Source organism: Lipophrys pholis (genome assembly GCF_963383615.2).
Source record: "Lipophrys pholis genome assembly, chromosome: 7".
NCBI classification, from domain to species: Eukaryota; Metazoa; Chordata; class Actinopteri; order Blenniiformes; family Blenniidae; genus Lipophrys; species Lipophrys pholis.
Window position 1 is genome coordinate 22165705 of NC_137638.1, and position 70891 is coordinate 22236595.

At 42.1% G+C, this 70891-nt stretch overlaps 6 protein-coding genes across 8 annotated transcripts; 4 read left to right on the forward strand and 2 right to left on the reverse strand.

Moving 5' to 3' along the window:
- The first annotated feature begins 1392 nt into the window (after nt 1-1392).
- Nucleotides 1393-10273, forward strand: gda (guanine deaminase). Its single transcript, XM_080466841.1, has 14 exons — nt 1393-1635; nt 2535-2623; nt 2840-3011; nt 3521-3608; nt 4517-4622; nt 5201-5228; nt 5350-5457; nt 5655-5762; nt 5847-5944; nt 6235-6302; nt 6398-6544; nt 6897-7015; nt 7110-7137; nt 8130-10273. Exons 1-14 carry the CDS (start codon nt 1510-1512, stop codon nt 8192-8194), a joined length of 1350 nt encoding a protein of 449 aa, XP_080322967.1. The 5' UTR covers nt 1393-1509; the 3' UTR covers nt 8195-10273.
- Nucleotides 10274-12460: 2187 nt separating this feature from the next.
- On the forward strand, nt 12461-17470 carry LOC308111778 (uncharacterized protein). 2 transcript variants are annotated; one of them, XM_080466801.1, is made up of 5 exons: nt 12461-12584; nt 13007-13299; nt 13726-13892; nt 14627-15849; nt 16200-17470. In XM_080466801.1, exons 2-5 carry the CDS (start codon nt 13050-13052, stop codon nt 16594-16596), a joined length of 2037 nt encoding a protein of 678 aa, XP_080322927.1. In that variant the 5' UTR covers nt 12461-12584; nt 13007-13049; the 3' UTR covers nt 16597-17470. The 2 variants fall into 2 exon arrangements, with proteins under 2 accessions (XP_080322927.1, XP_080322928.1); XM_080466802.1 differs by having other exon boundaries at nt 12474-12690; nt 16200-17103.
- A 350-nt stretch (nt 17471-17820) lies between these two features.
- Nucleotides 17821-36424, forward strand: entpd4 (ectonucleoside triphosphate diphosphohydrolase 4). 2 transcript variants are annotated; one of them, XM_080467958.1, is made up of 13 exons: nt 17821-17978; nt 30309-30433; nt 30529-30726; nt 30813-31018; nt 31169-31319; nt 31783-31886; nt 32522-32581; nt 33040-33170; nt 33688-33854; nt 33953-34277; nt 34376-34461; nt 34553-34714; nt 35219-36424. In XM_080467958.1, exons 2-13 carry the CDS (start codon nt 30426-30428, stop codon nt 35451-35453), a joined length of 1833 nt encoding a protein of 610 aa, XP_080324084.1. In that variant the 5' UTR covers nt 17821-17978; nt 30309-30425; the 3' UTR covers nt 35454-36424. The 2 variants fall into 2 exon arrangements, with proteins under 2 accessions (XP_080324084.1, XP_080324083.1); XM_080467957.1 differs by having other exon boundaries at nt 17844-17978; nt 33040-33194.
- A 2686-nt stretch (nt 36425-39110) lies between these two features.
- slc25a37 (solute carrier family 25 member 37) lies at nt 39111-48126 on the forward strand. The gene is made up of 4 exons (XM_080467960.1): nt 39111-39439; nt 43469-43697; nt 44005-44061; nt 45115-48126. Exons 1-4 carry the CDS (start codon nt 39245-39247, stop codon nt 45642-45644), a joined length of 1011 nt encoding a protein of 336 aa, XP_080324086.1. The 5' UTR covers nt 39111-39244; the 3' UTR covers nt 45645-48126.
- Nucleotides 48127-53751: 5625 nt separating this feature from the next.
- Nucleotides 53752-55935, reverse strand: nkx3-1 (NK3 homeobox 1). Its single transcript, XM_080467743.1, has 2 exons — nt 55689-55935; nt 53752-55519 (listed from the first exon to the last, which is right to left on the reverse strand). The coding sequence occupies exons 1-2, from the start codon at nt 55873-55875 to the stop codon at nt 55122-55124; spliced, it is 585 nt and encodes a 194-aa protein (XP_080323869.1). The 5' UTR covers nt 55876-55935; the 3' UTR covers nt 53752-55121.
- Nucleotides 55936-64320: 8385 nt separating this feature from the next.
- nkx2.7 (NK2 transcription factor related 7) lies at nt 64321-65579 on the reverse strand (the record flags this gene model as incomplete). The annotated part of the gene is made up of 2 exons (XM_080466575.1): nt 64321-64835; nt 65360-65579. The coding sequence occupies 2 exons, from the start codon at nt 65577-65579 to the stop codon at nt 64321-64323; spliced, it is 735 nt and encodes a 244-aa protein (XP_080322701.1).
- Between the last annotated feature and the right edge of the window lie 5312 nt (nt 65580-70891).

Below are 70891 nucleotides of genomic sequence, written 5' to 3' on the forward strand. Positions count from 1 at the left end.
ACTTCAGTTTGTAATTCCCCTTTTGAAACATTTGTCATGTGAATTGATCGTTGAGCTCATAGGATCCCCTTTTGTTGTCTCGAGTGGCTCACATGGCTGTGTTCTGCTTATGAGTGAAAGTTAAACATTATTACCTGAAGCGGTGTGCGTGTGCGCCTGAACGAAGATACAGGGAGCACCAGTGCTGAAGAGTTTACCAACCAAAACAAGTGGAATGCACACAGTGTACTTAGTCTGCGACAAATCTGCAATAAATCCATATATTTACCAGGTTTTTGTTTTGAGAAACGAAATGAAGAAAAAAGAAAGAAATGGGCACTATATCTAATCACAGTAGCCCTAATACAAGCAGAAATAGACACATGGGACAACCTTTATTACAAATAGTGCATGATATTGTAAGATAGTACTAAATAAGATTTTATAACATCTAACAGAAGTCCTGTGAGGAATATATCCAATTTTGACAAACTGATAAGCTATATATCATGACATATGTGTCATTTATGTAATTTTTAAACTTCGCAAGGACCTTATGATAAATGACCCTAGGAATACCACATACACAATACTGAAGTCCCTCAGATGGAAATTTTCCACTTTCAAAGATTTTTTTTCTGAAACAAAACTGTAAGGATATATATTGTTTCTCAGTAAATGATTTATTATTAATTATTTTTTCAATTCTTTGTACATGTTCATAACACTGTGCTACTACCAATCTTTGAGCAACTCAAAGATTTTGCTCCAATGTGAATCAAATGTAAATAGTTTTAGAATATCCTCAGCAGTATTATCAACACATTTCCTGGATGTATACCCGTCTTGGTACCAGCTACTAAGCAAATATATCTACTATTATTGTAACTGTATTAAAAAAGGACGTGTCACCATTAAATGGCTTGCATCTCTTGGTGTTTTATATGTTTGTTGAGGCACACCTGACCCTGTCACTCTTAACGGTCAACATGGCACAGAATGTCCTCCTTCCAAGTGACTATACCCAGCTTTCTCTAAGTGGGGCTATCTATCTATCTATCTATCTATCTATCTATCTATCTATCTATCTATCTATTTGCCCTCCTTATGTGAAATGAATGATCCAAAGTCCGATCAGGGGAGCTGGACTGTCCAGTAATATTCGAGTTTCATCTGACCTGACAGCCGGGGTTCTACATCACAAGAACAGACTTGTTGGTGACTTTAAATTAATAGGACTTTTTCTTTTTGTATTATTCATCACACTTATCAAAAGGTAACACGTATGAAGAACCATTATCTATGAATCAAAAGCAAAACCTGACAAGTGTTGTCAATGACTCAGTCGACTGTAAAGGGTGTCATCTGGATTTTCTATGCCACAACCCCGTCACACACACCTTCTCCTCCCATTGGCTGTGGCTTGTCTTTACGCACGTGGAGTCGTGGGTCCCGGTGGATGGTCTTCATAAGCTCTCCGGCGCGCTCGTGCACAGCTGCTGCAGGTGTCTCACCGCTGCATACGGAGACATGGCAAACTCCAGCACAGAAATCGCGATTGCGTGTGTCCACAGGGGCACGTTTATCCACTCAACGTGGGAAACACCGCTCCAGATCCTGGAAGATGCGCTCCTGGGGGTGGGTGAGGATGGCAAGGTATGTTGTTTTTGCACTGGCTACCTGCCACTCAGACATTTAACTTGGAAACACTACTGCCTGTAAAAAATAAAAATAAAAATCCATATTACGCTGCACTCTGTCTTTATTTCATGGGTAGCATTACATTTTATTCTTAGGGTTGAAATTCTAATTTGCTAAAATGCGCTGTACAAATAAAGTTCCTTTTGTTATCAGTCCATGTGATTATATAATTGTGCTATTTTTTATGAGAGAGAGATAATAAGACGATAATATTTAACTGAGTTGTTGTCTAACAGATTTACCTTAGTTTCTCTCTAGTAACATTAGGTACTTCTGAACAGAACCTACAAAACTGGGTGATAATATAGCATGCAAACATAAGTCAGAGACATGTTCTTGTGAGTACGCGATTGGTTAAAACACACACACACACACACACACACACACACACACACACACACACACACACACACACACACACACACACACACACACACACACACAGGATGCAAATAGAGTGACTGGAGAGGGGATAACATTTAATAAGTTCATGCTTCCTTTTCGAACATGTTCAGTTTTCCACTTCAGTGTATTAATTATACTCACTGTTTTGTTATATTTATTATGTTCAAAATATAATCCAATGACCGGACATATGAAGTGGTAAATGTTGAATTTGATGTGTGTGGCAATAACTCAGCAGCAGCAGCACAATTACTGTCTCTGGTAGTCATCTGACAGCAGCAATGAATATCCTGCAGGTGTAAAGTGCAAAGCAGTTTGGTCACTTATCACAAGTCCAATATAGGGATCACAAAACAGTTCTGTACTTTATACTTGAGTTGTGTCTGCAAACCCCACAGGCATCATATGTCACCCACTATAACTCATTCTGATATCTCCCTTGCCATCAGATTGCTTTCATCGGAGAAGGAAAAGACGTTAAACAACTCTCTCAGAAGTTTGGATTCATCCCTTCTGAAGTCAATCAACTGGCACAAAAGTATGTACATCACTCTTAAAATTACTGTACATGTTTCACTTTTTTTTAAATCAATAATGAGAGCATTTGGTGTTGAAGAGCATTAAGTGAGAGATTAACACCATTTGCTCTGTAAATATCCATAAAACATGAGCCAGCCTCATTGCACAGTGAATACTATATTATTCCCTGGTCATAAAATCATGTCAATCATTTTCGCGGCTTGCTGCACTGCAGCGAGTTCTTCATGCCAGGAATGGTGGACACCCACATCCATGCATCCCAGTACAGCTACGCTGGCACAGCCCTGGACCTGCCTTTACTGAAGTGGCTCGAAACATACACCTTTCCAGTGGAGGCGCAGTTTGACAACTTGGAGTTTGCCCGCCAAGTTTACACTCAAGTTGTGGTGAGTTTGCTGACTTTTTGAAATAAAAGCTAATAAAACATGTATTTTGCATGCATCATTCAAAATACATGTTTGTCTTTTTGCAAATGAAAGGCATTGACTTAGAAGATATAATGGGAAATTACAGTCAGGTCAAACTAAGCCGACGGCTGTCTAGAGCTACATCGGTATTTATGACATTTATAATGTGGTTTATGGCATTTTGAAGCTTTTATGGTGTTTTGATGGTGTGTTGATGCTTTCATATGAAATTCTCAGTGTGCTTTTGAATTGCCCCTAGGGGATGAATAAAGTTATTTGAATTGAATTTAATGGACTTATACTTGCTTTTTCAGTTACTATTTAGACCACATGTGAAATAAAAAAAAAAAGAAGAAAAAAAAAAAGGTTGTTCTACTGTGAAGCAGTCACTGTCTTGCAGCGGGTGGGAACTATTCAACAATGTATAGGAAAGAGAAAGCAATTTAGATGCGATCTTAATCCTGTAACACAATCTCTCTACTTTACAGAAAAGGACTTTGAGAAATGGAACAACCAGTGCATGCTACTTCGCAACCATACACACAGACGCCACTCTCTTGTTGGGCCAACTTGCAAGTAATATATCCTCCACACAAATACACACTTTTCCTAATTCTTTATTTCGCATCATTTATTTTGAGCTCTGCTACTTTCTTTTTCCAGTAACGTAGATCTGAAATGTGGAGTTAGAAGGTGAAGTGTGTCGTCGTGGTCTTGTTTTCGCCACAGCAGTACACACTGGGGCTGAACTTTAGTAATTATCCCGGCAAGCAGGGTTATAGGTTACATGACACTAGTACATGATTTCAAACCGTGAAAGCACTTTTGCTGATAGCATTCACAAAATTCCCCCAAAAAATCACTTATTTACACTTTCCACTTGACTGTCACCTTGACAGTAAAGGTTTATTTTTTTCCTTTGAACTTTGCAGAACTGATCTTTCACCTTTCTGCCTTGTACTTATCATCTCTGTGTCATATTGTGCAATGCTAAACACATGACGTGTGTCTGAGCAACCATACACCCAATCTCTGGCAGGATTGTACAGCCATTTGTGTATTCAGGGTCATTGAGCTGTAACTTTGGCCTGTTCTTGGCAACTGCAACCATTTAACTGAGAACTGCATGGCATGCGGACACGTGCGAGATTGCTTTCCACATTGACCATACCTTGGCTAAGCAATATCTATCTAAACATCTAAGCAAGAAATATTTATGTGCAGAACACTTGGAGTGTAACTTCTGCAGGAAAGTTATTTGGATAACATAAAGAATATAATCTAAGAAAAATAGTGTGCAAAACATTTGCACATTAACTGCCGCTGTGTGCCAAAATAATCCAGCAGTCAGTCATGAGTAACTTTAGCCGGCAGATCATTTTGTGCCGAACCAGATATTTGGCCAGAACACTTTGTTATTTTAGCAAATCTAGTTACCCATGATAGTACTCAGCCAACCTTCATTTTTTTTTTTTTTTTCTCAGACGACTTTGGACAGCGCGCATTAGTGGGCAAAGTGTGTATGGACCTGAACGATTCTGTCAAAAGTTACAAAGAAACCAGTAAGAATTCTGAAGCGGAAACAGGCCGGTGAGTATAAACCCTTCAACTGCAGCTGTACAGTGTTTAAACTCTTAATTACATTCACTGAAACATTTTCTGTTTGCAGTAATTCTCTGAATGAAAACTTTTACTTTAACTGACTTTGTTCAGTGAACCACCTTATATCAGCAATAGTGTGCACCTCAATCTGAAGATATTTATATACATATCGACTTAACTGTGTAACTCTTACTGATAAAATTGGCACAATTTCATATAAAGACATCTGCCTACAGATGAGGATTAAACATAAATTACAGGTATTGTTGGAAAAGGGAATAATTTCCATTTGATAAAGATGTCCTATTTGTGCCTCCCCCGGCTAGCTCAGTTGGTAGAGCATGAGACTCACAATCTCAGGTTAGTGGGTTCGTGTCCCACGCCGGGCGCCACCTTCCCGTGGGCTCACCACCTGCAGGAAGGTTCTTAAATGGTGCATTGTGATCTGGGTGACAGTGCTCAGACTGTCACCCCCGCGAAACGGATAAGCGGAAGAAAATGAATGAATGAATGTCCCATTTGTTTTCTGCTTCCAAATATCTGACCCAATTTTATTTTGTCTTCAGGTTTATTCGGGAGCTCTTACAAAAACAGGTAAGATTCTAAAAAACCAACTGAAATGATAGTTTACAGATGCAGTGTTACATTGTGCGGTTTATATCACGAGTGTGTGTGTGTTTGTCCCCTGTCTTTGTTTCTGGGCGCGATGGGGCAGTACCCCCTTGTGAGGCCAGTGGTGACCCCCCGCTTTGCCGTGACCTGCACCGAACCCTTACTGAAACGACTGGCAGCAATCGCTCAGAATAACAACGTGCACATTCAGGTGAGTTCAATGTTTGGAACTGAACCCCAGGAGACTGTTTCCATAGAATCCTTTTAGTGTTGATCCCATGAGGTTTAGCAGCATGTACTGTATGTAATGTGTGCTGCAGAAAAACAACATTTGGTGTTGGTTACCTCAGAAACACCACTCTCCTCATGAGCAAATTTTTTTTTTTTAAATATCTACTTTATTTCCAGAGTCACATCAGTGAAACTGTCGAAGAAGTGCAGCTTGTGAAGAGGCTGTTTCCCGATTCGGCGTCTTACACGGATGTTTACAACAAATGCAACCTTCTCACCAACAAGGTGAGCACACAGACATTTGTGTACCAAAAACACTGAAAACCCTGACAACTGTTGGTAATTCTTCGCGGCGGGGATGATTTGCAGACTGTGATGGCTCATGGCTGCTACCTCAGTGACAAAGAGCTGGCCGTGTTCAGAGAGACTGGGACGTCCTTGGCCCACTGTCCTAATTCCAACATTTCGTAAGTCTCAGATTCACAACACCTCAAACATCTGGATTATGCTAAGATACTGACAAAGAACAAGAGGGCTTACATTGTACGGTATATATGCAAAGATTTTAGAGCAAAAATTTGCATTTTTCAAGACACTTTATTATCAAATATGATGTAAATTGAAGGAGATTAAACCCGTTTTTAAACTAACAACAACAAAAAAAACCCAGTGGCAGAATATGATAAATAATTTAGGGAGCAGTCAGTCTGAATGTTGTTTGTCTTTGTCAGCTCTCTGTCTGACTCTGTGTACGCAGGTTGTGCAGTGGATTGCTTGATGTGCGTAATGCCCTGAAACACAAAGTGAAAGTGGGGCTGGGAACAGGTTAGAGCAGAACAGCTGCTTGCTCAAGCTCATACTCTGAATCTTTACCCGTTGCATTGAAACTCATCCGGTGTTTTCTGGTGTTGCTTCATCAGATGTTGCGGGGGGCTACTCTGCCTCAATGCTTGATGCTGTGAGGAGAACTCTGGATACTTCCAAAGTCTTGACCATGCAGAATCCCAAACATGAGACACTCACCTTTGAGGAGGTGTTCAGACTGGCCACACTGGGAGGCAGCCAAGGTACAAGGAGCAGTAAGACTCAGAAACAGCAGGTTTACCGTTTCCCCTGCACTTTATTAATTGTTTCCTGTATCCTCCCTTGAAATACAAAAAGAAACAAATATTTCCATCAAAATCATTCAGATGCATACAGCTTCTCCAGTAGAAATGACATAACCTGGATTACTGAGAATTTTCCCCATGTCTCCAATCATTGTGTCAGAGTCAGAATGGCTCCTTTTTGGTTTCAGTCATTTCTCTTGTTGGGGAATCTTTTATGTGACTGTTTTTTAGTAATTCTGTAGCAGAAAACCCTGGAATATTTTTAATTCAAAGAATTCAACAAGTCATTTCTGATTTCTTTTGGTTGTAGCATTGTCTCTGGATGACAAAACAGGAAATTTCCAAGTGGGCAAAGACTTTGATGCCCTGAGGGTTAATGTGACTGTTCCTGGAGGACCCATAGACCTGATCCAGCCTAAGGAACCAAAGGTTTGTGTGGGATACAGTGTCGATAAACTAAATATATCAAAGTAGCAAAAGTCATCTTTGTTTTAACTCTCATTTGTCATTACTTCCATTTTAGGTTCTTTTAGAAAAGTTTCTCAATTTGGGTAAGTGTCAGTGATTTCTTGCACTTTGTTTTTTTCAAAGGAAGTACCTCTTTTTGAAAAAACATATGATTTTTTCATGCTGCCTTTCAATAACCTGATGTTACGTGTACATATAGACTTGCATGCAAACTGATGTCATTCAAAAATAAATGTATGCTGTCATATACCATGCGGGTCATATATATTGGCAACACTTCAGTTTGTAATTCCCCTTTTGAAAGATTTGTTGGATTGTAGATTCCTGGTCCTCGAGGGTAAATGTTCTGGGTTAAGAACAGAGAAATGTGTTCATTTTCTTGTGGTGGCAACAACAAAGACATAGTTAGTTCTGGCCAGACATTTCATACTGCATGAACTCTAGGAATCCCACTTCAAATGTTGGACAACACAGTAGTTGTCACATGAGAAGAAACTGCAACAACTCCAAAATCTGGGCAAAAAGAAAAAGATATTATTCTCTTCTTGCAGACGTGCAGAGGAAAGCATGTATGTAATGTGTAGACCTTTGAGGTGGATGCATCCCGCACAAGAACAGACACATTCGTTCTAGTTAAGGTGCGTCCTACTTCATGTGAAACTAAAATTATAGAACCTCTGGGAGGGGTTAGGGACAATAAGAGTGAATGTCAGTGGCATGTTTGCTTTTCCAGTTTGGCACCATGTTTGTGACACATTATCTTTTTCACCATGCGGTGTCCTACAACGCAAGTGAGATTGATCAGAGAAAATATGTAGTATGCATCTTCCTCTTAGTGTTATCCCATTTTAGTAGCTCTTATCTCTCCAACACAACCGATCATAATAAGCAGATGAGCATCAGGGTTTCAGCAGAGCTCAGTGTTGGTATTGTCATCAGATTCCAGAATGTTGAAGCAAGGATTCAACTAAAACATTCCCAGGCAGTGAACCTTCAGGATTCAGGTTTGACGCCACCACTTCAATGTGTCACTCTTCCTTCTCTTACGATGTTTGTCCTGCTTGTTATTCTGCAGGTGATGATCGTAACATAGTGGAGGTGTTTGTCGCTGGAAGGAAAGTGGTACCCTTTACAGAGTGAAAGTGAAACTACTTGGATACGCCTGCACAGCGTATTTCTGACAGTAAGATAGAACGCACTAAGCTGAAGAATCGTTTAATATCAAAAAGGTGAACTGATGTGCATTGTTGCACAAATATAGACAAATATAATCCAGGGATTAGTGTTGATAATGTCCTAAAATGAGTTACATTTTGCTTTAGACTAAAGACTAAATATGGGAAACTTTGATCATTGCAAGAGCTGAAAAAATGTTTTCCTCACTATCAGAATGCCCAGTTATGACTGAGCACTTCTGCCACAATGATAGAAGAGAATGAGAGCGACCATGTTTCTGAAATTATTCTTTCATTTTTGATTCAACACTGTGATTTCTTTTGTTTCTATCTTCAATTTGTATTTAAAATTGACACCACATTAAAATGTGGTCCAAAGGACTTTCTTTCACTGGTGAACAAAATAGCACATTGATTGTTAGAAGTTAGAGCCAGAAAACATGAAGATGGGATGAAGATGTGGTCTGGCAGCCACCAACAGAGGCAGGAGTTTTAAAAATTACAGAGGAAAAAACAAATAACCTGCCAAAACACTGAGAGCCGGACTCAAGGCAAACAAGGAATAACTACAGGGACTCATTATCGCCACCTAATGCACACAAGTTGCATTCCTTGAATTGTACATGCGGTGCCTTTAAATGAAGTGCTACAGAAGCTTCTAGAAACCTTTTTTATTGTGCAGTCACTGGTTACCAGCTCTGCGTCTTTATTAGTTTTATGTAAAGAAGACTTTTTTTTTTTTTTTTTTTAGCAAATTAAGATACACCTGCTGTTGACTACAGTCCATGAAATGTGTTAAAAAAAACACACAGACTTGTCATTGTATACTGGAAATCACATGCAGTATGTTTAGTAATGTTTAGTTTGGTAGAGGTGTGATTCTCCTTGTTCTCCATGTCTAACCTCATTTATGTTGTTATTGGCAGTGGCTGCATCGTTCACTATCCATAATTATATTCCAAAGCCTGACACTGCCTGGCTTAATTTGTTTTACTTTACACTCCATAGAAATCCAGGAAATTATGTGTTTCAGTAGCACACAAGCAGGAAAGAAAGTTTTTTAAAAAAACATTTTTTTTATAGTAGAGCAGAGTTTTCTTCTACTTTAGTGAAACTGGGGAGTCATGGTGCAAAAATTGTCCCTTTACTTTTAAACTTTTCTGTGTGCATAAAAGGAATAATAAATAAAAGATATGTTGATGATACAAATAACTATTCGGTTCACCCCAGACTTCAATCTGATTTCAGTGAACTTCTCTTATGAAGACATTCTTTATCTAAAGATTAATTCAATTAACTTTACTATTCAAATGTTTGATTTGATGGATCAGCAAATGAAAGCGACTTTGTATGTACTGTATGTAGCACACTGTATTTTAATTCTTGTTAAATGATGGAAAATCGAAGTGGACTCTGAGGTGAATATGAATTTCTGTTAGGATATATTTTCAATTAATTGTTTTGTTTTAGCACTGAGCATTAATACAGAGTTGTTTGGCCTGTTGATCAATGTGGAGTGAACCAAGGATCAGTCCTTTGGTACGTAGGACTCTACTCTGTCTGACTGTACTATCAATGTCTAAACTATGTCCTCTCCCCATCGATTTGACCGAACATGCTGATCTTGTCCCGTGTCATCTATATAACAACTCAATAACACATGATCTACTTCTGTAAAGTTTAGTTACAGAATAACAGCTTGTTAACTTTGTGTCCTCTGAACAGAAGTGGCCCTCGTACAAGCTTTTTGTAAAATTCCAAATAAATGGTCAAAAGAGAGAAGTCGCTTTTCTTCCACCTCAGAAAAACTAATACGGCACTTGTTACACCTTTGCATTGAATTTAACTGTTTGTTCCCTTTATTCACTGTAAACTTCTCTTTCATCAGAACCTTTAACGTGATCAAGTGTTGCTGATTGTACTCTTTAATATGTGACAGGAAATTGAAATAAAGAGATCTGTCTGACTCACGACCATTAACCATAACACAAGAAGTTGGTTAAAAAAAACTAAAATAAACAAAAACCTCAATGTGTGACGAGTGAAATCATTGTAACTTGTCACTCACTGACAGTCCTCATTTCACCCAGAGTCTCCACCATCTGGGCCAGACAGATCGGCTGGCAGACAGAAGACTTTAAGAAGGTTCGCGTCATGACTTGTTGACAGCAAGGACCCTTATCAGGTTGTGAGGGGAAGGTCACTCACCAGGACGGGGACAATGTGCTTCATATGTGACCTGCAACCGGGATTCTGCAACTTCACAGTGAGGAGTTCCCTTCGACAAGCTGACCTTATGTACTCAGAAAAAACTGCAGGGTGTGTGCATGTGAAGGAGGAAACCCATTCATCTACAGACAACATGAAGACAAATCAAGAGGCCCTGGAGTATTAAAAAAAAAAGCACGTTTATTTTCCTAAAATAATAACAAAAATAGTGTGTTAGTGGCAACTGGCCAATAGAGGACGCCACGACGCCACCGCCCTTGAGATTTCTTTTTTTTTTTGTAAATAAAATATATTCATAAACTCTAATACGGTCAAAATATGTTTATTCTAACAAACTGACAATGGGCCCTGAACTGTATTCGCTTCATTTTCCATCGATAGTCTTTAATAAAAGAGAGGATTTCTTGTTTCTCGCTCTCTCTAGTAGTGTGTGTGTGTGAGCGGCGTAGGGCGACATGAAGGCCGCCCCGAGGAGGCGGGGCTTAGTAGCGGTCTCACCACTTACTGACAAACACTATGAGTGCCTGCATGACATTAAACCAATCAGCATGATTTGGGACGACTTTTAAATTGTTCCTCGCTTGGTGATTGTCTGTTCTAGTTTCTTCTCACCTGTTTCTACAGATTGTAGGACAACTCGTCCACAAAACTGCAACCCCGGACAACTTGTCCATGGACAGCAGCCTCAGCGGACAACTCGTCCAGGGTGGCCTTTTATTGTGGCCACCCTCAGGCACACCTGTGCAATATTCATGCTGTCTAATTCAGCATCTAGATATGCCACACCTGTGAGGTGAGATGGATTATCTCAGCAAAGGAGGAGTGCTCACGAACACAGATTTAGACAGATTTGTGAACAATATTTGAGAGAAATAGGTATTTTCTGTATATAGAAAATATTTTAGATCTTTGAGTTCAGCTCATGAAAAATGGGAGCAAAAACAAAAGTGTCACACAGCTCATACATACATACATACATACATACATACATACATACATACATACATACATACATACATACATACATACAAAAAAAAATCAGTTACACTACAATCAACAGTTTGTTGTACAGTCGCCATTTTCTTCTTTTTTCCACGTATTAGATATAATTATATTTCTATATTCTCTCTCGATTCTGCATGTTCCATAACTGTGGCCGGCTTAAGAACAACAGACCTGAGATTGTTACGAATTTAACACAATTATTTATCAAACAAAGACATTCTCACCACATAGTCAGCTTGCACAGGACGGCCAGGCTCTTCCCAGACTTAAGGTGAAGGAAAGAGAGAAAATCAACACAAACAACCAAATTCATAAACTGTGGGTGTTTCCATTCTTCCTGGGAACCACCTCCAGTGACCCTTGACCACTCTGGTCAATCATGGTGGACTCCTGTCCTCAACTCATCCTTTCTAAGGGAGGCTCCTATTTCCCAGAATGCAGTGGGTACTTGTTTACATATCAACATCACTGGGGGCCTCTCTCATTCTTAAAAAGGCAAGATTGTTGTATTTAATTGAAGTTAACATTGGCTGAAATATAATAATAATGACGAACCCCACCTAAGAAATTTGCCACCAGCTGCCACTGTTTTTTTTGTTTAGTTTTTTTCCATGTCCCTTTAGTGTAAATTTCATTTATTTTATCATGATTTATTTAAAAGATGAGAGAAAAGAGACATGCTCCTTATAGAAAACCCCCTAGTTTCTTTCAAAAAGGAAGCTTGGTTATTGCAGAGGAAGTTTCGTACCTGAAAAGCTTTCATTCGCTGGTTTCTGGCCTCTGATATTGGGAGAATTTCACCCCTGCGTTTAGTCTTCCAGGAAGACACAACCACTTCAGATTCAGCTCCTGCTTTTCCGGTGAAGATAAAACACTGGAAAATGTAATTGTTTTTCCATGATTCGGGATTCAGGCCACTTTTACGTGGTTTTACACAACTGGTTTATTAATGACAGGCTTGGAATGTGCCTGAAAGACTAACCTCAGGGGATAAAGTACACACACAAACCAGGAAGTAGTGGTGTGGCTCAGGGTAGATGAAGCAAAGATCGCACACGTTTCTTTTCATATGTTTTTAGTGTTACAAGTGAAGCCTACGATCAATCTATTAGATCTAGAAGGTGGGTGTTCAATACGTGGACTGTGTCTAGGTGACGGTTGATCAGGATTTAGGTTCTGGAATTATTTACATTACGTAAAAGAAAAGAGAATCTGCACTTCCTGTTTGTAAGTTTGATACAGGTCTGATGTTGAGTAGACATTTTGATATTGATCTGTCAAGTCAAAGGAGAATCCTTCAGTTTTTCTTTTTAAACTTTGACAGAAAACAAACGACCCCATATTAACACTGTACAAGTCCCATATTATTCAACAATAGCATTATCATCAGTGTTGCTTGTTGTGTTTGTTCAGAGGTTATGACAGCTATTCCCTATCATCACTTTTCCTTATCACTTAGTGAAAAGGAATATTGTAGAGCAAGACCCATGTTATTCTCAATATGGGTGTGCTTCTGTGCCTTTATCCTTACTTCCCAATGCAGAGCCAGCATCCACTGCAGCTCTGCACCCAGCTGAGGTCCAGCAATGCCTCTGTTTCGAGTTCTGGATGAAGGTTCCCTTGCAAAGGCTGAGCGCAGGCGCAAGAGAAAGAGAAATGTGGAGTGGACGAGGACAGGCCGGAGGACCGATGAAGATGGCTCAGTCCTTTCATTGAGTCGGCTGTGTCTGCTGAGCCTTGCTAACAACATGAACAAAGTGTGGGCCAAAGACTACACCGACAAATATCTGGATCACTATTCATTCAGATACATCATGGGGCCGTTCAACGTCCTGCGTGAGTCTGTTATGGCTTTGTATAACCACCAGCAGCTGAATGTTTGACATCACTTTGCTCTTTCAGTTTCATGAAGCAATACACAGGTGTTATCGCAGACATATAACAGTATATAGGAGTTATTACAAGTATATGAAGCACTATAACTACCTTTTGTTACTGTTTTCTGGTTGCATGTCACACAATGGTGTGAACTTGAACCATATCTTAAACCAGAATGACTTCATGGGGAAATCTCCTGAATGTAAAACCTTTCAGTCCAGCAGACTGACCCAGAGAGTAAATGTTCTACTGTTTATGAATGTTGCAGCTGTTTTTCAACTTTATATTTGAAGATGGCGTGATTTACAAAGCTGATCATCACATTTATTTGCTCACCTTCTCATAACTTTATTCTCCTCCTCCACTTATTCATTGCGTTTGCAGCTGGTGACCTTGTGGAGGAGCTGATGTTGCTCCTGTGCTCCAGAAAGGAGTTGTCCCGGGCGGCACTCCACCTCCTGCTGGTCCCGCAGCTCCACAGTCTGTCTCTGGAAAGTTGTCCTGGTTTGGTCACCTCAGATCTCTGTGGTCACATTTCTGCACGTTGCCAGGTTAGATAGAACCTGGTAGTTCCATGCGTCTACTGTTCTCACTGCAACATGTTTTGTTTTTTTATATAGAACAAAAGCCTTATTTACATGATTATCCATGTATCCTAATGATAGCAATAATTGTAAATGCAAGCATTGGGATTCAATTAGCAGCATATGTTGTTCAAATGAGTATTTCTTTTTTTGGACATGTAAAACACTAGACTTGCTTGTCGTGGTGCATTTCCAGTGCATCCAATATGTTTTCAACTATTTCCTGAAATATCAACCCTTGTTGAATTCATCGAATCAAAAAACCACAATTAAGAACCGTTGACATGTTGTCACTCCTTTTAACTCCTTTGAGGTTTTTAATTTATTTTTCTTTTGCATTCCCAAGATGGAAGCTGTACGGCAGCAGCACTGGCAGAGAAAATAACACCAGTCTGTTTGGAGTAATGCATATTCAGGCTATCCAAGAGCAAACAACATAAATCATGCGCAGTAAAAAAACAACATGCAAGTGTCATAGTAGGAGAAAGTTAGTTAATAAAACATTTAGTTCTCACATGGAATTTGCCAGATAATCATTCTAAGAGATTCTTTCTGCTCTGCAAAAATTTAGAAAATGTTTTTTGTTAGACATTCATACTTGTTTGATGGTTACCAACACCATTTTTCCTGATTTAGCAAACTCACAATACATGTTTATTACCACTTTATAGATGCCTTTGAATGTCCCTCTCTGTTTTCAGGGTCTGTGGAGTCTGGACCTGTCTGGAGCTCAGCAGCTACCTCTGAAGGTCCTTTGTCAAACCCTCCACAGTCTACCCGGTCTGCGCTCGCTCGGCCTGGCCGGCATTCCCTGTGACAGATTTGTGATCAAGACAATCACCCTCTGTTGTCGTCTGTTGCAACATCTCGACGTTTCCCGCTGCCATCTGCTTTCCCCAGCTGCACTCCTTCCCCTCGGAGGTGGGCCTTGCCCCTCGTCGTCTCCCAGTCCCTGTGGCTCATCTTCACACTGCGCCTCTCCGTCTCAGCCTTCCATTTCTTCCCCCTCCTGTTCTTCTTCCTCTTCCTCTCCCTCGGCCTTGTCTCCCTTGCCTCTTCGCAGTCTTCTGGCTTTGGATATTGGGTTTGAGGAAAAGGAGGGAGACGCCGTGGCAGCAGCGGCCTACCTTCTTCTCTCCCTGCCTTCTCTGGAGAGATTGGCCTTGGAAGGCGTCACGCAGGCCTGCAGCCTCATTGAGCAGAAACGGTTCAGCCAGACCGAAGAGTTCTCCGACAGAGAAGGAGTTCCCAGGCTGGAGGATTTATGGGGGGAGAGAAGTAAACAAGAGGTGAAGGATTGGAAGCACATGAGAACGAGAGACACGAGAGAAGACGAGGATGAAGACGAGGAGGAGAGGATGCTCTGGGAGGAGTCTGGTAGTGAGAGTGAGGAAGATGCAGGTCGAGACATAGGCTCATTTTCACCTCAGAAGCAAACGGAGGAGAAACTTTCCCCTCGGTCAGGTCTGATCCTGCAGCTGAGGGATGTCAAGGGTTTGACTTGTGACTCTCTGGACAGTTTATCGCGTTTATGTCCGAGCATCTCCTCCTTGTCTGTCAACATCACCGGCGACGATGATGATGCAAGATTTGGAGGAAGAACCCAGAGTTCTGTGTTAGCCGCAGGCCTGCAGAGCTGGTCGGGCCAGCTGCGGAGCCTGTCAGTGCAGTTTCCTGGTCCCCTGGTGGATCTCGCTCCTGCTTTGAAGATCGCCGGCCCTTCTTTGGTTTCCCTCACCCTCGAGGGCGTGAAAACCAGCGCTCAAACTCCTCTCCTGGACGTCATCATGACTTGTCACCGACTCAGAGAGCTGGTCATCTCTGCTGAGCCGCCCGCCAGAGCATGGGAATGGGACATTCAAGAGATATTCCGTCAGGATGGAAATCTTCCAAAACTGCCTAACCTCTGCTCCCTGTCAATCAAGTAAGACCACCGTTGATGGGCACTGTACACAAACCGCCGTCACCAGTCTTCTTTGATGGATTTAGGGTTTATTGAATGCAACACATATAGCCATGTTTCTAATAGTGATGACATTTTGGTAATGACTGATGTACATTAATAGATAAACTGCAAAGTCGGACCACAACACAGCGAAATTTGATGCGTGCACGGTGATCCACTCTTTATCATCCTGCACAACCATGTTGATTGATTACAGTTCGCTTTACCTCCAGCTGGCTGTGTAAACAGAAATGATGTGTTGGTTTTAGATTGCACCATAATGGAAATATATTCAGGCATTGTTCCTTCTTCTTTGTGTTTCCCAAAAGTTTCTCCTACGAGCACAACCAACCCAAACCAGACATGTCGTGGATGTCCCTGGAGATGGCGCTGGGGTGTCTCTTGAAAGGCTCGCCCCTCCTGGAGAAGATCTCGCTGGTCTCCCTGCCCTGCCCTTTGAACAGCGTTTTACAGAGAATGCTGTTGCCTCTTCGCCTGAAGTTGCTCCGACACTTTCCAGATTCAGCAGGCTCGGCTGCCTCGCCACTCGCGCGGTTGCAACACATTAACCTGCTGCGAACAGACGTGACGATGACGACTCTTAAAAATTTGATAGGCAGGAGCAAGAATCTGAAGTATGTAGATGTGAGCTACTGCTGGAATATCAGCCAGCGTGAGTGGGAGAACCTCAACAAGTCCAATAAAGTCCAGTTTTTGTGGGTTTAGTGAAGTAGACGCTGAGCCTCTCTTAAAAATGAGTGGACATTGCCTTTGTATTCCAATAAAAACCTAATGCACCTTAAAATGTAAGAGGTCAGCTGAGGCTTAGTTGCTAGAGCATGTTGCTTTTCAATCCTACAGTTGGTGGTTCGAATGTGTCAAATTGTTCATGGGCAAGACTCTAAACTGCCCAACATATGTTAAGCAACTTGCAGTCACCATTGGTGTGTAAATATAAAGACTAAAACACATTGTAAAGGCTCAAACATTAAAATGGGCTATGCTCATTCATGGTGTCACATGAATTAGTTTCACAGCATCAATAACAATAAACTATATTTTTAACTACATCAATCTATGACATTATTTTGTTTGTATCGACAAATCTTTTTTTGTATGTGTTTCATATCAAACCATCTAAACGTATTGTACTTACTCTTGTTGTGCCTTAAAGAAAAGTGATTTTGAGTGATTTGCATTTTAACAAAAATTAAAAAAAGCACTGAAAGTAGGAGGAGTTTCCCTTGTGTTTTATTTCAGTAGGATTGGCTAAAGATCAGGCAAGGCACATTCATACAACACAATTAAGAAAGGCAGAAAAAGCAGAATAAATAAAACATTTATTTTGACAACAGTTAAAAAAGAAGTTGTTTATTAGAGGGGCTGGCTCAATAATAGGCCAGGACCGCAGGGGTCTAGATGTTTCATATTCAACAAGTAAATCTGAGATGCAGTTAGGCCAGAGATCATCCTCTTTGTGTTGTTGACCACTCTGGACAAGTTGCTGCTGTCCATCACATTTTTACTGAGACCTGTTAACAGACTGTTGTAATAATCCAGCCTGCTGAAAATAAATGCATCAGCACCTGTATAGATAATCCAAATGGGCTTTTGGCTTTTCTGCATATAGTGACTAATTCAGAAACAATTCAGAATCTAATGTTTACAGTTGTGTTTGTACATTGCCTGAACTTCATCCATAAGCACCGAGTGAATTCTCCTCTTCAGAATGTCTTCAGCAGATGTAATGGAATCATGCAGCTTTCAATGGGTAGATTATAAAAGCACAGCTATGTAACGTCTTCTAGTAAGTTTGTTGGAGTCTCTACTACACCACATTTAGGACGCTAGATGGCGGTGATGAGCCCGAATCTCAGTTTCAACACTTTCATAAACTGAAAGAAAGAAGACGAATGGTGGGCGGCATAAGTTTTCCCACTGTTCTTATACATCCGGGAAACCCGGAGACGAAAATCAAACGCACCCTGAGCTCAACCACCACGTCACAAGCCGGAGTCCTGCCTGGCCCTCGTTAGCCAGTGGTTAGCATCTGGCTACACAGAAATGGCTATTTCTGCAGAAAAGGACGGATTTCAGCTATTTTGTTAGTAAGTAGTGATTAACCTTGCTACCATGAACGCATAACTTCATTTGGTTGCGCTGTCGATTTGTAAAAGTGTATTAAACTGTGGCTCTTTAGCTGTTATCCGACGCGGTACTATCCGTCAGACGTGTACTCGCTAACGGGTAGTGCAGTTAGTAGTTCTTGTGCCTGCCTGAACAGCAAGAGGCAAACTTGTTCAGCACCGCTGGGAACACTTAAAGAAAAAAAAAACACACCAAAACGTGCGGGAAATTTGGGAATCTTGGGCTACGACTTCTGTTAATGATTCGACTCACCGTTGCCAAAAAAAGAAAAAATCGCCGAAAAATGTCCCTTACAAAGTTAACGGAGGAGATATCAGGTAAATTACATATTATGTCATAACAACTTTGTCTCTGACATGCAGGCCAGACACACAGAATTTCCCCCGAAATGTTCCAGGTCTATCTTGACAGTGTTTGCCTAATTTGTTATCAATTTAATAAACGTCACATTTGTTGGAGCCAAAATCCTTTGTTCACTCACCCTCATGAGGAAGGGGGGGGGGCGAGGAGGGGGGTGAGCCACGTTTCTTTGAGAACAAAGAAACCATGTGCTCAACCCTGGAAAATTCGCCATTGATCACATGACCCCCCCCTGGGGGGCCCCCCGGGTCCCCCCTCCTCTAGCTGCGGCACTGCGGCTCGACGGCAGGGGGACCCAAAATCCCGTCATCACCGGGTCACCGGCCCGGTGACGCGCAAGCCAACCCCGCGTGGATTGGCTGAACCACGGCCAACGCCGCGGGGAGCCCGGAAGACATCATAACGGTATAAATTCAGGCCCGGGAAGAGATCCAGCCTCTTCCAAAACGAAATCGCGTCAACCCAGACGCACCTTTTCGTAAGGAGACAAAGCGCCTCGTGTTAACGCACCTGGACCGGGCCTGAATTTTCTTCACCTCGCTGGACGAGCTCAAGAAAAGCGGGAATTCCCTTTATTTTTGGTTTCCCCTTCTTTTTTTCTTCCTTTTTTTGTTTGCATCATCCGGACCCCGAGCGCGCGCTGCAACCGCACGCTCGTCTGCAGACCGACCTGAGCATCGCTTCTTCACTCCCCCCCTCATCGCAAGAAGCTGCTGATCGCCCCTCGGATCACACTACGGGTTTCCCCTCCGTAGTCCACGTCAGGTCTCTATTTTCTGGGACGCCAGAGAACCGCCCGCGGCCACAAATCGACGGATTTCACCTGGCCACGGAAGCACGTTTCCCCCTCGTCCAACCAAGTAAGGCTTAGAGTCTGGGCAGGAATTAGAATAACGTGATATTATTATTGCTGTGTGTTTATTGTTGGTACTTGTAACTTTGGGACGCCGATCCCTGTTTCTGAGTACTTTTGTGTCTACGCGTGGACGGCCATCCACGCGAATCATCGCACGCACGCGCGAGCCTCCTCATCCTCAGCTCACGCTTCTGCTCCCAGAGTCCATATCTGCCTGAACAGCCGTTTTTGGACTCTGTACGTGTAGCTGAGGCGGTCGCGTCAGTGTACACAGTCAGACACCCCCTCCTCTCTCCTCTCTCTCTCTCCTCTTCTCCTCTGTTTCCCTGTTCACTAACCAGCGCACGGTACGGCCGCCGCTGCCTCCAAGCGCCTCCTTTCAGTGCGTCCCTGGGACCGTGTGTAGTTCACTGCGGCTCGGATTTCTCGGCCACAAGGAATCCGGCGCGCTCCCGACGGCTACGGCCCGTGCGGAGCTCAGTGACGTCACGCTATCCCAGGCAGAGCACGCCGAGCGCCTCTGGTGACCGGGTGGGTAATCACATCGATTTCCTCGCCGGGTCGCCGAGCCGTTTGGCGCCCTCTGGTAGTCGCGTGGGTAATTGCAACCGCTCGTACCGCCATCTGGTGGTTGCATTAAGTCATCACAACTGCCCCGCGCGCCGACGCGCACCTAGTGGCCAGATCGGGTGATTACACCGGACCGCCGACGTCTACCTCCCTCTGGTGGACGTTCGTGGTCATTACCCTCTCACCAAGTCACGCCCCTTTCGCTCCACAAACCCGCACACACACACACCCACTCACACACATCGCTCCCCCACACTCGAACACACACACACACACACACACACACACACACACACACACACACACACACTTTATTAGCCGGCTTTGTTTTGTATTGTGTTGTTTTATGAGATCTTGCTTGATGTTTATTGATTAGATGTGATTCATAGATTGATGATTTAGGAATAGACGTTTGTTAATAAACACTTAATAGTTGAATTGAACGATTCTTGGTGGTTTTTGTGTGCTTTTCAGCGACAACTGCTGGTTGTAACAGTCAGTGCTCGGATTTACAGCCTTCCTTTCCTGCTTCAGTTAAATTGCGATTATCATTTCAATCAGAAATAATAATTTAAACATTTTAATTGAACTTTCTTTTTTTTAAGACTGATGTTTCGTTTAAGACCCTAACTTCAGCTGGTGCCCCGACTTTGATTAAGTAACGGTAATATTCAATTGATTAATAGTTTGAATGGTTTAAATCAATTTCAATGATTTTAACGCTTTGGGTAATTTAACACACCTAGGAGGCGTTGGCGAATGAATGCAGGTTTTCCACGGGAATAACCCGCATTGCTTTTAAATAATTTTAAGTGTTTCATCGCATTTTCTGTGGTTAATTACCCGCACTATTATTGATTGATCTGTTACCCAGTTAACCTAATCACAACTTGAATTGTCTCTAAGCTATTGTTCATTTATTTTTGTTGCAGATAGATAATTTGTATGCTTTATTAATTAATAAATTAGTCAATTTATTCAATTAATACTCAAGAGTGCTTTTAATCATTTTTAAGTGGTTTTCGTGCATCTCAGCATCCAATTATCCAGTATTATTAATTCATAAAGCGCAAGTTTATCCAATTAATAATCCTAACTGCATTTAATTCAATTTCAATGGTTTAGCTCATTCAAATAACTCATTGTATTTAATTAGTAAACCCCGACTTTACTTAATTAATTCCAACTCCTCCTTGATTACTCCCGATTGTTATTAGATAAATAACCAAACTTGTTTGATTAACAATCCATTCTAAATTACTTGCAGATCACCTTCGGTGGTCCACTCCACCGAAGTAATTCAGCCTCCCCTCAGTTATTGACTTACAAATCGCAGGTTTGTTTCATTGATAACTTGAATCATAGGTTGCTCTCCGTAATTTAATCATCACTCGTAATCAAGTACCGTTGCTCATTGATAGGTCAATAGCCATTTGTGACGCCTTCGCAGCTTGAGCTTTTCCCCGGTTACTCCAGCGAGTCGCCTCCTGTGGGTCCACAGGCGCTTCGGTAGGTCACGCCACTGACCCGCAGTTGTCAACAAAGGAGTGACCCGTCACGCCTGTTGACCGGTCGTGCCACTGGTGGACCGCCTTCGCGATTGGACCCCGTGGAGGTTCCTCCCGTCAGGCGACCCTTTTTAGCTCAAAGCTGTTGGCCGATAACTGACTATTTACTCCAATCAACCTTTATAGCTTTGCATAACTTACACTTGGTACATTACCTTAGTAATCTATTACTCCAGTAATCCATTACTTTGGTGGCCTACCGCTAGTGATCAGTAATTGTCAACCCGTAAATAACAATTTACTTCTGTTTGGCGATTCGTTTATATGTAAATTACCTCTGACAGGGTAGAACCTTCCGGTAGCCTACCACTAGGGTAATTTGCATATTCTGATCACACGCTGACCCCAACATAATGGTGCCCCGTGTGAGGCTGTTGTAAACCAGCATTGTTACGAATAACTGCACAAAATAATCCTGAATCGTTCACTTAAGGTGTAGCCGTTAACTTTATTCTCCCAGAATTGGTTTTCAAGATACACTTTTTCAGCACTGTCGAACAAAGTCACTTGTGGTGTGAAATCAGTTGTGAAGTGGTTAGTGCCTTGCTTTCCCTGCATTCTACGCATGATTAACACGCTGTGTTAAGATTTCTGACTACGATTAATAGACACTAACAATATTGCTCGCCAAGGTGTTAGACGCATCTGACTAACTTGGATAGGGTGCAGCTCGAGCAATTAACGAAACCGAGAGGTTTGTAAGACACAGGTACAGCCGTTACCTGTGCAGTAGCAAAGCTAATTTGCCGTTAACCACAGCTAACGTTGTTGACTTCGGGCGTAAATCTCAACCACTCAATGGAGGGTAAGAGTTCCCGGGCACAGGGAGCCGAGGCTCCGCCGGTGCTAACTGAGCCGGCCATACGAGACGTGGTGTCCCACCTCGTCCGTCTCTCCTTGGAGGAGAAAGCAAATCTCGAACGCTACAGCGTTGAGATTTGCGAAGAAAAGATCCGAGAGCTGGTAAGTTTTGTCAACAACCCAGGGGACAAGCCGGCACGTACAGTGCCGGACGTCCTGGGCCAGATCAGCCTGCTCTACCAGCGTAGAGCAGAGCTACAGTCAAAGGAGGCGGAGGAGCGTACGGATCGGCTGCGTCTGGACAACCAGAGGCTATCCAAGGACAACGCTCGCCTCCGACAGGAGCTGGACGCCTCCAAGGACGAGGATCAGCCTTCAGAGCCCGAGAAGCAACGGGCTCTGCCTCCTCATAAGGAGACGAAGGTCGATGAGTGCACACTAGAGAGTGAGCCTCAGATCCAGGAGTTAAAGGAAAACCTAGAAGAAGCTCAGTCGCTAATCGCGATGGGCATGGAGAGGGAAGAAAATCTCCGACACCAGCTTTACACTGCCACCCTAGGTGCGCAACGTGACCCTAATTGGGGTCGTCGTAATCTGGCTTCGCCAGAGAGGTCTGGCACTATCGACTCCTCATGCGCCACAACGCAGAGGTATGACGCCTCATATAGCTTAGATGGTGATTCTTTTCAGCCCACGCGCAGCCGCAGCACGGTGCGCTTCGACGACTCCGCCACTCCTTCCCATCTGCAGCCCCCACGCGACGCTAGCAGTCGGGAGCAGGGGTCCAGGAGGGTGCCTCTACACCCCAGTAGACCTCCCTTGTATGGCCCTAGCGGCCCCGACCCGCGTCAGACAGCAGTCCACGGGGAACTGTCGTCAGAGGACTCTGACGGCCCCAGTCCCGTGAGGGGGTGGGATGTCCGGACCCGCCAGCTCGAATCCCTCGCAAAGGACATCGAACGCTTTGACCCGAGCAACAAGGACGCGAGTATCGAGGACTACCTCCGTGAGGTTGAACGCTGCCTCCTCGACATCGCACGTCCTTCCATGCGGGAGAAGCTAAAGCTTCTCTGGAAAACAACGTCCAGAACAGTCCATGTTTTCATGGAAGCCCTGCCGCCAGACACCCGAGACCGGTACTCCACCCTCTGCCAGGCTCTCCGGGAAGAGTATTCATTGTACAATGACCCTGCTTCGGCAACGTTTGGTGCATTCGCGGTCACCCAACGGAAGTCTGAACCTCCAAAGGAGTATTACAGGCGCCTACGAGTGGCCTACTTCCAAGGCCGCAATGCACCGGGGTTGGAGGAAGATCACGCCTTCAAGTCTCTGTTTGTCAACAACCTCCACGACAGTGGGAGGTTCGATGTGGCTCTATTTTGCAGGACCGCCAAACCCACCATGAAGGAACTGCGCCAGCACGCGCAGATGGTGTGGGAATTGCGTCAATGCCCGGGTAAGAAGCCTGACATTGACCAGAGGGTCCTGGAAATGGAGCCAAGGGAAAACACGGATTTGAGGCTTGAGGGCGATGAGTTGCCGACACCCAGAACGAATGCTGGAGGAGGGTCTGGTACACCCTCTCCGTCTGAGCAGAAAGGCGCACAACCAAATCAAAAGGGTGGAAAATGGGCCAGGTCAGAACAAAACTTCCAACCGAAGAAAGGGCCCGACCCGAATTCAAAGTGGAAAATGAAAGGTTCGGAAAGGGACCACGGTCGCTACAGAGCTGACCAGTTAAAGACTGAGCTACAGCAGTGGGTTCAAACCTGCATCAAAGAGGCTGTACAGAACTTGGACCTGTCCAACCAAAGGGGGCGCCACCCCCCCTCAAGGGGACGGGGACGTAGGCCCCCTCCCTCCTGACTAGAGCGGCGGCCCCGACCCACCACAAACAAGGTTTACCTTGTCGGGTGGGGGGGAGAAACAGGTGAGGCGGGAGAACGTTCAAGAACGACAGCTTCCCAGTCCACCGATTTGCCGTTCCTGACTTTCTTAGGCAATCTCGTGCACCGAGAGAACGCCAACCGCATCTACACATCCGTGGTGGTGGGAGGATGTGTAAACGCCCTCGCGCTGTTAGATTCCGGGTCCGAAATAAGCCTAATGTGTTCAGCCACCTTCGCCGAGCTTGCGAGAGCTCTGCTGTCTCTTGGAAAGCCACTGCAGGTCGAAGCTTGCAGCATTAACATCAGAAGCTTCACTCAGGACACTTCACCCATCACCCAACGCGTCTGGGTGGATGTCACTTTCCAAGAGATGTCTTTGGTGCATCCCATCTATGTCACCACGCTGGACACAGAACCATTACTCATTGGCCAAGATCTCCTTAACCGATTAGCCCCACTGATCGATTGCCGTCGCGGGTACCTTTGGGCCCAAGTACGCAACCCGACTCGAATCGGTCCAGACATGGACCCTCCCTCTTCTGACAGCATGAACGCTGCCATCGAGTCCAGAAGTTCTAATCCCATGTGTACGCCTTCCAAAGAATCTGGCTCAAACACCCCTCTTGTCATGCTCCCTGACGGCCAGCAGTCGCAGCAGTCTAGGAGCTATCAGTCTCTGAGAGAGCATCCATCATTCCTATGCGCACTGGCGAACGATGGATCTCCACTATACAATCCCCACATCGTGGGGGGGGTACACCTGAATGGGACCTTGGTCCCAGAGACACTCTTGGCTCTGTGGTCAGAGAAATCTGCCATTGATGCCGATCTTCTAAAGGATCTGTGCCAACACAACGCACTCCTTGTCCAAGTGCAGCACAGCCATCGCCTGCTTGCTGCAGGGTCGCCGCAGACACTAATCACCCGGTGCGGCTTATACACCCAGAGGTTCTACGTGCGCCTAGACCCCTGGGATGTATACCGCAACCACATCCGCAAGCCCCCCCAGCTGACTGAGGGAAGGCTAAGCGGAATCCAGACCACCGACACCATCGAGCATGCGAAACAGGCAACGGTTCACATGCTTGAACAGTTGGACAAATTCATGGTCACTGAGAAAGACCTCAGCGACGGTAAGCGACCCAAGCGGTTCCTCGGTGCACTGCTCTCCGCAGCAGCAGGCATCGGCTCGCTGTTCTCGATTGGCCTCTCCGCAGCCAACTCGGTCAGCCTGAAGGCCCTTCAGAGACATGTCGGGGAACTCGAAGAAGAAATGCCGGAAATCCAACAGAGACTCCTAATACAGAGTGAACAGTTACAAGGCTTGACCAAAACGGTTCAGGGAACCATACTCACTGTAAACTTGCATTCTGCTTTAATCAATAACACCTTGCATGCCTTAACAACCTTGTCAAGTATCGTCAGTGAGGACATAACGTATGTGCGAATAGTCAGGGATCTTATGCAAGATCTCCTTAGAGAAGTCAGTTCCTCCGTGAGTAGCCTCAGTACCGGGAAGATCCCCACGTACTTAGTTCCACTAACACTGGTTGAACAGATTCTCAAGACCACTACCACCACTGTTGTACAACCTTCACAGGTACATCTGGCATATAGTCTCGGCAGTGCTATTCCGATCTCTGTGAACCCACAGAACCTAGAGTTAGGATTTATCCTAAACCTACCAATCATTGAAAAGCAGAATGTGTACCGTTTAAAAACCGTATTGAATGTGGGATTCTGGGAGGGTAACACACACGTACACCTCCGAACGCCACCCACACTCGCCTACCACGACGACAACCCCTCACTCTACCTGGTCCCCAATCTCAGCATGTGCACAAACACCAAAGACATTCACTGGATCTGTCCCAGCAACCCTTTCATTAGAGATGTCACCAACTATCTATGTGGGCTGAGGGCAGACGCCCCGGAGCAGAAATGTCAAGGTAGTTTGTCCATCAAAGATGAAGGAACCGAGACCAGAGTAGAGAGAGCAGGTAGTCGATGGCTCGTCAACACACCTCATTCTGAAGCGACCATGTCCTACGACCGCCATGATATAGCCACCAAGCTCACCCTGCCCAATCAAACAATATTCCTCAATGTCCCACCAGGGGCTACAGTACACATTGACGACATAATCCTCCATCATCTCGATGCCGACCGACACGAGGTGGAGATTGAGATGATGGATGCATTCGTCGGGCACAATTTCACAATTGATGCCACCCTCCAAAGCCAGCTTCTGGCTGAGGGAACCAAATTGATTAAATTCAATTTAAAGCCCACAGGGCTCTCAGCCACTTTCCCTAGGCGGGCAGGTGGACACCCATACCAAGACCATCCCATCAGCATGGCAGCGCTCGGAATGTTGCTCAGTGGCTGGATCATCACGGCCGTAGTGGCGTACGCGATGTACAAGTACATCCAGAAACTACAGGCCCGACTGGATTCCCTGACCCTGGTCTCGCCACGTTTTGTGGGCCCATCCACAAACACACAATAGGCCAGCCCTCACCCAACCAAGAGGTGAAGGCACGGCCTACTAACCCTTTTCCTAACCACCCGTTCCCTTCCTATTTCTCACTCTCCTGTCCCTTTCCTACCTCTTTCATGTTCACTGGTGACGACCCTTAAGAAATGAAATGTATGTGTGCTTAGATAGTTAGAATAGAAATAGTAAGTCTGCCCAGACTAGCCTTAGCCTGCCCAGACTAGCCCAGCCTGCTCAGGAAATAACCTCACATGTGAACTGGTGGACAGAGAAGGACAGTATGTTTCACAGGACATGGGGACGTTCACAGATTCTATGGATTGTTCGGCCCAGGTTTGCTCCAAAGACTGTGACCTGCATCCCACTCTTCGGAACAAAGGGGGGATGTTGGAGCCAAAATCCTTTGTTCACTCACCCTCATGAGGAAGGGGGGGGGGCGAGGAGGGGGGTGAGCCACGTTTCTTTGAGAACAAAGAAACCATGTGCTCAACCCTGGAAAATTCGCCATTGATCACATGACCCCCCCCTGGGGGGCCCCCCGGGTCCCCCCTCCTCTAGCTGCGGCACTGCGGCTCGACGGCAGGGGGACCCAAAATCCCGTCATCACCGGGTCACCGGCCCGGTGACGCGCAAGCCAACCCCGCGTGGATTGGCTGAACCACGGCCAACGCCGCGGGGAGCCCGGAAGACATCATAACGGTATAAATTCAGGCCCGGGAAGAGATCCAGCCTCTTCCAAAACGAAATCGCGTCAACCCAGACGCACCTTTTCGTAAGGAGACAAAGCGCCTCGTGTTAACGCACCTGGACCGGGCCTGAATTTTCTTCACCTCGCTGGACGAGCTCAAGAAAAGCGGGAATTCCCTTTATTTTTGGTTTCCCCTTCTTTTTTTCTTCCTTTTTTTGTTTGCATCATCCGGACCCCGAGCGCGCGCTGCAACCGCACGCTCGTCTGCAGACCGACCTGAGCATCGCTTCTTCACTCCCCCCCTCATCGCAAGAAGCTGCTGATCGCCCCTCGGATCACACTACGGGTTTCCCCTCCGTAGTCCACGTCAGGTCTCTATTTTCTGGGACGCCAGAGAACCGCCCGCGGCCACAAATCGACGGATTTCACCTGGCCACGGAAGCACGTTTCCCCCTCGTCCAACCAAGTAAGGCTTAGAGTCTGGGCAGGAATTAGAATAACGTGATATTATTATTGCTGTGTGTTTATTGTTGGTACTTGTAACTTTGGGACGCCGATCCCTGTTTCTGAGTACTTTTGTGTCTACGCGTGGACGGCCATCCACGCGAATCATCGCACGCACGCGCGAGCCTCCTCATCCTCAGCTCACGCTTCTGCTCCCAGAGTCCATATCTGCCTGAACAGCCGTTTTTGGACTCTGTACGTGTAGCTGAGGCGGTCGCGTCAGTGTACACAGTCAGACACCCCCTCCTCTCTCCTCTCTCTCTCTCCTCTTCTCCTCTGTTTCCCTGTTCACTAACCAGCGCACGGTACGGCCGCCGCTGCCTCCAAGCGCCTCCTTTCAGTGCGTCCCTGGGACCGTGTGTAGTTCACTGCGGCTCGGATTTCTCGGCCACAAGGAATCCGGCGCGCTCCCGACGGCTACGGCCCGTGCGGAGCTCAGTGACGTCACGCTATCCCAGGCAGAGCACGCCGAGCGCCTCTGGTGACCGGGTGGGTAATCACATCGATTTCCTCGCCGGGTCGCCGAGCCGTTTGGCGCCCTCTGGTAGTCGCGTGGGTAATTGCAACCGCTCGTACCGCCATCTGGTGGTTGCATTAAGTCATCACAACTGCCCCGCGCGCCGACGCGCACCTAGTGGCCAGATCGGGTGATTACACCGGACCGCCGACGTCTACCTCCCTCTGGTGGACGTTCGTGGTCATTACCCTCTCACCAAGTCACGCCCCTTTCGCTCCACAAACCCGCACACACACACACCCACTCACACACATCGCTCCCCCACACTCGAACACACACACACACACACACACACACACACACACACACACACACACACACTTTATTAGCCGGCTTTGTTTTGTATTGTGTTGTTTTATGAGATCTTGCTTGATGTTTATTGATTAGATGTGATTCATAGATTGATGATTTAGGAATAGACGTTTGTTAATAAACACTTAATAGTTGAATTGAACGATTCTTGGTGGTTTTTGTGTGCTTTTCAGCGACAACTGCTGGTTGTAACAGTCAGTGCTCGGATTTACAGCCTTCCTTTCCTGCTTCAGTTAAATTGCGATTATCATTTCAATCAGAAATAATAATTTAAACATTTTAATTGAACTTTCTTTTTTTTAAGACTGATGTTTCGTTTAAGACCCTAACTTCAGCTGGTGCCCCGACTTTGATTAAGTAACGGTAATATTCAATTGATTAATAGTTTGAATGGTTTAAATCAATTTCAATGATTTTAACGCTTTGGGTAATTTAACACACCTAGGAGGCGTTGGCGAATGAATGCAGGTTTTCCACGGGAATAACCCGCATTGCTTTTAAATAATTTTAAGTGTTTCATCGCATTTTCTGTGGTTAATTACCCGCACTATTATTGATTGATCTGTTACCCAGTTAACCTAATCACAACTTGAATTGTCTCTAAGCTATTGTTCATTTATTTTTGTTGCAGATAGATAATTTGTATGCTTTATTAATTAATAAATTAGTCAATTTATTCAATTAATACTCAAGAGTGCTTTTAATCATTTTTAAGTGGTTTTCGTGCATCTCAGCATCCAATTATCCAGTATTATTAATTCATAAAGCGCAAGTTTATCCAATTAATAATCCTAACTGCATTTAATTCAATTTCAATGGTTTAGCTCATTCAAATAACTCATTGTATTTAATTAGTAAACCCCGACTTTACTTAATTAATTCCAACTCCTCCTTGATTACTCCCGATTGTTATTAGATAAATAACCAAACTTGTTTGATTAACAATCCATTCTAAATTACTTGCAGATCACCTTCGGTGGTCCACTCCACCGAAGTAATTCAGCCTCCCCTCAGTTATTGACTTACAAATCGCAGGTTTGTTTCATTGATAACTTGAATCATAGGTTGCTCTCCGTAATTTAATCATCACTCGTAATCAAGTACCGTTGCTCATTGATAGGTCAATAGCCATTTGTGACGCCTTCGCAGCTTGAGCTTTTCCCCGGTTACTCCAGCGAGTCGCCTCCTGTGGGTCCACAGGCGCTTCGGTAGGTCACGCCACTGACCCGCAGTTGTCAACAAAGGAGTGACCCGTCACGCCTGTTGACCGGTCGTGCCACTGGTGGACCGCCTTCGCGATTGGACCCCGTGGAGGTTCCTCCCGTCAGGCGACCCTTTTTAGCTCAAAGCTGTTGGCCGATAACTGACTATTTACTCCAATCAACCTTTATAGCTTTGCATAACTTACACTTGGTACATTACCTTAGTAATCTATTACTCCAGTAATCCATTACTTTGGTGGCCTACCGCTAGTGATCAGTAATTGTCAACCCGTAAATAACAATTTACTTCTGTTTGGCGATTCGTTTATATGTAAATTACCTCTGACAGGGTAGAACCTTCCGGTAGCCTACCACTAGGGTAATTTGCATATTCTGATCACACGCTGACCCCAACACATTCAAGCCGGTTTTTCGCTCGTGGATAATGTAAAGGCTTCTCTGACACAGATGCTCAATAGTTCAGTCTCATAAAGCTTCAACATGACATTTTTTCCCTCCTTCAAAGGTCACAATGCTTAATAATGCCACCATGAAGGAGTCTGGGAACGAGTCACACTTTCCCTTATCCACGGCCACATTCGGGATTGTAGTGAAAAAGTAACCCAACAGGAACACCGGCATCATGGGGAGGTAGGCTTGACATTTTTCCATGAATTGCTTGCCTTGCATTCCTATGTGATATTTTTAAGCTCACTGAGATGCTCCCCTCCTTCAATTGCTGGCAGGATCAGCTTTTCGTGCCTTTTCCCAGCCTCCTGGCACTTCAGCCTGTCGTCCCAGGTTCTGCCTCGGCTTCTGGTGCCGTTCTTCAGACAGCTGCTGCTCATCGGCTTTGTGATCTGCCTTATTGGACTCGTCTACCTGCTGCTTGTGTCGGGGAAAGGCCACGCCAGCTGGATCAGAGAGGACAATAATTTCCACAGGTGCTTTCAAACAGCCGCCGTTAAAGGCAAACCGCAGTAATGAACACAGACCACCGTTGTGTTGACAAGTATTTATTGTTTGACAGGCACCTGGCGAGGGTTACTGATGTGGATGCAACAGATACAAGCAACCCCAATCTCAACTATGGCCTGGTGGTGGATTGTGGCAGCAGTGGCTCCAGGGTATTTGTGTACTGTTGGCCTCGGCACAATGGTAATCCCCACGAACTGCTGGATATCAGACAAATGCGAGATCAACACCGCAAGCCAGTGGTCATGAAAATCAAGCCAGGTGTGGTGTCCAGTGTTTGGCTTCCCATTAATCAACACATTCTGTGAAGAGACGTTTTTGTTCACCAGACAACCCTTGAATGAACGTTTTTATCATTCCAGACGTTCACTAAAACGTAACGGTTTCTGCTCTCGCCTGTTATTTCTGTAGGTATAGCTGAATTGGCTAAAACACCGGAGAAAGCCAGTGATTATATCTACCCCCTGCTGAGCTTTGCAGTACAGCACATCCCCAAAAACAAGCACCAAGAAACCCCGCTGTATATCCTGTGCACAGCTGGGATGAGAATCCTGCCTGACAGGTAAAGCAGGGCTCAGTAAGAACCGCTTCGTCACGTGTACATATCATATGGAAAGTTTAACATTTCTGATGAAAAAAAGAAAAAATCAGAAATTGGAAAGTTAACATTTAAATGAAATCAACAGTCAATTGAATAAATGTGGACAAATAATGACATAAGATTAAAAACTTTATTTTGCATGTATGTTAAAGCTTGACAGTGACAACTCAATTGTTTTTAATGTAAACCTCAAGTATAAATTCATGAATGTAGGAGAAAATTTGCTAAATTTAGTCCTACTCGTTTGTACACGTTACTTTGACCTCATGTGATAAGAGTAATAGAAGGCAAATGAACTTTTCTCAGAAAAACGTATTTCCATGCTGAATTTATAATTTAAGTTTGGTTAATTTAAAAAAAAAAAAAAAAAAAAAAAAGTTGACGATAAGGTGTTTGTGTTTTTCTGTTTATTTTCTCATTTCAGTCAACAAGAAGCACTTCTTGAGGATCTGCGCACTGACATCCCAGTTCACTTCAACTTCCTCTTCTCTGATTCCCATGTGGAAGTGATCTCTGGGAAACAAGAAGGTAAAGGAATTTGAAAATGAGAATAATATTTATTAATATTGTTTGTCAGCCAGATTACATGCATGTAACTATATCCTTTAATATATTTATATATATATAGAAATTAACCCTACAGTGCTGTAGGGTTTTTGTTTTATACACTGACATTTCCAAGTCATTATGGATCCTTGTATGTCAGTACGATTCGATGAAATCTGTTGTAAAGTCTTAAAGTGGCTCTACTCTTAACAGATTACATCTTTTCTATTTTCTCTGAATGCACTAAATCCCCAAATGTCTTTTTTTTTTAAGAAGTTTCCAATCCCTAAATACCACTGAGTGCTACTGTCTTACAATATGCTCACAACATCCATTAGTCAAACTGTCACGGTCTTCGTGGAATGCTTTTGTAAAAGCATTCATCAAGTGCACTTATGAGGATGAAGATGTGCTAAAATAGTGCAAAAAATAAAAAGCTTACAACACGGATGTAAGTTTAGAAACAACAGGAATGAAAACGGAGCTTAACAAATATCTTCACTTCTCTGATGAAGGATTTGTGTAGTAGCCCTACGTATTTAAATGCTGATATTATATATATTTGGTGATTTTTGGGAAAAGTTTGTATCCTAACCGTTATATCGTTATATTTCTAGGCGTCTATGCATGGATTGGAATAAACTTTGTCCTTGGAAGGTTTGACCATGTGAGCACTGGTAAGTTTCCATACAAAGAACTTTAGTGTGCAATCTTGTAAAGACTTCATTGTTTAGGCTGAATTTAAGATTTCTGCTAACATGTACTAAAAAGATGTGAAAAAAAAAAAAAGACGGCCTCTGGTGAGTGTGCTTTTACAAGTTTAAATATACTTTGATGAAACTACACAATGCTTGACAGCAGGCTGGAACCTTAAAGAACATTCAGTAACCTACTTGTAAGTGAACGCTGCTGGTGTGTCGACATGATTGTTTTATTTCTAAAGGAAGAATCGATGTTCAGAGTTTACTTGGTTTTGTACAAATAGTATTTGGATCAGTTTAAAGTATTGTTTTTGTAATGGTCTCGCTTTATTGTGACGTTTAAAAAATCTGAAAGGAAACACCGCTCTTCAGTCAAGTTCAAGCATGAACACACCTTACCCCCTGACTCCTTCTCTGCTCTGAATTTTCACAAGACCGGGACGATGTAGTGGAGGTAAATGTCCCGGGCAGCGATCAGCAGGAAGCCCTGACAAGGAAAAGGACAACCGGTGTCCTGGACATGGGCGGCGTCTCCACCCAGATCGCATACGAAGTGCCCAAAACTGTAAGCTTTGCTTCTCCACTGCAGGTCATTATCCACAACCAATTCTGTTTTTGTGCTGTCTTTGTTTTTTTGGTCACTCACCCTTTGTTCTTCCTCCTCTTCCCTCCAATCTTCTCTCATTCCCTGGTTAAACCTATATGCACCATTTGTGTGCCTCTGGAGACGATCTGCTCTCCGATCATCACTGTTGAAGGCACACTGTGCGCCTGCTCCGTGTGTCCCTAGCAGGATTCAGGAGAGTAATCATTGGGTTAATTGTGGAGAAACCGTCAAACGTAACGACATCCATTCCTCAGCAATAGTAGATGATGAACTTGTGACTCCTGCGCAGTAGCAGGCTCGTTGTTTATTCCCACCAAATGATGCTCGGGTGCAATTTCCCTGTCATCTTTTCAGTAGATAGTCGCAACGTTCTTGATAGCTTGTGTAGTTTAAACATGACTTAAACTGGATGTACCTGTAACTATGTTTGACCTCCTGCAGTGAAGGTGTGATCTGATCTGTGTTCTTTCCACAGGAGGAAGTCGCCAAGAATTTACTGGCGGAGTTCAACTTAGGCTGTGATGCTCATCGTACAGAACATGTTTATCGGGTTTATGTGTCCACCTTCTTGGGGTTTGGAGGAAATGCAGCTCGCCAAAGATATGAGGAGAACCTCGTCAAAAACACTTCCTCTCAAAACATGTGAGATTGACAGGGGTTTTATTTTTATTTTTTTGTTTGTTTTTTTCTTCACTTTTCTGGAGTTGGAGGTTGTGACCGTGTATCCCTGTGTCGATCAGGCTCTTAGGTCAGCACGTCGGTGAGACGGTAGAGTCTCCCCTCCCGGATCCGTGTCTACCGACCGACCTGCAGGACGAGATCGGCCCGTCCACACAGAAGCTGTATCTGCGCGGCACCGGAGACTTTGACCAGTGCAGACAAATCCTGCAGCCTTACCTGAACCGCACAAATGAGACGCAAACCTCCCTCAACGGCATCTACCAGCCAGCCATCGACTACAACAGCAGTCAGTTTTACGGCTTCTCCGAGTTCTACTACTGCATGGAGGACGTCCTGCGCATGGGTGGAGATTATAACACTTCAAGCTACGCCCATGCCGCCAAGGTAAGCGCTGCAGAGCAGCCCATGCAAACTTGCTTTATCAGACCGCAACGCATCTGATCCCTAGGATCTTTCCTGATGTTGTGATTTGACTCTTACAGGGTTACTGCGCCACCCAGTGGAAGACTCTGAGACAACGCTTTGACTCCGGCTTGTACGCCTCGCATGCAGATCTTCACAGACTTAAGTGAGTCATGCAGGAACGTCACAGCATTTGTGTAGATCAGCCATTAACAAACATGACTGTTGAGCTGTGTTTTTCGCCTTTATGTCTGTAGGTACCAGTGCTTTAAATCGGCATGGATGCATGAAGTTCTGCATTCCGGCTTCTCTTTCCCAACCAATTACAAAAACCTGAAGACGGCCCTGTTGGTCTATGATAAGGAGGTGCAGTGGACTCTGGGAGCTATTCTGTATCGGACTCGGTTTCTTCCTTTGAGGTGAGTCAGTTTGTCCTTCCTCATTTTAAAGTAAAATATGTGGAAATGTTTAAATGAGTTTCGTCAGTCTAAGTAGGAGAAAAGTGAAATGTTTATTTAACCGAGCCACTGGTGCGGTTGTAGGCTGATGGACTGCAGCTTTAGCAACAGCCGGAACCTTCCCTCTGTTCTCAGAAGTGAAACTACCAAATAACTGCACAAGAAAGGAAACTGAAAGACAAAAAAAAGTCTTTCTTCCTAATGTTTTATAATTCCCCCCAATATGGGATACCCTAAAGTGGTTTATTTACATCGCATGTTTGGTTCCTTGTGCAGCTGTAGTTGAAGTTAGATTGCAGTTTGAGCTCGGTGACGTCCTCCACATACAGGGGCATTTCAAAACGTAGAGAGGAATTGTTTTTGTCAGTTATTTCAGATTTCTTTATCATTTCAAGTATGTATTAAACTGACTTAATTTTTTTTGCCGCTGGTCTAACGTGTGAGTTTTGTTTTGACCTCCTCCAGGGACATCCAACAAGAGACTCTGAAAGGCTTTCACTCCCACTGGAGACACAGCTTCTCCTTCGTCAACAACCACTACTTGTTCCTGGCTTGTTTCTTCGTAGTGTTCTTGTCCATCATGCTGTACTTGCTGCGACTCCGTCGCATCCATCGACGCACGGCGCAGCGCTACTCCCCTTCATCTGTGCCGTGGCTGGAAAGCGGCCTCGGCTCGCCAACGATCCCCATAAACCTCTGAGCTCGGCAGAGCCCCAAGTCTGGACAGTGCGTCCGACTTTTGAGGAAGGTCGTCGCTCTGTTTCTCTCTGAAGACGAATGCTCGACCAGCGAGTCCATGAAGGCTTCTTGGTACTGAAACTTGGACAAATGAGCAAAAGTCTGAAAATTTTACTCTTAAGTTATTTTATTTTAAAATATATTTTTCGCAGGTTATATTTTTGCCTCCCACATTCTCTTGTCAAATTCAGAAGGCAGCTGCCTCCAGGTGTCCTTTTCTGTATTTCTGAAGAAGAAAAGCACACAGGTACTATTTACTTTAGATAAGCCGTATTCAAAAAAATATGTAGTCTGACTTGCTCCAATACCCATACGTGGTGGCAGCCTTTTTTTTTTTTTTTCTTCTTTTTAAAAAAAAAAATTGTTCTTGGGTCTTTGCCTTCCTGTATGTCTCTTGACATGTGTTTTATGTGCATGATCACGTCTTTGGTTGTAGGTGTTAAATGGAATAAGCACTCCCCTTTTACAGAGACTTCTAATGCAATACAATTAAGTAGTAGAAGGAGCACTTTGTGATGCAGTTGAGATGCACGTCCCAGCGGGTATAGACTTTCTTCGTGTATGTCCCTCTCAAACTGTTATGCCTCGTATTCATACTGCAAGACAAGTCGCCTTCAACAGCTATAATAGTGCAATACATGTCTTGTCACTGTTGGGAAATTCTTTTAAGAATCTAGCTGCCATTTTTGTCTGGAGTGTTGCACCTTCTTTAGGGCCCTGCTGAAATCCCTGTGTTGGGTTATCCGACCGTTCAGTTGGATATTGTTGCATATATTGACGTCGGGCTTCATTTTTAGAAGCCGTCATATCACTGCTGTGAGGGGGATTGTAAATAAGAGCACATGCCCCATTATTTATAAGAAATGAAATGATTTCACAGATGAATGCGAAGTAAATGTGACGTTGCAGTTGAATAAAAACAGGTTTTACGGTAAACTTGTCTTTCATGAGATCAGGCTGAAGGGTGTCTATATATCCTCAATGTGAGGTGTGAGAACTAACCACCTCTGTGTCATATGACATCTTCTCCAACCAATATTGTTGAGTGTTTAATCCATCCATCCATCGTCTTTACCACTTCATTCATTTCAGGTTCACAAGAACCAGAATTCAACTCTCCAAACCTGCTACGTGCAAATTTAGGGTCACCAATTAACCTTGCATGCATGTTTTTGGACTAGTGGAGGAAACAGGAGTTCACAAAGAAAACTGCTCGCAGAGAGAGAACATGAAAACTCCACACAGAAAGGTCCGTCACGGAATAGAACCCACAATATAATTGCTAAGGGGCAGAATTGCCAACCTCCACATAAGGCCTTATTGTTTATCCATTCACAAAGTTTATTGCCAAGAAAGTGAAGAACACGTTTTGAGAAACATGTCTGATGCGATGCCCAGTCTAAAAAATATAACGTTTCTAAAGTGTGAGAAAGTCCAGGTGTTGAAGCACATTTATTTTGGTTGAGAACTTTTACTCAATGTATTCAAGTCTAGTTCTTTATGGTGAGAGTGTTCGTACCTCCTGTACAATCAGGTTTCATGAGAGATGGATCATATTTCTTGTGGAGTTGTCTCCAACGCCACGGCCTAATTTTCACAGGTCGGCCTTTTGGCAAAGGCTGATATATTTACATTTAACTCCAGCTTACTGCTGCTCACCACTTTGCACTTATTTGTTTTAGCTGTGGCTTTGTCAGTTCTCTGATCTCGTGCTCTCGCAAACCGAAAGAAACCAGCAGTCGAAGAATTAACAGAATTTGTTGTGAGAAGATAGTTAGTGTAATGCACAGAGTTGTTAATCCATGGCCAGTGAAACATGTCGAACTAATCCAGTGTTGATACAGCTGCAGCAAACAGTGAGCTGTTTGTCAGCAGCAGGGTTTACATCAGTGGGCTATCAAAGCGAGCCTGTGAGCACTGAAATGATCCACATTAGAACCGGGTTTTACCAATCGTCCACTCGCCATGCAGTGCAGTGTCAAACACAATGGAAGGCTGGCCATAGACAACATGAACGAGTGTTTCAGCAGCAACGGATCTAGTTTCAATTCTGTACTGAAGACAGCAGCTGTACTAACACTGCCAGAACAAGTGTCGCTTTAAGATGTCGGACGGACAAAATGCTGAGTCACCCGTACACCACCACCACGCTTCACCAACACACCCACAGTGACACTGCAATGTATCGTGTGTAGAGGTTTTGTTTCAGCCAGTGGAGGCCAGCATGGGACTGTGAAACTGATCAATCCAAACCCATTGGTGCACATTTAGATGTCACAATGCCTTCTTTTCGTTATTTAACCTAATAGAATAAAATAATTGATGAAATAAAAAAATTCTAATCTTGAGAAGCTGTTTGCAAAGAGAAGACCAGTGTATCTTGTATATTTTCAGTTGAATCAGATGCTATTCTTAACACAGGACAGTGGTCCATCTGAATATCAAAGTGAAATTCAAACTACTGGCATGCAACAGGAGACTGAAGGACACATCCAAAAACACGGACGGTAAATAATTCAGAAAAAAAGGTGCAAGGTGAGAAAATGTTGACAGTCATTTTGGCTCATTAATCTAAGTGGCCTCCAACAAGCTGTCTGAACTATAACCGCGTCAGTGTAGCATGTGAAAACTACCAGTGCTGTACTGCTTCTTCAGGAGCTGGAATTGAAGCAGGGAAGTGATACAGCCATACAGAGGCTCCTGTCCCCACTCTAGGCTATTTCATATGACTGTTCACATGATCTAAAGGTCTGTAAGGCCCTCCTTTTGTTCTGGGTAAGTGCTGAGGGATTTTGCTGAAAGTTACTAAATGGCCAATTTATTTCTTTATGCCTTTATTTATTTTGTATCAAGATTTCTGAACAAATGTCATATTTGTTACATACTGACTGACATAAAATGAATGTGTTGTTTTACTCTCTCTCTCGCGCTTTTTTTCTCTCTCTCACTCTGTTTCTCTCCTTGTATATAATAAAGGACTTTCATGGGATGAACCCCCAAAAGGATCAAATGGTTGAAATGTGAAACCGAAGTTAATTGTTTCAACGATAACATTAGAAATATCTATAAGGTGCATGGAAGATATATTCATTAAAACAGTCACCATGATTCAAGTCATTCTGTTTACAATAATCATATTTCCATTTTTTGTCATGAATGTTCAAATTTAAATAGAATCTATTCTACTTGACAGAATCTCATCAAAAGTAACTAATCGTGCAAAACAAATTCTGAAGTTTCTTTCATTCTGATTTCTAAATTACTGAGCTACTTCGTGTGCAGAGACCACAAGTTATAGATCTGCCCTTTTGGACAAATGGAAGCTGCGGTGTGTTGTATTATTGAGCAGATGCCTCCTGATAGAGTCGCCACACCTCCTCTATCTGCTCCTGCACGACTGTGATTACACTTTAGTGGACAAGCCCACTGAAAAACTCCCTCAAACAGGGAGCAGCATGGACAGACAAGTTCTTTCAACAGTAGGCTTGTGAAGTGTCAAAACGAACACAATCACGGTAACTTTTCATTGGCCGCCTCACTCCAAAAGCCCGCCCTAAACTCAGTGTCTGATCCATCATTGGTTGAAATCCAGCGAAACCACGCCCCCTCCTAGAACGTCACACGGGCGCTGGAACTCCGGTAAGTAGTGATGATGTTGTGGTCGTCCACGCCGCCGATGCCTCTCTGAGTGGCATCTTTGCTAAAGACGAGCGCCCGTGGGTGGGTGGGGGGTGAGAGAGAAGCTCCTCACGCATGGAGTTGAGCTCGGACCGTGCGGTGGCCGCGCTGGAGATGTCGCAGACCCAGAGCAAGGACGACGAGGCGTTCGGCGGCGACGGGGACTACGAGAGCTTGCCACCTCATGTCTCAGTGACGACCCACATGACAGCCGGAGCCGTGGCTGGCATCCTGGAGCACACGGTGATGTACCCGGTGGACTCCGTCAAGGTAACGCCGCCACAGGGTTCAGCTCGCTTGTTTCGTTTCATTCACGGAGCCGCTCCCCGGAGCTCCGTGGGGGTTGCTCGGAGCGTCTGCCGCCGCCTGCTAACCAGCGTTAGCCGCGGAGTCTCGAGCAGCAGCGGCAGCAGCAGCAGCAGCAGCAGCACTGCCCATCCTTCAGTTAGCCTCGGTGTTAGCACCGCAGCCCCGCTGCCTGCCGCCTGTCCGCGGACTGGACCGACCAGTTCAGCAGGCTGGCACCGATCACTGTAGAATCAAACTGAAACAACAACCCGTGCGTCATGAAAACACGGATAATAAGGACACTTTTGACTGCTTCCCGCCTCTTTCCTGGTAGAACTGAACTTCGCTAAACGCAGCTGGCTCACTTCTCTCCTTTAACCTCGGCTGACCTGCAGTGTTTCTGGAAAACTCTCATTTTAATCATGAACTTCTTCACGTTTGTCAATTATTGATCGCAAAACTTCTGTTTTTTTCCTTTTCTTTTCCGGCGTCAATCAGTGAAGCGGCTCGAGTACATGAGGATGTTCCCTTGTTAAACTTGGATAAATTGACGGTCAAGGCAGCTCCACCATACTGGTCGAACTTGATTGAGAAGAACATGTCATGACTAAAAGCAGAGTGACAACCATTGACAACCATTACAATACCCATGAAGTCTGCACTGCATTTTAAAAGTACACTTCACTTTGACTTAAACGTCAACAAGTTTAGATTACTTACTGAACTTTTAGATTTTTTTAATGATACTTTATGAATGAGTAGTAGACATTTCCCCCTACTTTTGCTATTTTAAAGATGTAATCATTCACGGATCATTAAATATAATGATCAACAGGTTAATAGATTATGCAAATAACCATAATTGTCAACGCTCTCTGTAGAACTTCATTCATGTAATTGCTTCTTTAATGTGTAACAAGAACCAGTATAACAAAATGTCCTGGAGCCTGTAACCAGGTTCAACTAACAGCAGCAAATGATAAATGAACCTGAAATGTCATGTAAACAAATACCTAAAAGTATTTGCCAGGTAATCAGTTAGTCAGATAAAAGCAAGTTATTTTGCCAGTTGTCATTAGTTTTTCAGTTTTGACCAAATTTAGTTTATTTTCTTTGACTGTTGGTCCAAAAAAAAAAAACAGTCAACCAAAGGTGCAGTTAAGACATTATGAAGGGTAAATAATTATTTTTTTACCGTGTTTTCACATTGTTTTGAACTTGCAATTAATTCATAATGTACAGCAAGAGACATTGTGACCTGGCTTTGGATTTAAATAAGGAACTTTTGAAAATGATATATGGAAAATATTAATTAACATCAGCTCTGCTAGAACTAGAAGGACAAATGTGATTTTGTGGACATTTTTAATTAAAAGGTATTTCTGTTAAGACCAGTTATTGGCCAAGTTATTAAAATGTTTAACATTTGTGTAAATCCAAAGCTTTAAATAGCAAAATGGTCATTAATAAATACTATAAACAACACAAGTCTCTTACATACAAGTACTGAATGTTATTTTCAATACAAAGTCGTAAAAAGTCTGAACGTTCGAAAAGCAAATTCACCAGTGTCATCTCGATTTTTACGGCAGTTTCTGAGTGTGAATCTTGATTAGATAAATAAATTTGCTCCTCCAGTCCACTTTTTCTTCCGCTCAGCTGTTGTTTTCCTACACTGTGGCGCTGTTGTGACCCTCTGTGGCAACCAACACTAACATCGACACAGAAGTGCCCATTTAATTCCCATATGAAAAGTCATGAAAAGTCACCAGATCCTCTCTGTGTTGGAGTCACAGTGTTGACAGATCTACTCTCACCCGTAGAGTTTCATTACCGAAACCGCTGTTGACATTTCCTCTTGAGGTTTCTGTTTTCACAAGCATCTTCCAGCTTTTTATTCCATTCATTTGTCGAGCATGTGTGCGGAGTTTACACAGTTGAGAAATTTCATAGGATCTGGAGTGATGCAAGAGTGAAATTTTCTATTTTTTCTTATTACAGTCGAGGCATTTTTAATTTTATTTTTTTTTCAGTCGGGGGGTGGGGGTGGGGGGGTGGTTACTATCTCAATCCCGCGTCTCTTTGTGAAAGCTGCAGGTGGGGGTCTCAGGGAGTGGCCTGTGCTGTTTTAAGGATGGGCTCCTTATCGGCGTTGCACACATTTGGAATCGGCGCGGTTAGGGACGTGTGTGTGCAGTTCTTCTTCTGTGGTGTTGATGAGTGAAACAGCCTTAGAGCCAGCAGTAACAGAGCTGAATTCATGACTCATTGTGACATAAAGGACGGGCCAGTTTTATTGTCGGCATTGTCTAAAGCTTGCTTGTTTTAATGTCTAACCTTTCCGTCAAATCAAAAGTGTACTTGAAAGTGGCCGGACGGAGCTGTAGAAATATTTGGCCGCATTTTTAGTTTTAAAAAGCAAAACTTACTTTATCCACATATGCTGATAACTACTGTTACAGATTCTTACAGTTTCAATGTCATCCCTCTTCTTCTGGCTGATCCCAGTTTAAAGTTTAAAAATTGTCAATGCATTGGTCACTATTCATTTTACAGCTTAAACAAGAGCTTGAAATACTTGGTAGTCACCAGAGGTTAAAACTAACAACATATTTATACTATTTTTTTACAATTCAGGTATCTTTACTTTATTCAAGTATGTATTTTTCTGAGGCTTAAGCTTTTGAATTTCTGCATTTTAACTGAAATATTTGTACTTCTACTTCTTACATGGCACATTCAGAGTTTGAGTGAACCGAACAAATCGGCTGATTATAAAAGTTATCCAGACAGAATAGAATAGAATAGAATAGACATACTTTATTCATCCCAGAGGGCATTTGTTAGTGGTGTTGCTCCATGTACAATAGATCACTCAGAATAAATAGAAATGAAAGGTAAGATATGAATAAGGCAGAATAAATGTTTTATATATATATATATATATATATATATATATATATATATATATATTACAGGCCCAAGTGATGACTGGTATAAGCATAGAAGAATGAAATAATAGAAAACTCGGTTGCAGAATTGTTTGAGTTGGAGAGTGATTTAAGTTACATTGATGCTCATGCTTCCTGTTTCCATGTCAAAAAAGCAAAAAGTTTTAAATGGACGCAATAGTATTTTAGTTGGTGACTCAAAGTTATGATACAAGTTGACTCATCATGTATCTCGTTGCCAGCTGGTCAGTGAAGAACATGGTGTTACAATAAGAACCATCCCGTCCTGGTCTTATCCAGCTTTTCAATCTTTAACCCCTTGAGGACCGTCCTCCCTGAGGACAGTGTGTTTGTACTGAGCCAGTATTCCAGAGGTTTTCATATTTTACACTATATGCTTATTATACCTTGTTAGGTTTCAGTCACACACTTCCTACACACGTCGTCAGACCCTAGCAGATTTAATTAACTTGAATATCATGTAAAGCACAAGAACGTAGGTGACGAGCACGGTAGACAACCAGATTTGGCATTTGGGTTTGTATAGAGCAGACCAGAATCATAGGCCGTCGCTGCCACATTTCGAGTGCCCCGAGTTCCCAAATCCATGTCTACCGGAAATGTAATTGATATTTTATTGTCAAACAAAAGGAAGGAAACCCAGGAGGGGACATGGCGAGGAAGATAGACCCGGCCTATCTCCCGAGCCAGTCCCAGATCTCCACCCAAATAAAAACATGCTTTGTGTTGTCCTGATAACTTGGCATGGTGGAGTAAAACAAAGAGCTGCCACAGCCTCCCACACCAGCCTGGAAGAGACGCGCATCACTCAGCCGAGACCTCGCTGCTGACAAGAGCACTCCATGTCAGAACAATGTGACGGCGTAACGAGGAACAATATATCAGGAAATCATGGTTTACCCAACACCAGGTGCCCACGCACAGTCACAGTCATCGTATAATCCTGAGTCCGCAGCGAATGTTATCACTAATCTAATCTGTGTAGAACAAACAGACACAGTTCATGTACATCTCTTCTTTCTTATTTTTTTGTTCTCAGACAAGAATGCAGAGTCTGCAGCCGGATCCGAACGCACAGTACAGGAGTGTGTACGAGGCTCTGAGACGAATCATCCGGACAGAAGGGATCTTCAGACCGCTGAGGGGCCTCAACATCACCATGATCGGGGCGGGGCCGGCCCACGCCCTCTACTTCGCCTGCTACGAACGGGTGAAGCAGTCGCTGAGTGACGTCATACAGAGCGGAGGCAACAGCCACTTAGCCAACGGTGCGAGTCTCCAACGTCACAACACAAAATGACCAGGGTGTCACCGAGCACTGAGCGTCGGGTCCTGGAGGAGAGTAACCGGGATGAGTCGTGGTGCCACATCCTGTTTACAATGGCGAGAAAAAGAGTTGCTTGTTCCAAATATGAGGAATCCAAACATGGGGTGGTGGGGCGGGTCATTGGCAACCCGTGTTTTGTTTTGTTTAGTCAGCTTAAAGTAAAGCTCACGTTCAAAACAAAAGAAATATTTGTTCAAAAATGACGGTAAACACTTCCTAAGATTTCCGACCTGTTGTGGCTGTTGCAGGTGTGGCTGGCAGCGTCGCCACTGTTCTCCATGATGCGGTCATGAATCCAGCTGAAGGTAACTAAAGCTTTTCTAGGAAGGATTTTCTTTGCCTCTTAATGGAACCTCGGATTTACACACTCCGTTGACATCATGTGTTGTGATTGTGCTCTCGTACTGACCCATAATATAGAAATGAACATATTTTTAACACCGTTATGATGCATTTTGGGACAATAACAAAAGACAGATACTTTCTATATTAGAAGTTTCATAAATTACCTGGTATTTGTGTTGCTTTACTTATTGGTTACCTTTTTTAACTGCATTTTCACATAAATGGCTGCTGCAGTAGATCATGTTCCCCAGTACACTCTGTTTTCCCTTTATCCTCATTGTACGAGTTAATAAGTTAATAGTTGCACTGCTTTTGGCAGTACTCTACAATCAGAAAGCACCAGTGTGGTTGATTTGAGCCCACAGGAGCTTTGAAATATATTTACTTTTAAAAGTGCCAGCACTCCTGTGTGCATTTGATTGATCCTGGGCAGACAGGAGTTGTAGACTGGAATCTGTTAATGCTAAAATGTGCTGCAAGATGTGTCACATGACAGTAAACGTACAGATTTACCTGCAGTTACTTGGAAACAAATATTGCAAAACTTTCTATGGCAGTGGTGAAAGTGAGCACCAACTCATCAGTCGTTAGAGCCTTACCGATTTTATTGACGTGTAGTCAACACACAAGAAAATACACACTTCGCAAGTGGAATCATCAACTTCAAGAGAACCTGTGTTAGTAACAAACGATTCATGTGATATGAACCACCTGTGCTGCACTACACACCAACAATAAAACATGATCTCAGTCCACTGGAGGTATAATCGCCTCCATTTGCATCCATTGTGCATATGCCATTCAAAGAGCTTGAGCACTGGGCAGCAGAATGACAACTTTCCAGGTCTGACACAACCACTAAATGGTTGTTTTGTCTTAAGATCCCCCAAACAACGATGCCTCTGTGACATTTGATTTCTGCATGTTTACAAATTTGCGGTTAAACTGCTTCACTATTAATTTCACGGTTGTTTAAAACGCCCGTCGTAAATATGTTGTTTTCCTTTCCGCAGTTGTGAAGCAGAGAATGCAGATGTATAACTCTCCCTACCGGGGGCTCTTGGACTGTGTCCGAACGGTAACGCACACCGAAGGCATCGGCGCCTTCTACCGCAGCTACAGCACGCAGCTGACCATGAACATCCCATTCCAGGCCGTTCACTTCATCACCTACGAGCTGATGCAGGAGCAGCTGAACCCACACAGACATTACCACCCCGGCAGCCACATCGTGTCGGGGGCGGCGGCCGGAGCCATTTCCGCCGCGATAACCACTCCACTCGACGTCTGCAAGACACTTCTCAACACGCAGGAGAACGTCGCCCTCAACTCCATGAACATCAGCGGCCACCTATCGGGAATGGCCAACGCCTTCAGGACAGTGTACCGGCTCGGCGGTCCGGCGGCGTTCTTCAAGGGGGTCCAGGCCCGCGTGATCTACCAGATGCCCTCCACCGCCATCGCCTGGTCGGTCTACGAGTTCTTTAAGTACTTTCTGACAAAGCAGCGGCTGGAAGAAGAGGCAGGACCTCGCCCGCTGTAATGGGGAAAAACGTGTCGGAGCAACGTGTATCTACAGTAACGGAAGAATGTGCCAACCTGAGGGCGTGTGAGCTCGGCTGGTTTTTCCGCGCCTCTTTCTAGGAAGTGGCCTTAGTTATTGTCTTACAAGGAAGTCACAGCGATGAAGGTGTGGCAGAGAAGGACACTCCAATTTGTTTTAATCACCTACAACCTGATTTTGCACAACCAGAATATGCAAGAGAGATGACTATTTTTAAAAGAACGAATACTAGTTGGTTTACCATTTTCCTCCTCCACTCCTCAAACGACCAAACAATTCTAATCTCTCTCTCTCTCTCTCTCTCTCTCTCTCTCTCTGTCTCTCTGTCTCTCTGTCTCTCTGTCTCTCTCTCTCTCTCTCTCTCTCTCTCTCTCTCTCTCTCTCTCTCTCTCTCTCTCTCTCATCGACATGTGGTGAACACATGATTAAGTTATCTCAGAAAATGTTTGTACTTCTTAATATAGGAACTCCTTATTTATTTTGTTAGCATTCCTAAGCTTGTATTTTATGGATGAGGAAGAATGTCAGTGCTGTTTGTTTTATTTCATGGCGTGTTTATAAAGAACCGTCGCAACACATTCTTTAATTCCACTCCTCGCCGGATGAGACGGATAAACTAAAATCTTTTCTTATTGCTTCACATCTTTTTTTTTTTTTTTTTCCCTTTGTGCTCATCTTTGCTCAATATTACCCTTTTTTTTCCCGATCCATAGTTAAAAATCTTAAATATTGTTTTTCCATTTACACAGATGTTTTACCCCTCGATGTGTCACATCTTAGAATGAGTAGTGTTTTAATGTTATTTGAACCAAAGTGTCATTCTGCGTAAAATTCTTCAAATGTTCTCACACATTACATGCATGTAATTTGTCCTGCTGAGATATCCCCGTGGTCTCTCAGTATCAGAGTCTGTAGGCTGTAGCAGTCCACTTTATTCACTTTGTAAAGTGCAAAACACACACAAGGCTCCTGAATCACGCACAATAATAGTCTTAACGATCGCAAACTGTCACAGAAAAAACAGCAGCTTGTTTATGTGTTCAGAACATTATGAATATTTTATCCATGAAGCCTCACGAAGCCTGTCCATGCGTGGATCAGATGAGGTTTACTTGAGGTGTTGCTATTAATGTTTAGCTTTTGAGTGGCCTGTCTGTGTCAGTCATGCTGACCTTTGAAATAAAGTATGCAGCTTGTGTATATAAAAATATAATATTTGTTTGGGTAAAACTTTGCATTGTAACATCATAACTTCAACTTTGTGGAGAAATGGCATTGATGTTGTGGACATGAGGCCAGTGAAAGGCCGATCAGATGGGCTGCTTGGCAGTGAATGATTTTCCTTCTCCTTCCACTCATCCTGTTGTAGTTATACATTTCCTGTCTGCTTTTTCCACTCTATTGTCTATTTTTGATACACAAGTGCAGAAATCTGGCCTGATATTGATGTAATGCAGTAAACGGGCAGGTTTGTTTGTTTTTAGTTATGAAGAAGCTGTTTTCTGTTGCCAGATGAGAAATGATCTTGGTAACCCTTCACTGGCAGATTTCTCATGCTTGTACAGTCTGGGTAAATTATTACTAAACCAAAGATATGCATTATGTTCTTTGCATACTGCATTTTTTTTTTTTTTGGTCTTTTGTCGCTTTTTCCCCGCCCGCCTTGAATTCAGCACTCTACTCTTTTCTACTCTCCACTATTGCTAAATTGAAATCTTCAGAGTCAACCATTAAGCTCATGAGGTGGGACTTTTCTGCACGTTTTGGAAGCTTACCGATTTTCCTCGTAAAAGTCTTTAAAAGTGGGAATTACACAAATCTGTGAATGACCTGGAACGTTTTCAGTCTGACTGCAACATCACACTGTGACCTAATTATTATGGACTGATTTGGTGGCGCTTGTTGACCATTCAAACTGGTTCCTCTGAATCCAGTTGCACATGCGACACTGGGCCTCAAGGTGAAGGAATGACACTTTTCACCAAGGAGAATGTAAAAAGCCGCGTCAGTGTGACTTCATCCAGATTTGCGTTGCTAATCTTAGATCCAGCAGCTCAGTTAGTTTCACTGAAATGCTTCCCGCAGAAGCCGTCACAATGACTAAAATCTCCTTGTTTCAAATCATCTGATATGTTAGCCATGTGTAATCTTAATAACGTGTGTTTAATGTGCAGTCAGCACCGTTTCTCCCCTCCTTATTACTATGAAATATCGATAGAGGCCGTGTTCATAGATAAATGCTTAGGTTTAAAAATGGAAAAGAGCTATTTTCATGTGATATTTTCTGTAATGTAAATATTTCTACGCTGATTACGCACAAATGAGTCGGGAGGGATTTTTTTCTTTGCCGAGTGCCATCACGAGAGCGGAAGTGCTCGGACATTCGACCATGCAAATATGAAATGATTGTGATAACGCTGCAACAGTTTGTAACACTGGAGCTGAAATAAACACGCAAGTGAAAAATGTTCTGTCTTTTACTGCATTATTTGATAGTTGCCTTGGTCACTTTTATGAGGCAGGATCATTTGATCAATCTGAAAACCAGTGGCTGCAAATGAGAAAATAATGGCGGCTTCTTTGCCCTGCATGAGTTGTGAAGCTCCAACAGAGGGCGGCAGAGTGTCGGGTTCAAGTTACCATCCCAGTCAAACGTGTTACATACCCAGAAGCTTGAAGTCTGCTGTCCTTTGGATTGAATCTCCCGCTCCGTGCTGTAATGCTGTACTACTGATCCTTCTACTATTACTTTTCACTATTTTTGAGGTCATTTTCATTCTGGGGTCTAAAAACTGCAAACTGATCTACTGTGGGAGTGTTTATTTTGGTAGCTTATTGAGTAAAACGCCACAGTTGAAAACACACAGCTTTCATTTTTTCCACTTTTACTTTTTGTTTAAAGCACGAATGTGTTGGAATATAACGCAAGAAACTACACAAATCTGTCAACTTTAACTGTGATTATAAAGACTTCTTGATAGCTCTAAGTAAACAAAGCCAGTGGATGTTTGTATTTAACAACCTATATCAGTCTATGTTCTGCAAAGGTAAATTATTCTGTTGTTTGTGTTCGGCTGAGGGGTGTTACACACATTTTAGTTCATGGGCCACATCCTGCCCAATTTCATCTTGAGTGACTGGTGAAATAGTGCCATGATAACCTTTAAAGGGGCCATATACAACTTGTCCACACTTTGCCATTGGTTCAAAACATTGTATTCAAAGAATCCAGCTTTGTCTTGATTTTCATCCATGTCAATATTGGCTCATATGAGCTGCATTCAGAATCTGCTGTGTCTGCATAGTGACTACATAGTGTTTGATTTCTGATTTGCTGGACCACACACTTTTTAAAAATTGAAACAAGCCAGCGAGAGCGAAAACAGATTTTCTTCACTTCTGAGGCGTCATTCCCAGGTATGGGGAAACATATTACTGTTGGAAAACCATTAGAAAGGGAATTTTGCGTAATATGACCCCGTTAAATTTAAACTTGAAAGGTTTTCTTTGTTGTGGTGCAGAATATACGAGACAACGTCTTTATGTTCACAAAACAAATATGGAAAATGACTACAACCTCAACATAAAGACAATTTTAATGAAACCTGTTGCAAAATACAGTGAAATGTCCAAAAACTTCTCATACAGCTGTTGTATTATACATGTCTTTCCAAACTGACAGTATGGCTTTGAGACTAATGCTATGACTAAGACAATTCTTTTTTCTATTTTCTTGGTGGCTTAGCGGGCCAGACTGGAACCTCTTGTAAGTTGGATTTGGCCCATAATACCCCTGGTATTAGCTAATGACTCAGTGTGTAATAACAGAAGAACTACTTATTTGATTTTATGCTCCACATGACACTAAGTTGGACATTCCCAGCCAGAAGCTTTTTCGGTTTCATTTTAACCACTTTTTTCTTCAAGTTTATCAAAGGTTTATGTAAGCAAATATTCGATAACACTTTTTCGAATGAAAGCAATGATTTGTCTTTATTTTATACTGACATGCCAAACACGGTGTCTTTTAATTACACATATCAATGTTATGTGATTGTTTTTGGCAAAAGCACATTGTTAACAAATTGATTTAGGAGTTATAATTCTCATGTGTTTGAATATGAACTTGCACTCCCACAACACATAGTAACTCACACTGCTGCTTTATTTCTTTAAAGCTACGCAGCATATCTGACAATAATACGTATGTTTTCTATTGTGCTTTTCTGGGCACTCAAAGACACTTTACATTGCATTACTCATTCACTCTATACTTGATGGTGGTAAGCCACGTATCTAGCCACAGCTGCCCTGGGGTAGATTGGCCGAACCAACCACACACACACCCACTCACTCACTCACCCAGGCTTCCTGGTGTTTCCTCACAATCCCCCATCCAGGTACTGACCAGGTCCTACCTCGCTTCGCTTCCAACATCTGACATCCACAAGCCTTAGATGGGAATTGTTTCTGTAAAAATGTAACTATTCTACATTGAATCCATCTTGTTCAAATTCATCAGAGGTTGGATTGGTTTCCAATTTGTTACTAAATTAAGTCTTTTGTACTTTGGTGAGGAGGGATACTGTAGTTATTGCCTCTAATTGTTCCACTTGTTACATTTAAAGCTTCACACCACAAACCATTATATATATATATTTATATATATATATATATATATATATATAAATTTGCACGAATAACAATGATCATAAAGTTATTTTTGAGGGAAGAAGTCATCCTGGGATTTCCTCCTTTATTTGTCCAATCAATTACTTGCCTCTTTCCAACATCTATTCACCTCTCTTCAGCAGGTAACTTCCATAAACACCTCAATTGAAGTTTCGTGGTTCATCAAAGTTTTTCTTTTGAATGATAATACCTTTTCACATACTACTCTGGAAATTCTGCCATCTATAAAATGTGATACATCATTTGAATATCACTAATCAGACACATATATGAAGTCGGCAAGGGAATTAAGGAAGTCAGTTTATTTCAGTAAGAAGTTGTTGTTTTTTTTAAATTCAAATCATATCTTGTTTTCAATCAGTTTTCTTTGAGGAGCCTTGAGGTTTTGGGCTGCAGCCCTGTTGTGTTTTCTCCTGTGGTCCAGTCAGCGGGATGTTAGCTTGTCTTGTTTACAGAGAGGCAGACTGTCCCAAGTTTTATTTCAAACCAACATGCCTCGGGACACGTACACTTGTGCTGTTATGCACAAGTGTTTAGTTTTTGCCCTGTCCATGAACAGGTTGTTTATCTGAGGTGCACAATGAATGCCCTCCTTACCCATGTCCTTTGCTGTTGTCATATTTTTCTCTCATCACTGTAATCTGCAGTAAACTGTCCCACTACTTTATATCTTCTTGACAAAGATAAGAAGCCTGGAAAATATCGTTTTCTCTCTCTCTCTCTCACACACACATATGCACATACACCCAGTTTGCTGCCACACAATCAACTCTCGCTATCAGATGAGTCGTATGCTGCAGTGTATCTGCTGATGGTAGAAGAAAGGCAACTGCTCTGCGACGTCCGTAACATGAGGGATCCAGTTACACTACCTGAGGAAGTTTATGAGCGTTCCCATGAGAAGATCAGGGCTCTTTTAAGCGTCCTTATCAACTCTGACAAATTTGTCAGACAGTCACGGCATATTGGAGCACTGACAAAGGCTGTCTTTGTGGTCAGGGTTGGTTTTCTCCTCATCTGCTAGGAAGATCTGCTTGTTTTTCAAAGCATCATTGGCCACCTTGAAGTGAACGACAACGGTTCCGCAACTACGCGTTTCAGTGCATCACAATCTCTGTCCTCTAAAGACATAAAAGATGAGCTCAACTCCTCAGTTCGAAGACTTAGATTGCATTATAGTTTATGTCTGACAGTCACCAACTCCTCCTCACTGGTTTATGCCATTAAGTTGCCAGATCCAGTTAATCCAGGCGGCCCTGACACGGCCTATTTGGCACTCCCCAAACCTGAAGAACACAAATAGAAGGAAAAAGAGAGGAGGCAGTTGCTTTTGAGTCCTTTGCATTTGTGAATCAGCGTACCGTGTCTCTTTGAGCCTGCGGAAGTGCAGGTATTACAATGGCAAGTAGAATAATAAGAGCTCTGCTAACCTTCAGCTTCACCCTTCAACAGGCTCCTTTATCTGATGTGTGTTCGCTCACAGCCTGAGACACCGAGAGACGCTGGGAGATACAGTCGGATTTCCAGTGCCGTCAAAACAGATCCTATCTGCCCTCTTCAGTCTAATTACCTGTTTACTCTGAGGGCCTCCTGAATACTGAACCCACTGGCACTGTTGATAAGAACTCACTTCAGGTTGAGGAAATCATTCAAATAAAAATAATAAATACGTGTTTCTCAATATTTGTTTTTGATTGACTTTCTTCAACTTTGATGTCAGTTGTATTTCCAGCTGATTTTACTATAAATGCATGTATTATAGATAATTTCATATTGACGTACGTTGATAGCGTGATGATTTTATGTCAAAATTCAGATTTAAAAAATCCTCCTCAACAATAAAAACTAGTGAGGGTCTATATTTTCAAACAGAGGACTAAAAGAATGTGATATGATCATTTGGCGGCACTTATTGTCCAGGTCTCTCTGGGGACAGATTCTTCTCAAAGTCAGACAGACCAACGGCACGAGAGCTCTTAAATCTCCCTTTATCAATTCCATCAGTCCTCTGCTCACACTTTGGTTATGCCGCTGCAAACATGCCCTTATTAAATATGTAAAACCCTAAATCCAGCGTGTCATCTTATCTGCACTGTTAGCCACTGTACTGAGTCAAGCCAGCATACCAGCAGCATGAGGCTGTTATCACCTGTGAGGCCACATCACTGGTATTCAGCTTCATGTGAAGAGTTAAATGGAGAGCTCAGTGGCTCTGTAATGTACTTTTTTTTGTAATTTAAGTTTTTAAAATAATTCTTTTGCTTGGTACACGGCAATCATTCAGTGCTTTTTAACATTATTAATCAGATCATACATAGAATTCATAATGTTTTATGTACAGTCGAAATGACTAGTGATTCAGCTTGGAAATCCACACTGATAAACATAGCGTTGTGACAGCAATAGTTGTTGGGACCAATATGAAGTGTAAATGAATTGTCATGAAAAGATGAAATAACAGATTATTTTAATAGTTTGTATGGTTGTACTTGATCTGTGCTATTTGTTTGCAGAATCTATAAAAAAGTAAAAAAAATCGATTGGATAATGGTGAACTTGTCACTGCCTCTCTCTCTTTCTCTTATGTGGCCTGATGAAGGACACATGGGTGCAAAGGAGGAAAACAGTTGGACTGCAAAAGGAAGATCGGTGAATGAAAGTTAATATATTCAATTTATATTAAGCAGCTTTATTTTCACCAAGATTCACATAACAATAAACATTAAATTTGAAGTGACAATCTCTCTGGATCGCCTTTAATATTCCCTCTGACATGTGCTCCAGTTTTGGATTGAGGCGATATAATGTGTTATGATGTGTGTGCATTTAAAAACCTGTATGTCCAAACAATACGACTGCCAACCCCCCACCACTTCCAGGATGAGCTAAAATATCCCTATCAGTGTACTTTTCAGAACCTGTTCCATTTCACTTTTACTTAAATTAAAACGTTGAATTGGTACTTTTTTCAGGGCATCACGAAGACATATCGAACAAATTTGGGTGTGAAGAAGCAGGAGGAAGTTGAAAACTGTGACCCATTGAACCAGGAGGGCCAGTGTCTGCTCTCGACAGTTGCAGTGTGGGGGGAGGAAGCCTGACTGTATGCAGGGTTTATTTCTATAAATGAGTTGAACAAACCTTTAATGGTCTGTTTTATGCAGTTCATCAAGCTTATTATCTGAGAACAGAATATTTTTGCAAAGTTTGATTGATTTATGATTCAGGGCAAAGTAATCCAGCGACATATGGATCTTAAATTTGGTCAATTGGTCACAATTGCAGCTCGCTGTAAACTACTTGCATTGTACATTTGTCCAATGTCCAGCTTCAGCCCCTGGCAACTGTAACATAGAACATGTAGAAAATACTCATGTGCTTTAGTATTCACCACAGATAATTTGTTTTATTCACCTGTTTTGGAATATATAATACTTTTATGAAGTGTATGAGGTGCACAGCAATTTCTTTCACAACCATGTTAAACATAAGTTCATCAATCACTACAAATTGCACAATACATAACATCTTAAAAATGACATCTTGAAAAAAGTACAACAAAAAGTCTTGTTTTATTTATTCAACCAGGATTTAAGAAAAACACAACTTGTCAAATAAATAATAAAATAAAAAAAACACATTTTATCAATCAGAGCTAATTAAACTAAAACTCAGATTTCTCATGTAAAACAAAATACTTTATTTGAATGTGCATGTGCTAAACCACACAACAGGAACAATACTTGTGTGTGATACCCTTTACAAGTTGAAGTGTAGATATGAACAAACAGGTTGTGTTACAACACTATCTGTGATACTATCATACGGTAGATGTGCTGGATCACATGAGAGCCTTACTGATTTCTGCCCCATTGACACAAACTGGCAACACATGCTTGAACAGGTTTTGGTGAGATATAAAAATGGTACTTTCCAAACTAAAGCGTCTCTCTTTCTTTATCTTTTTCTTTCGTGGTTCCTGGTAAAAGCACAACCATGTAGGAGATCACGCCTCTTTAACTTTCACCCCCACTTTTCTCGTGAACAGTGTTTTCTTTTTCTTTTTTTTTTTATTTCTCAGTGAAGTTGCTGTCCATGATGTCATCTGCAGAAACCTGAGCGTCTCCATGACATCTTCTCTTTAAAAGAACCGGGTCCCATTCTTTAGCCCTCATTCACAACATCAGTGCAGTCTTATCACCTCCGAGTTGAATTTCATGGAGAATAGTTTAAATGTTTTGAATAGAATACATTCATATTGTTTTACACGAAACACTTTACACTGGCATTTTTCAATTCAATCTTTTCTTTTTTTAGTATCTCGCTAGTGCAGTGGAGTTTTGCATTTCCTAATTGCTTCAGGCCACGTAGTTTATACAACTAACTTTGCCCGGATGTGAATATCATACAGTTAAACTTTATTCAGAGTGGTGAGAAAAGTTTTGATTTAACAAATTTTGGAGTTTAAACTAAGCATCAAGGAAAAAATAGAATCCATCAATATGAATTTGATAATTAATTAACCAACAATGCCACCATTCAATCTGGCGATTCACTGAATTGCCATGCAAACCTGCATCATGTACCCACAATGAGATTTTGAAAGAAAAACCTATTTAGCATGCAACGACGTACGGACACATGAGCATACATTGAAAGCAAAAATTTACGTTGAATGAAACAATGAATCATCTTTGATTGTGAAACAGCACATTTTTCAGAGATGCTATTATTTGCATTGTGATTATAAGCCGGAAGTCAGTTTCACCACAACACCGGGCCCCAGGGGCCACTATAGTCCCACAGGTAGGGCCTGTAGTGGTAGGCCTTGCAGAAAGAAGTCAATAATGACGATCTGACCAAGTCCTCTCTCCGGCCCAGTCCCTCTGATTTGTACACATCCTTGCAGGGCTCTGACGTCTGCTGCTTCCGTTTGGTTTTGTACCTCCTGTTCTGAAACCAGATTTTCACCTGCGTCTCAGTGAGTCTCAAGGTGCTGGCCAGGTGAGCCCTCTCGGGGGCAGACAGGTATTTCTGGTGATTAAATTTCTTCTCCAGTTCGAGCACTTGCAGGTGTGTAAATGCAGCTCTGGAGCGCTTCTGTTTCCCCTGAGAGGAAAACCCTGAGTCCGAGGAGCTGGGACACGTCCCGTCTGAAGACTCTGCGAAGTGAAGCACAGGTGTGATTGCAGAATTAAACAGGTACGAAGCTTTGCAGCTGTCATTGTGATCAAGTTTAGCACACGAAAGTCACTTTTAATTTACTGCAAACTTCTGGATTACAGGTATACCGTTTCTTTCCCAATAAAATCCAGGAGATCAGAAGCTCACCTCTGTGCACTCTTTCTGCTGTCTCTTGAGGACAAAGCTGCTCGGGCAACTTTTCAGCTTCCTCCGTGCACACTGAACATTTTTCTGTCCTCTGTGTGCAGCAAGTGTTGGTAAATCCTGTGCTGTCCTTGATGGAGAGGATGTCCTCAATGAGAAAAGAGGTCACAGGCTTGACTGTGTGAGACATTGTCCATCCAGCAGTCCTCAAACCACAGACCTGCAAGTTTGAACAGTCGGTGCAGCAGAGTGTCACTCCGCGCTGTCATGCCTTCTGAATTTATAGAGGAGCAGAGGCGGGTTCCTCCACACGACACTGACAAGCGAAAGAGGCGGGTCCACTGAGCTTATCTTCACTTCTGGCTTCAGCTACTTTCTTGATCTACCGTTCAACTTCTCCCGAACGACATTCATGTTTGATTAAAGAAAATCATCTGGCATAGTTATTATTTCACTTCAGAAAATATTCCAGAATCTGTTCTTCTTTGGAAACTGGGCTTTTCAGGAAATGGACATGAAATGAAACGACACTAAACAAGATAGAAAGTGAATCAAATGTTTGCAATACAGTATTGCTTTGCATCATATTTGATATATAATCAAACACACAGTTCGGTCTCTTTGAAATGAATTGTCCCGTCTGCTCATTATTGGAGATGTAAAGGTTTTAAAAAAAAGAAAATCATTCACCATATATGATTCACATAACAATCAAACAATACCTCTAGAAGAAGCATACTTGTTTGGAATTCACACATTACAACACTTTGTGCTGGTTTCATACGATACTTAATCGTCTAATTGCCACTTCATAAGATATTCTTACCTCCGTATGTTAAATTCTACCCCATAATGGCTTCATGTTTCTAAGGTCATATATTTTTGTTTCTATAAAGTTGGTATTGACATAGATTCACCAGATGGCTCTGGTGAGCTGCAATATGTTACACAAAAAACACATTATTACACTCATTCCACTGTAGCACACAGTCGTGCAGCAGGATTGAAGAATCTTAAATGTTTTAAACTGAACCTACTTAAAACCTTATTAGTATTACTATGTGTATATGTCTGAGTATAATATTGTTTTTAAGTGTCAGAGAATTGTATGCGACATATGTTTCAGATTGAGTGGACAGTGTTTCTCTGTTCATTGGAAATCTCTTTTTCGGAACATGCAGTTGAATTTAAAACAACAGAAGTGATTATTGTAAATATCATGTAGTATTTGACTATTAAAACCGCCCTTATAAGTAATAATATTAACTTTACTATGTATGTTTTTTCTAATGTTTTTCTGTTTTAGAAAAAACCCCACAAAAAAACTACAATGTTTTGTTTTCTAAATCTGTATTTGTAATGACAAACAAAATGGAGTGACAAACTACTAACAAAAAAGAGAAGACTGTATTATCCCACATGAAATAGTTGGAGTATTATTGCTGATTGTTTGATGTGCAGTTTGGAGGTTTGAAGAGAAGCAAAAAGTCCCCACAGAGAGACTTTAACATTCTGCAGTAACACTTCAAGTGCAGACTGAAACCTTCTCTGTGTCACAGTAGTTACTAATCTCAGTGTCCCATCAGCGCCGAGTGGCTTCAGGGAGTGTCTGCTGGCGGAGGGCGATGAGAGGGTGGGGGTCAGGGTGGGTGGTCATACCTCCTGCAGCACTAATGAGTTGGACACATTTTGGCCGGCTCCTGGGCAGACACACTCATTGTTCACTGGCTGTTTATTTGTTGTTCTCTGTGGTTCGGCGTGACCTCTCTGCAGCCACTGAGATGTTTACCGGCGGCGTCCTCGCTGCTCTGGGATTTCATGCTTCATTTGGAAGGGCACGAATGTAGGTATGATAAACACGACCCTCTCAGTGGCCCCTGGTACGACTGACTCCCCCAGCCTCCCTGCACCAACCCAATACTGCCTTAATGAGGGTGTTTATCATGTGATGAAAGTGCAACTATTAGGAAACGGATTGATCACCAGGTAGGTTTTCACTTCTTTGCTAAAGTGTCGCTTAAAAACAGGTGTAAACACTGTGTTTACTAAAGCAAACAAACCACCGAAATACCAATTATTTATGTTTAGTAGATTCAGTCACTCAAACTGTGCATTTGTGGGATGAGCTGGGATCCGTAGAGTTTAGCATTTGCATTGCGCTCATAAAAATGATCCATGATGTTCATTTGTCAGCTTATTCTGTTGATGCTTTTGACTCTTGTTTTACACCTCTGATACTCCTACATGTCACCACTCCTTATGTTAACCTTAATGTATTTGTTGGGATCACATGCTTCATTTCATATTTAGTGTCTTTTGCTATTTTGAGATTTTGACCCTGTCTTTCATTTCAGGCCCCTTGACTTCCTCTCTGATGTAGTTCATCTGTGCCTGAGTGTGTGATTGTCTTCACCTGGTGGCTTTGGTATATATCGGAGCTTTTCCTGTGCATTTTGTTTGCTGATTTGTCTGTTTCAGCGCGGGTTGTGTCCCTGTGATTTCTGCGTTCCTTATTCTCCAGACTTTTCTCCGTGTTTGAATCTTTGTCTCGTGGCTTAGTAGGCCGCTTGCTCTAACTCCACTTTCCCTGGATATTTATCATGTGTACTGTATGTGTGAATGCAAGAGTGCAAGTAAATATGTTTGTCCAAATGTGTATGTTTGCAATTATTTTTCCTTCTTTATTTCAATCAACTGTGAGTTGTCTTAAAGATAATATACACATTAAGATTGATCTCGGTGACATACTGCATGTCTGCTGTATTCTGCCCTGTATTTTGGATCAAGATATCATGAAAGCTGCTATGTTCAGTCTCCTGAAGTTCCTCTTTCAGTATTACCTGCTGTATCATCAACAAAGTATTAAGATCATGAGGATGATATGATTTGCCTTGACTCCTTAGCCTGCCACTATCTGTTTGCCAAAGCATGCTGCATTGAAAGCACATAAAGTCTTTATCCATCTGTCTAGACACAGTTTCTCTCTGTCACTTTATAGTCTCTTGTATTGGTGTTTTGGATCAGACAGTACTAAATGTGAAGTAGAATATAATTATGGGCTTCATTTAAAAGAAAATGTAAATTGTTACCAAGTTTTCTTGGTGCTGAGAATGTCCACACCTGTTTGTGGGTCACAATGAAGTATAACACAGTTTTCAAAAGCAAATTTACTTTGCCACAGAGGAACCACGTTAACCGAGTCTGATGACAAGAAGGTAAACAAAGTCAGCAGTGAGAGTGAGCGTCGGTGTCCCGTAGACTCACTACTCATTTGAAATGGCTCTTTTACGATGCACCTTTCTCTCTCTGACGATCCGCATGATTGCTCTTAGTGGAAAACAATGACATTTCCTCTTTACTTATTGTTTGCTGAACATTCGTTGCAGAGATATTTGGCTGCAGAGATGTTCATCAGACGTGACATAGTTGCACCTCTGACCTTTTCACCTAGGAAGGCATTCGTCTTCCACAGTAAAAACTACACGCTGACAATGTTTTCTTTTGTTGTGCCATCAATCCTCCGCTCTTTTCCTGTGGTTTCACCGTCTGAGATGACGAGTCGCAGCTCTTTGTTGTAACGGTAGTTTTTGTCCAACTGCTCTTGTTATCTGCTTGTCATCAGAGTTGTTTTATACTGGATCCTGCACCTGGTTCTTACACAAGGATGTTGCATGACATAACAAATATGTCATCAGACCGCACGGGTCAGTCTGAGGTTTTCTACAGAGATCTCCTCCATACAATCTTCATGGGTTCGAGAGGGAATATATATTAATAGAGACGCATTAACTCCCGTCATCTAACCAGCAGAAGATAATTAACTTTTTTTTTTTTTTTTGTCAAATGTGCCAAATAGTTTGTTTTTTCCTCTCTTTTTACACGGTGCCTGCTCACACGCTGCACTGCAATGGCATCTCATTCTTCAACCAGCATTTGTCTCAAGTCAGCAGTGGTGGTCGCGTTGGCCACTTGGGTATGAAGAACACACCCAAACTGTTTAATGGGTTTGAGCCCAGGTCCAACACGGTACTCAGGTCATCATCTCCACTTCCGAATTGTGGATGTATAGTCTGATAAATCCACTCTGTGGGCGTAATCGTTGTCATCTTATAGCGCGGGTTTGCAACCTTTGTGAGCCAAAGACCTTGTTTTTTTGTCACATTTCACCAAATCAAAAGTAACTGGAGCAGCAAAACACATTTAACCTTTGAAATGAGGCTAACACTGCTTCAAAAGTTTTATTTTATTATATATGAATATGAACGGTGCCATATGTTGATTTTGTGAAGTTTCAATTACAGTTTAGGATGGTAAACATTTCATTACATTTTCTGCTGTTTTAGTACCCGATTTTAGTGGTTTAAAAATTCCTCTTCAGCATTTTCTTGGCCAATTTTGACATTTCTGCTGTATAACAAACATTTTTAACCTTTTTTCTTCTAAAAATCCTAGTTGTTTAGGGTTTTTATTTTAACTTATTTTCACAGTTTCTTCCCCATTTCTTATGGTTTTAGCTATCCCACCCCCCATGTTAGCCATTGTGTTTGAGTAAATAAGATCAAATGTTTACTTGGGTGTAATTTTGTGAAAGGTCCAGGGAGCTATTACAGAAGTTCCACAGAGCCACATGTGGCTCCACAGCCTGTCATCCCAGAATGTAGAGATACGGGATTGCCACAGGAAGCATCACAGTTGATATCTCTCTGTGTTGAAAGGTTCAACTCAGACAACTGATTGTAAGTTACTGAGACAACCAGAAGCCAAAAACAAGAATCAGTGGAAACATCAATGTAAAGCTCTGATGTATTAACAGGAAAGATTTGGCAGAGTTGTCATAAACACAACCCACGTGCCTAGCACTGCTGCTCATCCCTCAAATATATTTAATTGATGAGTAAATTGTTCGTGGACATTTATGATCACTTGTCTGTGTGTGTAACACCTTTTGCCGCATTTTGGCTGTGATAAACTCCAACTTATCATGACCCAAAGTGACCGGAAGAGGTAGATGAATAAGATGTGATTAAAACATTCCCACATTATCTAACCTATTGCACATTGTTTCATTTGTAAATGCAGATAATGTGTCAGACTGCATCACATTAGAGTGCAGTGGAGGAGTGCAGTCAATGTCTCCGTTTAATAACATGTTGATGGTTTTCCACTAGAGGGAGCTTAAAAACCACAAATCAAGTCTAAAAGTAGCTCAACACCACATCAACAAGGAGCTATTTAAAAGATAATCTGTGAAATCTCTTGGTCAATAGTAAGATTATGTAGCCTCGTCACTCAAAATCGGAGGCTTTTTGAGGCTGATGTAGTTGTTACCTGGTACATTTGTGACTGTGAATCATCTCAGCAGCAATCATAAACACCAGATTATCAGCCTGGTTTAAAAAAAATAAAACACCTATTACATAGCCAGAGAAATGTCGCTTTGTCAAGGAGACATAACTGCAAGATGACTTCAAATTCTTTAGATTCAGTCATATCGGCTCTTTCTCTGATGACTGGACTCACGTCATCTTCTATTTAAACTGACCCTCATCACAACAGTGTAATCAAGCACCTTTCGTTTGGGAGGAAAAACTCATTCAGACATCTTCTTCTTTTCTTTTTTTTTACTTCTCAAACATAGCAAAATACAAATATTGAAGAATAACTCATGGTGTTCATCTTTTCTTAATTTGTCTTTATAAGTTTTTATCAGAAATAAACCCTTTGTGCTCATCTAGACGTGTTGCAGCTTTTTGTAACAATCCAATAAACTAACTCAAATAGCAAAACACCAAGATAAAGTCAGAGGTAAAGCTTCAGTCATGGTCATTTGGGCTCTAAGTGATTTTGGGTGTACTAGTAGAGGGAAATTAAACTCAAATATATCATACCAGTATATTTAAACTTAAGTAAGAGTTATTTAAACAAACATCAATCTTCCTCACAGTTCTAGACAATGAAACAAGTCAATTTGAAGACTCCAATAGAGGATTAGAGCTTCATAAATCCCAATTTGTCAAAAGGAAAAGTCCATCATCCTCACACCAGTGCTGGTAGATACTGGTGGAACTGGAACCAGGTAATTATGTATCTATCCATCTATTCGAATGCAAACTAAAACATATATATATATAAAAAAAAAAAAGTTCTTAAGAAGTGGAATACATTTAAAATTCCTGGTAAAAAGCAAAATTGCATAAAAGAAACCAGATTTAAAAAACATTTACTAGTTGTGTACACACAAGGAGAATATGCAAATTTTGCACAGAAAGGCTCGCTTGTCTGGACTTGAACCAGTTCAATTCTTCCTTCACGAAGGCATCACTATCCGCATGCCCCCAAGTCAAGAAAGCTCGTGATCTGTGCTTTCAGCGTCCACTTGGTCTGCAGTGAGATTGGCTTACTCTCTGATCTCCACCTCTTTGCTCTTTGGTTCCGTCCCACTCTTTTCCCTATTCTCTCGGTCGATTCCCAAACCCTCGCAAGCTCTGAGCCTGGTTCTGCGGATGATTTTTTGTTTCTGGGTAAATGGAGTTTTTCCATTCCACTGTTGCCTGTCCTTGTTCTCGAATAACTGAGTTTGTCCTCTGTGAAGATTCCTTGAGATTGCAGTATTGTATGGAAATGAGAAGCCACACAGTGTCTTCACAAAGAAAGAGAATGGTTCAAACTGAAAAAGAAAAAAGTGTAAATTTACTTAGATATTTACTCAGAAGACTGCTCGAGGAGTTGGTTTTTACACAATCATATAGAGTGAAACACAAAATTCAATTTTCTTCAGGGGGTGAATAAAATTTTCTTTGTTTTTCTCTTCATTTTTTTGGCTTTACATTACTCTATAAAGTGCCACCATAAAAGATGAATATTACCTATTTATGTTGGAAAACTATCAAATCCACACATCTAGTGATGCAGCTGTCATTAACGCACTCAAACCCTCTGTCTCGTTCTTTCACACACACAGACACACACACTCAGAGCAGGTTTATCTGATCTGTGGGTCTCCTCTCTGTCTACAGCTTTATCCTCCTTATCTGCGCTCTGGCGCTCCTTCAGCTCGTCTCTCCCCTCCGAGGTGTCTCTGCAGCTCAGGTGACACAAACTTAATATTTCTCATCAATAATCGAAAACAATGCCTATTCAGACCGGAAAGAAAACGAATATGTAAAGTGTCTCCACATTCAGACTTATTTTTGGTGCGGTGTGCGTCCTGTGGCGCATCACTGAGTAACAGCTCGGACTGGAAGTGTTTCCGAGTTTGATTGAAAGTTTGAAAAAAGTTAAAGAGCCACTCTGTCTGCGGGTTTGTTTACCAAGCAGAGCTCCGGGACAGGACAAGCTCTCCAGCCTTATCAGTGGATTTGTGAATGAGACAATAATGAGGAGGGTTTGATAGAGCAGTGCTGCCGGGTCAGATGTCACTTCAGCCATTCATGAAGTTAAGAAAAGCTCCATCACGACCCATTAATCGTGCAATTTGCCTTTAATGGATCTGAACTTTGCGCATCCAAACACTTTGACGGGTTCTAATTTGAATTAAGTGTGATTAAAATACATCTTCTCAGTTTATATCTCGTGTCAATGGGAAATTGTTAGTTTACTTCGTGATCTTCAGTGTCAGCAGCTGATTTGTCTGCAAGTACAACTCCAGTTAATTTGCTTTTATTGTACTTAGTTATATTTAACGTTGGCCTACTTTACTACGGGCAGTCTCATGAAAATACTTTGAGTATTAATTTCATTTTAATAGTCATAAGATTGATTGTTTACCTCGTCAATTTAATCTACCTCTGTAAAATATGTTCAAAGCACACTTGAGACAAGTCATATGAAGACATTTGTTTTGTAAACAAATGTCAATATAAAAAAATGTTCTCTGTTGAATGAACACACTTATTGGCTACAGATTGGTTAATACTAAAGTTCGAATGTGAAATAAAATTATAGGTGAACTGTGGGCATAGTGACTTGTGACTTTAGCGAAGTATTTAAAATTTTGTAAATTATCCATAGTATGAATAAATTCACATACTGATATATGCAGGTACACCCAAACCCTGCTTAATTACAGCTATGTGTAATTCGTTGCTTCTGTCTGGAGCATCAGTTTCAAAAGTTTATTTCTTCTTCTTCATTTTATTCTAAGGAAATGCCATTAGCAAAATAAAATAGGCAAACATTTTTTTTCTGTCCAAAAAAACAGATTGTAAATGTTTTTGCGGTTTATTTTAATTTAGGCTATTTTCATATTGTTTGCAGGTTATCTCATTTCTCATGACACCGGGGTGTCATTTATATAAAACATTTAACAGGCTAGTATTTTATTTTTCATCTTCAACTGAAATTACGTAACTATCCTCGTAAGTCCTCATAAGAACAGACTAATTCAATCTTTTTTTTTTCCTTAGTTTTATTTTGGGGTCGGGTATAACACAAACAATCAGTGTCTTTAAAAAAAACACACACAATAAAAGTTGTACATTAAGTCACAGAGGACGTCGAATAATGTTTAGAATAAGTATTGTAATTACTTTTAGAGAAATACAAAAATAAAAAAGAAACAGAAAATATACAAAAAAAACACATTTTCAGTGGAATATTTAACAGCTTTATATGTATTGAGTGAGTTGTTTTCCTCTCACACCCTGTAAAGTGCCTGGAAATGTCCGTGGCTGAAGTGACCGTCACTGTTACCAAGTAAATCGTTGGACACCTGCGCTGCGGGTGAAACGAAGCTGCAGGAATACACGTTGCTGTTTCCATATCCAAACACGGCGTTGTGTCCAAATGTCACATTGTACGGTGCCGGATTGGATCCCGCGCCGCAGAACTTTCCGTCCCGCACCAGCACCGGCACCGCCACCCTCCGGGGCGCGGCGGGGTAACCCGCCAGCTCCAGGGACTTGTCCTGCCTCTGCCGCTTGCACTTGTACCTCCTGTTCTGGAACCAGATCTTCACCTGCGTGGAGGTCAGCTTGAGCAGCAAGGCCAGGTGCTCTCTCTCCGGGGCGGACAGGTAGCGCTGCTGCCGGAAGCGTCTCTCCAGCTCGGACACCTGCGCCTGTGAGAAGAGGACGCGCGGCTTCCTGCGCAGTCTGGATCCGCTGTTTGCGCTTCTGTCGCACTCGGGTGGACTGTGGAGACCCCTCGTTTCTGCAGAGCGGATTAGAAATGCAATCAAACTTCAAGAAAGAAAGTTACATTTCATTGTTTTTAACAACTAATTTCTAAGATCAAATCTTAAGCGCAATAACTTTCATTTACTTTTTGGCAAAGAGATACCTTAAAAAAAACAATTACACTTCTATCATCTGAAATTATTTCAAAATAGAAAATAAAAGGTTATTTTTCGTTAAATTTTCATTTATTCAGAGAGCACTCCAAAAAACGAGTAGATTTTTCTTTTCTTTTTATTAAGATATAAGGATCTTGTTTTGGATTTCCATGCATAAAGTAGGTTTTTACAAATAGTATGAATTACTCAAGGTAAAATATAGTGAAAAGTTAATTTCTGTGCCTTCATCATGAGGAAAAATGTAAATAAAAATGAAAATGTTTCAGGTCGGAGGCCTCGTCCAGGCAGGTTCATTGATTTGGGGCGGCCTAAACCCATTAGCACAAGTAAACAGTCCCCAAAATACAATGCATGTGACAGTGATGTAGATGCATCAGCTCACCTTGCTCACTCATCTCCCTCTTTGCTTCGAGCTTACTTTGCATTTCAGAGACGCACGGCTCGTAAAAGTCGCTGTTTGGAGGCGCAGCCTGCATTTGCTGATGGTGCAGCGGCACAACTTGGTCACTCACTAAAAAATCACTCTCATAGACATGGTGCTGCTCCAGTCTCAAAATATCCTCCACGGAAAAGGGTGTAGAGGTGGCTGAACTGGGATGCATCCCCGCTGCTTTGATTGTATCCAAATGCGCTTTGGTGAGCCCAGTGATGCTGCTGCTGCTGCTGGACGGATGTCTTAACTGGCTGGTGAGTGAGGGCCTCCGAAGACCTAAATCATTCAAGGGTCCGGGCTAATGAGCAAGGTTGACATATCTGCCCCTCTCTGAAACACCCAAACTGCTTGCGCGCACACTTCTGCAGCTCCAGCGCGTCTCACCTTACAGGAACACCTCTCATATCCGCCCTTCACTCGGTGTGAGGTGAGTAATTAACAGCCTCAACCCAGAAAATAAGACAGGCAAGTGACTTTTTCTTGCAGATTGGGCCATACCAATGAAAATTTCAATCATCGCGGCATTTTGAAAACTGATTTATACCATTATCTCTGGGTTTTTAAGCTTGTTTTCGTCAGAAACAGGTGCTTCAGTAAAATAATAGTTCTAACACAAACTAGTGATCATCAACAAACACAGACATTAAACAAGTGAAACTGCTCCGGCTCAGTAATCGCTGTTTAAAAAGTCGAACATTTATTCAGAGTGCTTCTGAAGAACCAATAAGCCTCTTAATCGGCGCGCAGGTCCTGAGGGGTTGAGTGATCCCCGGTGATGTTGAACAGCTTTGCCATCGACATTGTTTTGCAGCCATGTTATTAGTGTTCTCAGGCCACAACAAACAGTAACATTACACCTGATGTTGTGGAAGTGGAGAGGCAGCGGCGCCAGCCCGCAATGCTTGACTGAAGCCAAAGACGCGCCTCTGCGCAGACAGGAACAGGGACAGACACAGCCTGTCCCTCCGCAGGAGATGTATGGAGAGACAGGCTGGCCTGGCACTCAGGGCTCTGGTGCTTCAAATGTGGTGAAGAGACTCATTAGTATTTCAGGAGAAGTGCACGTCTGGTGCACATAACGCAGCCGCCTTGATGAATGGGGTTTGATTGGATGCTGTTTAAATACCAAGATTTGCTCTTGTCAATATTAATAGGTTAATATCATGATCTAACAATTAATTCACCAGAACAAAACTTTTCAAACACAATTTTATTAGAAAAAAACTACTGTAAAAGTGTCTGAAAACTTTTTTTGCAGCCCCACTTCACACCATATTGCTCCCACATCATTCAAGCTGAATGTTTTTAATTACTATTATTTAAAATGGAGAATTTTTTAGATTTTGTTGAACATGGGTTCACCTATATGTATCCGACATTGTAAAACAAAGTTTTTAACATCATGGGATCCATTTACATAAAAAGACACCTGTTCTTTTCCTACTTTTAATCTAAAATATCAGGAAAGTCTTTATATAGAAGATGTGACCGTCGTTACTAATAGTTTTGACCTAAAGCCTATTTTATATTTTAATGCATCTCTATTCCACTTAACATGACAAATATGTGGGTTTTATAAAACAAAATCAATAATCTTACATCCTACTTATTTATGTCATCACAATTTATTCTAAAAAGAAAAAAACAAACAACAAAATCTAGTCTTTACAAAAACAGCATAATGCTCAATAAACATCAATGCAGTACGAAGAAGAGATAAAGCCCTCAAATTAATGTATAGTTTAGATGGTTTAAATATATTTCTCAGCTGTCTTAACAAAACAAAAAGTCAAATTACAATTGCAAGCACTGTGTATTCAACAAATCCAGCTATCATAGGGTGCTAACTCTTTTAGCGTTGAAATTAATTAATTAATCTCTAATGTTTGATCCTGAAAATGCTGTTGCAGAGTTTTATCTAAATTAAGGTCACACTTGATGATGAAAACAAGGAGCACAATGAGTTACAGTTACAGGCTCTCACATTCACACCTACATGCAATTTCAAGTCGCTATACCCAATACAAATTATTTTGGAACGTCCTGAAGAAAAAAGCAGTAGTGTATTATTGAGACCAGTCGCCCTGGTTCATCACGTTAGGAAACAATACTGGGCTGTGTGTTAATGTTGTTTGTTGTTGTTGTTGTTGTTGTTGTTGTTTTTCAATTTGCCACATCTCAACTGTATTTACTGGTTTGTTCAGATGCTGCTATTTCTTTTCACAGTCACCACCGTGTCCATCATCACATCATCCACTGTAATAATGGTTATGTTGCTTTTTAACACTTTTTTTCTATTGTTTACATGAGTTAATGGTTAATAAAGAATTAAGCAACTGTCCAAATCATTAAACTGCCATAAGGTTATCACCAGGAAGTGACCTGTAGGACCCATTAATCAATGGAGTAATGTTTTCATCAAGATTTTCATTCATACCTTCGGCTATACATTCTCCAGGTAAAGTCACATTCACAGGAGCCACGTGAGAAGACACCACACATCCTCTTAATGTGTGTGTATTAAATGCTACTGAGCTGTATTTACTGTATGTCCATGTTGGAACAGTAATCTTAAAACTATAATTCAACACCTTTTCCGGACTGTATTTTTGAAAACATTTATTCACTGAAGAGCTCATTCAGTATCTCAAACAATCTCACTGGAGTCTCAAATACATTGTTTTTGGATTTTAATTTCAACTTTCCAGCGACAAACAAGAACAATAAAAGAACAAAGTAAATGAACAAGTAGCACGTAGCATGTGGACGAACAAGCCCCTTACTCTGGGGCCTTACTGTAGTCCAAATTATTGCTTAGTGATTTTTAGCTATAAAAGCTGAATATTACAATGGTTGATAGACCGTATTAATGCTAAAGTGACAGAAAATGGAAAACTAATTTACTCTTCCCACAACATAGAGATACACATAAAATATCACATTGTAAAGTCATTGGAGCATTATTCTTATTATTATTCTTCTTATTATTCTTATTATTCTTATTGTCGTTGTTGTTGTTGTTGTTGTTGTTAATACTATAATAATTGTCTTCAGTGTATGTGTCACCACTGGCTGCAATACTTAAGGTCAAACAGAGAAAATGTAAGTAATACATTTTATTTCAGTTGTATACTTAGACAATAAAAAGTTTCTCTGGATACAAGTAAATACTGTTTGATCAGTTAAGACACAAATGTCAAACATATGTACACATGTATGTCAAAACATGACATCCCGAAGGTCCAGTCTGGCCTGGGTGCCGTGAGAAAGTGTGAAAAGAGAAAAAGAGGTTTATTTGTTTTACTGGGGACAGCAATGATGCTGCAACAGTAGCTGATATAACACACACTGAGTGATGGAGTATAACATTTATGATGGCCTTGACATCAAAGATAAACTGTGAAGGGGAATTTGTAAGTACATGTAATTCTGAAGGTTTGTTTCTTTTTTTTTTACTTATCACAGTGCTTTGCACCAGAATGCATTGTACAAAGGTAAAGAGAGTTTTGAATAATTTGTTTTATTAGGGATCATTTTGAACTTATTTAGGTTTATTTCAAACAAAACAAGTAAATGTGAATCTTTTCATACTGTTTTCACTTAAACAAAAGAAAATATTTTCACTTATCTAAAGCATTGTACTGTGGAATTATTATACTATCATTTTACTGGTCAGGCCAACACTTAAACTCAAATTGGACTTAAATGACACCCAAGATATAACAGGTTAACACATGTAGGAGATGAGCTTACATGAGGATATTCAGCTTTCTTTTCTTTTTTTTTTCTTTATCTTTTTCTTTTTTTAATCAAAGTTCTTTTTGAAATGGACACATTTCCAATTCAATTAATATTATTTTCTCTTTGACTTTAAAATATGCAAAGTAATGGTAAAACATGCACTGAAGGGTGAAAGAATGGCTTTGACCCGGAAACTGATACTGTTAATTCAGTGACTATTTTTTAAAGGGATCATATGTTTTAGTTTTTGTTTGTATTTGGGTGCTTTACCAATCTCTTTTCTAACTTATTCTGCAGAATATAAGTTGATCTTCACTATATTTTACACAGACCCTGAAAACCTGATCCAGACAAACAAAGAAACCTGAACTTCAAAAGCAGCTGCAGGAAAAACTCAAAGTCAAAGTGAGTTGTTTGACACCTCGGGGATTTCAAGGTGTCCAAGTTGATGGGTAAATGACTTAATCACTGCGGCAGTGTCCTCCGAGGGCTCGAAAGCAACACTCTCCCTTTACCTTCTGTGACTTCTTTTACCAAAACTAAAAGCCTTTTTCACTGATTCTACCATGTGTCCTCCTCATCGTAACACGAGAAGCCCGCTAAGTAGAGTTTACCACAAATAGCCCTAATTCATCATACAGCAAAATAGGAGGGTGATAGCAGCTGAAAGGGGAGCTAGTGTTGTTTTACACCCACTGAAACTGAACACAGCCTTCTTGTGGCCAATATGCAACTGAAGATGCTCATCAAGATGTGATGTGACAGTAGCATTCACGAGAGGAGCTGTTTCAGGTGTTCACAAGATATAGACACATTTTCTTTTTAATCACCAATGTGTGAATGATTTATAGTGAAGAATATCAGTGAAGCTGAAAGATGCAGCTTCAGGCAGCAGAGTGCGCTAGTGGCCAGAAAAAAAAGCTTTACACCATGAACACAGTGGCTTCAGCTCTCCCTGTCAGCGTGTATCTTTGTACCAGTGTGTCTTCAACCATTCAGTCAAATTCTACATGGCTTTATCCATCCTCAGGTCACAGGGCACCGGAGGGAATAAGGAAACACTGTGCACAGGTCACCGACCTATCACACTGCAAACACAGAGAGACAAACAAGAGCACATCTACACATTTCACACCAACTCAACTCAATTCCATGTTTTTTGGACTGTGGGAGAAAACTGGAATATCCAGAGAAAAGCCAGGACTGCACAGGGAGAACTTACAAACTTTACACAGAAAGGTTCTTTCCTGACTCGAATCAGGAGTATTTTTCCTGGGTGGTCCAGGTAAACACAGATGGAGGGAAATGCTATTAATGATATTAATGCAAATTAGAGATAACGGATTAAAATAGATGAAAACTGCATCACAGTGCAGGAATATCCACTTTTTGACTCTGGGCTTGGGGGCTATTCTGAGAGGAGATCGCATGTTCTCCCTGTGCATGCATGGGGTTTCTTTGCATAAAACATGCTTTTGAGGTTAATGGCTAGCCATCAAATTGCCCTTGTGTGGATGTGGGATTGTTTGTCTTTCTGCATGTCCAATTTTGAAGAATTGCATGTAACCTGCCTTCACTCTTCAGATCACACGATCCTGAATTGGACAAAGCCGTACTATTGAAGATGGATGAATGAATGCCTTTTGCAATAGGACTCTAAATCTGCAATGTCACTCTGCTTCGATATTGTGTATGTTTGGGCTGAAGAGTGGAGTCTTGGTGTATTTGTTTTTGCCAGAG

Excerpts from the sequence above, each read along its gene's own strand:
- gda (XM_080466841.1), top strand. The coding sequence starts at position 1,510 with ATGGCAAACTCCAGCACAGAAATCGCGATTGCGTGTGTCCACAGGGGC. Across the intron at positions 5,945-6,234 it reads TGTCCTAATTCCAACATTTC|GTTGTGCAGTGGATTGCTTG; the intron begins GTAAGTCTCAGA and ends CTGTGTACGCAG. Across the intron at positions 6,303-6,397 it reads GAAAGTGGGGCTGGGAACAG|ATGTTGCGGGGGGCTACTCT; the intron begins GTTAGAGCAGAA and ends TTGCTTCATCAG.
- LOC308111778 (XM_080466801.1), top strand. The coding sequence starts at position 13,050 with ATGCCTCTGTTTCGAGTTCTGGATGAAGGTTCCCTTGCAAAGGCTGAG. Across the intron at positions 13,893-14,626 it reads ACATTTCTGCACGTTGCCAG|GGTCTGTGGAGTCTGGACCT; the intron begins GTTAGATAGAAC and ends CTCTGTTTTCAG. Across the intron at positions 15,850-16,199 it reads CTCTGCTCCCTGTCAATCAA|TTTCTCCTACGAGCACAACC; the intron begins GTAAGACCACCG and ends GTTTCCCAAAAG.
- entpd4 (XM_080467957.1), top strand. Across the intron at positions 32,582-33,039 it reads GTTTGACCATGTGAGCACTG|ACCGGGACGATGTAGTGGAG; the intron begins GTAAGTTTCCAT and ends AATTTTCACAAG. Across the intron at positions 33,855-33,952 it reads AACACTTCCTCTCAAAACAT|GCTCTTAGGTCAGCACGTCG; the intron begins GTGAGATTGACA and ends TGTGTCGATCAG.
- slc25a37 (XM_080467960.1), top strand. The coding sequence starts at position 39,245 with ATGGAGTTGAGCTCGGACCGTGCGGTGGCCGCGCTGGAGATGTCGCAG. Across the intron at positions 43,698-44,004 it reads CAACAGCCACTTAGCCAACG|GTGTGGCTGGCAGCGTCGCC; the intron begins GTGCGAGTCTCC and ends TGGCTGTTGCAG. Across the intron at positions 44,062-45,114 it reads GGTCATGAATCCAGCTGAAG|TTGTGAAGCAGAGAATGCAG; the intron begins GTAACTAAAGCT and ends TCCTTTCCGCAG.
- nkx3-1 (XM_080467743.1), bottom strand. The coding sequence starts at position 55,875 with ATGTCTCACACAGTCAAGCCTGTGACCTCTTTTCTCATTGAGGACATC. Across the intron at positions 55,520-55,688 it reads AGCAGAAAGAGTGCACAGAG|AGTCTTCAGACGGGACGTGT; the intron begins GTGAGCTTCTGA and ends TTCACTTCGCAG.